Raw genomic sequence first — 72,089 nt, forward strand, 5'->3', positions numbered from 1 at the left:
CAGGCCCTATGGTGGCGGCCATTTTGTGTGTCCTTCCTTTGTGCTTTTGCCATAGGCATCCAAGGTTTTTGACTATTCTGGCAGTAGGGCAGAGGTACTACTACTCATAGCCATAGGTGCATTAAAGTTAATCAACTCTTTTTGTGGTGTATCTTTAATTACATCGTGTATGGCTTTGGATTGCTTCACATTTTTTTTATGTTGGTACTTTCAGCTTTTGGGTGTGTGTAACTAATATGGCACTCCCTGCCAGTAGGTAACCTTAGGAATACAGCTCGCGTACTTTTGGTAACGTCGCATAGTGTGGACACGCGACATTACATTTTTTGTCTTGTTCGCGCGCTCAATGTACTTGCTCGGGAACGCGATAACGACGTTTCATTCAATTCGCGCTGCCGAACACGCCGATTTTGCAATCTCGCGAACAATATGTCCCGAGTTGCATAAAAGTTTCTCGAAAATGTTGAATGTGTTTCTTGTGCACCCAAAAAAACTGGAGTTGTCATTTGGTTGTAGTTTTTGGAGCGTGGAACAATTCCTGTGTCTGTCTTCTTGTTTCTGGGTGGGCTGACCACGTGGGCAGTGGTGCAGCTACTTTGTGAAGCAAAGCAAAGCATTGTCCCTTTCCCATAGGCATTTATTGTCTATCTTCTCTTTTCTCTTTCTTTTCATGTTGCTGTGGGTGGCCAGGCCATGTGGTGGCGGCCATTTTGTAGGTACTTCCTTTGTGCATTTATCATTGGCCTCCCAGCTTTTGGTCTGATCTGACAGTAGGCCAGAGTCCCAGAGGTAGTAGTTAGCGGGGGTGCTTTATGTAGCTGTTTCTATTCGGTCTATTCAATTAACATCATTAGGGCATGTGTGTATGGCATTGCATTCCCAAATGTGTTGTCTGGGCAGGGGTGTAGGTAACTTTTTTGTGTGTGTAATAATTTTATGCCTTGTATGTGTTTTTGCGGTGTAAGTTTCCAACCTCTTAGCCATGGGGTAATTTATTCCTTGCATTAACCTGTCATGTGTAGCAGGCATCCTCCTTTTTCTGTCCATATTGGTATATATAGGCCTGCTTGACTTTATTGGTTCTTTCTGGACTTCATGTGGCTGGGAGCTGTGGTGCTGGTAGTATTAGTCTTCTGTTTTGTGTTTTATACATTGGCCTGTGTGTCTTTCAATTGTTCATGTTGGCTTACTGCTTGTTTGACTGATGTTGTTCTGCCTTCTTTGCTTGTAGGTGCACAAAAAAAGACTGAGGAGGTGCTGGTTGTTTTCATCCATCGCCCGTTCTACTGCCAGACGGACGTCCTTCAGTTGTACGCCATGTGTGGTGTGTGACTCATCTGACCAGACATCTCTGCAATTTGTGCTACTGAGTGCTGCTGTGTGCTGACATCAGAAGAAGATGGCCCCTAAGAAAGCAGGTACCAGGTCCTCCACCACCAAGAAAGTTGCTGAGAAGAAGGTACAGAAGAAGGAAGTGTCACTTAAGTCTGGTATGGACCCCAAAACCTTTTTTGGGCCCCCAAAAGGTACGCCTGCAGCAGCGGTGTCCGGGGTGCAAGCTGGGGCCAGCACATCCGCATTAGCGGGGGCAAGTAAGCATGGGCGGAAAATCCGTTACGCTCGCGGATTTTGCGGATTTTCGGGAAATCCGCAATCCGCGAGATTTGCGGATTTCCCGCAAAATCCGCAAATTCGCACGCAGCGGATTTTTTTGGCGGCGCGCGGCGTTGGTGATACAATTTTTGCGGCGCGCGGCGTTTATCATCGTTTGCCGAGTTGTTTTTTTCGATAGTTTGCGAGTGCTGCGCCATTTTGGATCTTGCTGTGTGATCCCGCGGGAATTGGCGAGCGCGATTACGTCATCGCGGCTTGCCAGCGATAGTTTGTCAACGCGAGTACGGCGAGATCACGTCTCGCGGTACTTCGCAATTGCGAGATTTGAGATGCGGCGAGCGAAAATATAAATTTGCAATTCTGCACAAGAAATCCACCAGCAAGCAGCATAAACCTTCTAGAAATGATGATTTTTATGTGAATAACTCCTTAGTTTGACATTTGCCTGCACTTTTTTAGCGAGGAGTCCATTTTGGGGAGGGGGGCAGGGGGGTGGGAGGAAGGAAGTGCCCCATAGTCTTCAACTTCCTGTTCCTGTTCAGCAGGCTCCTCCCAGTGCTTTGTCCATCTCCTGGTCACTTTTCATTTGGATGTGGACCTGGAAGGATTACTTTTTGTGGATGCTGCTGGATCTTTGGATTTGAGGCCTTTTTGACTTTCTTTGGATCACTGTTGGATTAGAAATTTTACAAGTAAGTTTGTTTGGGGCATTACAGTTGCTGCAACTAAAATTTTGGGATTTTCGATTTTTGGGCTGTTTTGGGGCCTTTTGCCCAGGGGTACTCAGTGGTGGGTGGACTGATTCTTTCTGTGGGTTGTCTTGAACTTAAACATCATGGAGGCCATAGATGAATTGGGATTGTGCTGATTTTTCTGTGTTTTTCGATTTATTTTTTTTGTAAAATGTTGTGTTTTTCGATTTTTGACCTGTTGTTGGGGCCTTGACCAGGGGTAGTGAGTGGTGCATGGGCCTAGTCTTTCTGTGGGCTGTCTTGAATTTAAACATCATGGAGGGCATGGATGGAATGGGATTGTGCAGATTTTTCAGTGATTTTCGTTTTTTGGGCCTGTACTTGTGGCCTTTTCACCAGGGGTATTTGAGTCTAGCATGGGCCTAGTCTTTCTGTGGGCTGTCTTGAATTTAAACATCATGGAGGGCATGGATGGAATGGGATTGTGCTGATTTTGCAGTGTTTTTCGATTTTTGGGGGTGTTCATGGGGAGGGACATGCCATGTGGCTGGTGGCCATTTTGAGTGCAGCTACAGGCACTGGCCATGTGCTGGCAGGCAAGTGGCCATTTTGAATGCAGGCTTTGTTGTTAGGCCTCCAACCATTTTGCCTACTTTTCAACCTTTATTTATGCCCAGGGGTAGTGAGTCTTGCATGGGCCTAGTCTTTCTGTGGGTTGTCTTGAATTTAAACATCATGGAGGCCATGGATGGAATGGGATTGTGCAGATTTTTCAGTGATTTTCGTTTTTTGGGCCTGTACTTGTGGCCTTTTCACCAGGGGTATTTGAGTCTAGCATGGGCCTAGTCGTTCTGTGGGCTGTCTTGAATTTAAACATCATGGAGGCCATGGATGGAATGGGATTGTGCTGATTTTGCAGTGTTTTTCGATTTTTGGGGGTGTTCATGGGGAGGGACATGCCATGTGGCTGGTGGCCATTTTGAGTGCAGCTACAGGCACTGGCCATGTGCTGGCAGGCAAGTGGCCATTTTGAATGCAGGCTTTGTTGTTAGGCCTCCAACCATTTTGCCTACTTTTCAACCTTTATTTATGCCCAGGGGTAGTGAGTCTTGCATGGGCCTAGTCTTTCTGTGGGTTGTCTTGAATTTAAACATCATGGAGGCCATGGATTGAATGGGATTGTGCTGATTTTGCAGTGTTTTTCGATTTTTGGGGGTGTTCATGGGGAGGGACATGCCATGTGGCTGGTGGCCATTTTGAGTGCAGCTACAGGCACTGGCCATGTGCTGGCAGGCAAGTGGCCATTTTGAATGCAGGCTTTGTTGTTAGGCCTCCAACCATTTTGCCTACTTTTCAACCTTTATTTATGCCCAGGGGTAGTGAGTCTTGCATGGGCCTAGTATTTCTGTGGGTTGTCTTGAATTTAAACATCATGGAGGCCATGGATTGAATGGGATTGTGCAGATTTTTCAGTGATTTTCGTTTTTTGGGCCTGTACTTGTGGCCTTTTCACCAGGGGTATTTGAGTCTAGCATGGGCCTAGTCTTTCTGTGGGCTGTCTTGAATTTAAACATCATGGAGGCCATGGATGGAATGGGATTGTGCTGATTTTGCAGTGTTTTTCGATTTTTGGGGGTGTTCATGGGGAGGGACATGCCATGTGGCTGGTGGCCATTTTGAGTGCAGCTACAGGCACTGGCCATGTGCTGGCAGGCAAGTGGCCATTTTGAATGCAGGCTTTGTTGTTAGGCCTCCAACCATTTTGCCTACTTTTCAACCTTTATTTATGCCCAGGGGTAGTGAGTCTTGCATGGGCCTAGTCTTTCTGTGGGTTGTCTTGAATTTAAACATCATGGAGGCCATGGATTGATTGGGATTGTGCTGATTTTGCAGTGTTTTTCGATTTTTGGGGGTGTTCATGGGGAGGGACATGCCATGTGGCTGGTGGCCATTTTGAGTGCAGCTACAGGCACTGGCCATGTGCTGGCAGGCAAGTGGCCATTTTGAATGCAGGCTTTGTTGTTAGGCCTCCAACCATTTTGCCTACTTTTCAACCTTTATTTATGCCCAGGGGTAGTGAGTCTTGCATGGGCCTAGTCTTTCTGTGGGTTGTCTTGAATTTAAACATCATGGAGGCCATGGATGGAATGGGATTGTGCTGATTTTGCAGTGTTTTTCGATTTTTGGGCCTGTACTTGTGGCCTTTTCACCAGGGGTATTTGAGTATAGCATGGGCCTAGTCTTTCTGTGGGCTGTCTTGAATTTAAACATCATGGAGGCCATGGATGGAATGGGATTGTGCTGATTTTGCAGTGTTTTTCGATTTTTGGGGGTGTTCATGGGGAGGGACATGCCATGTGGCTGGTGGCCATTTTGAGTGCAGCTACAGGCACTGGCCATGTGCTGGCAGGCAAGTGGCCATTTTGAATGCAGGCTTTGTTGTTAGGCCTCCAACCATTTTGCCTACTTTTCAACCTTTATTTATGCCCAGGGGTAGTGAGTCTTGCATGGGCCTAGTATTTCTGTGGGTTGTCTTGAATTTAAACATCATGGAGGCCATGGATTGAATGGGATTGTGCTGATTTTGCAGTGTTTTTCGATTTTTGGGGGTGTTCATGGGGAGGGACATGCCATGTGGCTGGTGGCCATTTTGAGTGCAGCTACAGGCACTGGCCATGTGCTGGCAGGCAAGTGGCCATTTTAAATGCAGGCTTTGTTGTTAGGCCTCCAACCATTTTGCCTACTTTTCAACCTTTATTTATGCCCAGGGGTAGTGAGTCTTGCATGGGCCTAGTCTTTCTGTGGGTTGTCTTGAATTTAAACATTATGGAGGGCATGGATGGATTGGGATTGTGCTGATTTTGCAGTGTTTTTCGATTTTTTGGTGCTCTATAACTGAACTGATGTTCCTCTGTCTTCCATTTTTTTTAGGTGCACAAGACTCAAGAGAACCACCAGTGCCTGGAAGAAGTCCTGCAGCGGTGTGTGTGTGCAGCATAACGTCACGCGACGTCACGTCTGGCCTCAGACAACTCTACAATTCGTGCAACTGCGGCCTGCTGTCTGACCTGCTCTGAAGAAGATGGCCCCGCCCCCAAAGAAAGTTCTCCGTAGCTCCTCTAGCAAGAAAGTTGCTAGTAAGGAGCAGAAGAAGCAAGTTACCAAGGAGGCTGGTGTGCCACCCGCCACTTTTTTTGGGAGCAAAAAAAAAAGTACGCCTGCAGCAGCAGGATCTGCTGGGGACCAAGCTGGGAGCAGCACCCCTGCTCCATTGGGTTCAGTGCCTCCACCACCACGCCAACTTAAGTCAAAGCCCTTGAGTGCTTCAGAGGCAGTCAGTGTACTTCTCCAATCACCATCGACCAGTGATGTTGGCTCATCGCAAGAAAGTAGCAGCAATGTCCCTGAATCAACACAGGTTGTTGTAACTCATCTGACAAGTGTTGAACAACCACAGCCGCAACAACAACACCATGTGCAAGTACACGCCCAAGTACATGTGGAAGGAGAGGCAGCAAAAGGAGATGCGCAAGCAAAGGTGCATGGAGGTTCACAAGTGCCCACAATAGTTGTTCCTCCCGAAGTAGGGGCACATTTGGAAATCGACAATGAAGCCGAGGTATCATTGGAAGCCACTCCTCCTGATGATCATTCATTGTCTTCCACATCCCTAGCAAGGAAAAGATCAAGGGGGGTGTCTACATCTTCTTCAAGCCCACCTCCTTCTGATGCAAGTGATCCGTCTTGGGAACCACAACTGCGGTCTGACAGTGAGGCACACCATGATCTGACACCGGTACCTAAGCGTAAAAGGAAGGTCGTCCAAAAACTCAAACCTATGGAGTGTGATGAGGCTCAACAAGAAGTGACAGATACTGCTGGTGATGAAGCCTCTCACGATGACGACGAGCCAGTCATCACAAAGGTCACTGCAGCCCCACCGGGCATGCAGCAAAGAGACATTTTGACCCTATCCCGAGAAGCTGCTGAGCGTGATGATGATGTCGGCGAGGAGGCAATGGAAATGGAATCATTAGATTTGGAGTTAAGTAGTACACCAAAACCTACCGCTTCCATATTTCTTCCTCGCAAGAAGGTACCCACCTCGTCCTCGACCTCAATTCGTGGTGGTGAAAGTGCAAAACGTACTGAAGTTCGGCAATCCACATCCTCCACTTCATCTGGCATTAGCAGCAGGACCACCACCACCAGTATCGCCGCCTCCTCCGGCCCCCGAAGACATTTCAAGTCTCCAGTTTGGGACTTCTTTAGTGTTTGCCCAAAAAATGAAAACGTAGCCATTTGTAGCATTTGTAAGCTTCGAGTTAGTCGTGGTAAGTTGGGTTCCAACTATGGTACCGGAGGCCAGAGAGGTCATCTTAGGAGAACGCACGATGTCCAATGGTTTGCGCACCTACACACGATCAAGGAAGCCGCAATTGCACGCAATGAAAACGTTGTTTTTTCATCTGGTGATGACGAGGAGGTAGAAGACGATTCAAACACTTCACTTGCACCCAGTTCCCCTGTCAGCAGCACACCCCATGGGAGCCACACTAAGAGTGTGGGAGAGAGTGAGACATCAATGCGGAAAAGTTCATCAGCGAGCGTAACTGGGTCGAAGAGATCATCATCATCCCGTAAATCCTTGGTCCAGGGCAACATTAAAAAGATGTTGTTTACAGAAGCGCAATATGAACGCAACCACCCAATGACCCGTCTGTATAACACTAAGCTGGCTAAAATGCTAGCTCTGGACCTTCTCCCTTTTTCTTTTGTAGAAGGGGTTGGTTTTCTAGAATTAGTGACAGCGCTCTGCCCTAAATGGAAGGTTCCTAGCCGGTTCTATTTTGCACGAGTTGCGGTTCCAGCACTACATGAAGATGTTCTGAAGGTGATTGGGGCAGCTTTGCAGAAGAGTGCTGTTCACACTATACATCTGACAACAGACATGTGGACCAGTGGCGCAGGCGCTGATTACATGTGCATCACTGCACACTGGGTCTCTTTTTCAGGGGCTAAAGCAAAGCTAAACTCAGGTGTTGACACTAACATTGTTTTTAAAGGTGCTCGGAAACATGCAACACTAGCCATGTTTGGTTTGGAGAAACGTCACACAGCAGAAAACATTTTGGATGTCTTTAACACAAAGGTCCTTAACTGTCTGTCCCCACTAAAACGCAAGGTTGGTTATGTTTCCACGGACAATGGCTCCAATATAGTTAAGGCCATGAGGGACGGTTACTATTTCAGAGTGCCGTGTTTGGCGCACTGTATAAACCTGGTTGTCCAAAAATTCTTGGGTAATAAAGGCAGTGCAGCGTACGGTGTATTGGACACCTGCCGAAAAATGTGCAAGCATTTCAGCCATTCTTTTAAGGCCCGGAAGCAGCTGAGGAGCCTGCTATATCAACATCAAATGCCAGTGAAAGCACTCATCCAGGAGGTGGTAACACGTTGGAACTCAACCTTCTACATGCTTGAGCGTCTGTATGAGCAGTATACGGAACTCGATCAATATTTCCTTAAAGAGGGTGCAGAGGAGCTGAGGATGGGTGGGCCGCAATGGAACATAGTTGAAAGCCTGACACGCATGCTTCGTCCTTTTGAGTTCTTCACGCGTGCAGTCAGCAAGGAGGACTCTAATTTGGGAAAAGCTATCCCATTGTTGTACATGCTGGAGGACCAACTGAAGGAGGTGTGTTCTGTGTTTAGAAAAGATAAAAACCAAGACTCTTTGCTTCTGGCCGAGCAATTATTAGAGCTCCTACAAGGTGATGAACGTCTTAAAAAGATCCACTCAGAACAGCATTACATTTGTGCTACTATTCTGGATCCACGCTACAAAAAGGCGCTGGCAGGCCAAGCATTCTTTCCTTTTGATGATGAACATGTTCTAAAGTACAAACGTTGGCTAGCCTTGTCAGCCAAGAAGTTTGAAACAGAACGGCTGGAAATTGAAGGAAATGGCAGTACATCAGCAGGCCATCCCCAGTCAAAACAATCCACTTCTGCACCTGTGGCTGTGGCACAAGTGACCTCTCAGCCGTTAAAGACACCGGCAACCGGATCATCTGCATGAAAGACAACAGAAACATTGGAGGCTGAAGAGGATTGGCTAGCTCTGCGTGGGTTTGGTTCTCAAAAGGTCAGAGGCACAGCAAGAGCTAAGCAAAGTGGAGGAACCTTGGATGAGGACCTTGAGTCGATGGTGAAGGACTATCTGAATGACTCAACAGAGGTCTATGTTAATTCTGACCCATTGGCGTATTGGCATGGGAAAAAAGAATTGTGGCCACAGCTCACCAACCTGGCTTTAAACTACTTGTCTTGCCCACTCGCAAGCGTGTCTTCTGAACGGGTTTTCAGTGCTGCTGGTGGCATTGTAACTCCCAAACTGAGCCGCCTCTCGCCCAAAAATGTGGAGAGGTTAACAATGATCAAGATGAATCAGCACCTCATACCACCAGATTTCAGAGTACGAGAAAGCGTGCCGGATGAAGAGGAGGTGGCCAGCAACATAGATGAGGGAATTTCTACTCTGTCAGGTGACACTGAGCTCACCCTGCCTGAATTCGCAGAGTATGATGACGAAGCCTTATTCTTATTCCTGGACCGTGATACCGAGCCCTGAAAATGAGACAACGAATCAATAACTTTCTTTTTCGTCCCTATTCACTTTTATTCCTGTCTGTCTGTCTTTCTTTGTTGTGCACAGTTAATATATTTCAAACTTTAATCAGATAATCACAAAATCAAGCCCATCAGCAGAACTGTCTTCACTGGTTTGCTAATTGATTTGAAGTTGCCGCAGTCTGCATTCCTCAGGTTCACAATTTCAGAAGAACATGCTCCTCTATCCTCCTCCTCCAGACTCCTATTTCCATCAAAGCAGAGGGCTGGTTTACGCCCAATGAAGAAAGACTCAGCACTTGTGGGGGTGTTGTTCTACCTCTTTGCAGGTGAGTTGACGGGTCTGGGGCCATTGCTGGGAAGCACTAAAAGTGGTTTGGACCAAATCCGAGGCGGAAAATTTTTTGTGTTTTTGATGACTTGCTTGCCTTTGAGGTGCTCTTAGGGGGGGTTCCGTCTGTTTGTGGGTGAGTTTCGTGGTCTGGGAGCATTGCTGGGACACTCTAATCTTGATTGCATTTGCTTTTCAGGAAATCCGTCGTGCCAACCCCGACTTATGGCCTAGCTACGCAGCGCGTTTGGACCGAAGGCCCAGAAATATTGCAAGTATGAGATTTTGCTTTTGGCCTGTTTGGGGGTGTTATGCTTCTTGGCGGGTGGGTTGACGGGTCTTGGGGCATTCCTGGGAAGGTCTAATACCGGGTAGAAGTGGTTGGGACAAAATCCAGGCCGATATTTTTTTTTGCTATTTCTGACATTTTGCTCTATGTAGCGTTTTCGGGGGTCCTGTTTGGGGGGCTTCCTGGTGTTTGTGGGTGAGTTTTGTGGTCTGGGAGCACTGCTGGGACACTCTAATCTTGATTGCATTTGCTTTTCAGGAAATCCGTCGTGGCAACCCCGACTTATGGCCTAGCTACGCAGTGCGTTTGGACCGAAGGCCCAGAAATATTGCAAGTATGAGATTTTGCTTTTGGCCTGTTTGGGGGTGTTATGCTTCTTGGCGGGTGGGTTGACGGGTCTTGGGGCATTCCTGGGAAGGTCTAATACCGGGTAGAAGTGGTTGGGACAAAATCCAGGCCGATTTTTTTTTGGCTATTTCTGCCATTTTGCTCTATGTAGCGTTTTCGGGGGCCTGTTTGGGGGTCTTCCTGGTGTTTGTGGGTGAGTTTCGTGGTCTGGGAGCACTGCTGGCTATATATACTTTACTTTGCAAGAGGTTTGAAGCAAATCCATGGTGGCAGAGGGGACTTAGGGCCTAGCTGCAGAGCGCGCGCGGAGTGATTTGGGAAATTTGTGAAAAATTGACTAAGTCCCCATTTTTGTACTTTTGCTCTTTGGCTGTTTGGGGGTCTTCTACTCGTTTTCTCCTGGGTTGACGGCTCTGGGGCCATTGCTGGGAAGCTCTAATACCGGATAAAAGTGTTTTGGACCAAATCCCAGGCGGAATTTTTTTTGTGTTTTTGATGACTTGCTTGCCTTTGAGGTGCTCTTAGGGGGGGTTCCGTCTGTTTGTGGGTGAGTTTCGTGGTCTGGGAGCATTGCTGGGACACTCTAATCTTGATTGCATTTGCTTTTCAGGAAATCCGTCGTGCCAACCCCGACTTATGGCCTAGCTACGCAGCGCGTTTGGACCGAAGGCCCAGAAATATTGCAAGTATGAGATTTTGCTTTTGGCCTGTTTGGGGGTGTTATGCTTCTTGGCGGGTGGGTTGACGGGTCTTGGGGCATTCCTGGGAAGGTCTAATACCGGGTAGAAGTGGTTGGGACAAAATCCAGGCCGATTCTTTTTTGGCTATTTCTGACATTTTGCTCTATGTAGCGTTTTCGGAGGCCTGTTTGGGGGGCTTCCTGGTGTTTGTGGGTGAGTTTCGTGGTCTGGGAGCACTGCTGGGACACTCTAATCTTGATTGCATTTGCTTTTCAGGAAATCCGTCGTGCCAACCCCGACTTATGGCCTAGCTACGCAGCGCGTTTGGACCGAAGGCCCAGAAATATTGCAAGTATGAGATTTTGCTTTTGGCCTGTTTGGGGGTGTTATGCTTCTTGGCGGGTGGGTTGACGGGTCTTGGGGCATTCCTGGGAAGGTCTAATACCGGGTAGAAGTGGTTGGGACAAAATCCAGGCCGATTTTTTTTTGGCTATTTCTGACATTTTGCTCTATGTAGCGTTTTCGGGGGCCTGTTTGGGGGGCTTCCTGGTGTTTGTGGGTGAGTTTCGTGGTCTGGGAGCACTGCTGGCTATATATACTTTACTTTGCAAGAGGTTTGAAGCAAATCCATGGTGGCAGAGGGGACTTAGGGCCTAGCTGCAGAGCGCGCGCGGAGTGATTTGGGAAATTTGTGAAAAATTGACTAAGTCCCCATTTTTGTACTTTTGCTCTTTGGCTGTTTGGGGGTCTTCTACTCGTTTTCTCCTGGGTTGACGGCTCTGGGGCCATTGCTGGGAAGCTCTAATACCGGATAAAAGTGTTTTGGACCAAATCCCAGGCGGAATTTTTTTTGTGTTTTTGATGACTTGCTTGCCTTTGAGGTGCTCTTAGGGGGGGTTCCGTCTGTTTGTGGGTGAGTTTCGTGGTCTGGGAGCATTGCTGGGACACTCTAATCTTGATTGCATTTGCTTTTCAGGAAATCCGTCGTGCCAACCCCGACTTATGGCCTAGCTACGCAGCGCGTTTGGACCGAAGGCCCAGAAATATTGCAAGTATGAGATTTTGCTTTTGGCCTGTTTGGGGGTGTTATGCTTCTTGGCGGGTGGGTTGACGGGTCTTGGGGCATTCCTGGGAAGGTCTAATACCGGGTAGAAGTGGTTGGGACAAAATCCAGGCCGATTTTTTTTTGGCTATTTCTGTCATTTTGCTCTATGTAGCGTTTTCGGGGGCCTGTTTGGGGGGCTTCCTGGTGTTTGTGGGTGAGTTTCGTGGTCTGGGAGCACTGCTGGGACACTCTAATCTTGATTGCATTTGCTTTTCAGGAAATCCGTCGTGCCAACCCCGACTTATGGCCTAGCTACGCAGCGCGTTTGGACCGAAGGCCCAGAAATATTGCAAGTATGAGATTTTGCTTTTGGCCTGTTTGGGGGTGTTATGCTTCTTGGCGGGTGGGTTGACGGGTCTTGGGGCATTCCTGGGAAGGTCTAATACCGGGTAGAAGTGGTTGGGACAAAATCCAGGCCGATTTTTTTTTGGCTATTTCTGACATTTTGCTCTATGTAGCGTTTTCGGGGGCCTGTTTGGGGGGCTTCCTGGTGTTTGTGGGTGAGTTTCGTGGTCTGGGAGCACTGCTGGCTATATATACTTTACTTTGCAAGAGGTTTGAAGCAAATCCATGGTGGCAGAGGGGACTTAGGGCCTAGCTGCAGAGCGCGCGCGGAGTGATTTGGGAAATTTGTGAAAAATTGACTAAGTCCCCATTTTTGTACTTTTGCTCTTTGGCTGTTTGGGGGTCTTCTACTCGTTTTCTCCTGGGTTGACGGCTCTGGGGCCATTGCTGGGAAGCTCTAATACCGGATAAAAGTGTTTTGGACCAAATCCCAGGCGGAATTTTTTTTGTGTTTTTGATGACTTGCTTGCCTTTGAGGTGCTCTTAGGGGGGGTTCCGTCTGTTTGCGGGTGAGTTTCGTGGTCTGGGAGCACTGCTGGGACACTCTAATCTTGATTGCATTTGCTTTTCAGGAAATCCGTCGTGCCAACCCCGACTTATGGCCTAGCTACGCAGCGCGTTTGGACCGAAGGCCCAGAAATATTGCAAGTATGAGATTTTGCTTTTGGCCTGTTTGGGGGTGTTACGCTTCTTGGCGGGTGGGTTGCCGGGTCTTGGGGCATTCCTGGGAAGGTCTAATACCGGGTAGAAGTGGTTGGGACAAAATCCGCGCGGAAAAGCCTTTAGTTTTGGCACTTTTTGTAACTTAGGGTTCGTTAGGGTTAGCCCTAGCAGCAGGATTGCATGTGTTTCGGGGTGTTCTAGATTTTTCCAACTGAGTTCTGGGGTCTTAGAGCACTCGTGAGAATGTGTAATTTTGGTTGCAAGTCATTTGAAGAAAATCCATGGTGGGAAAGGGGGGATTTGGCATAGTTAAAGAAAGCCTTTGCCACTATTCTTAACTTAGGGTTCGTTAGGGTTAGCAGTATTTCTATTGCATGTGTTTGAGTGGGGGGGATTTCGAGTCTTGGAGCGATGCTGGCTATGGCTACTTTTGCTTGGTTGCTTGCAAGTGGTTTGAATGCAATCCACGGTGGGTAATGGGTAATTAGGAAGGGGGTACTTCGGCCTACTTTTACTTTCAAAGTAAGTTTTGTCACCAGTTTTCTGCTAGGCCTCGTTTTTTGAGATTTGATTGGGGGTCTTCTACATTTTTGCGACTGGCTTTAGTAAGGGTCTGGGTGGGAGCACTGCTAGGAAGATCTAATTTTGTTCTAAAACACAGTTTACAGTACACCTAGCTTGAGGGGCAAGATCCGCTACATTAATTTGCCCATACTTATTTATCCTTCAAAAGGTGACTCAGAGTACGCACTTTCAAAAATATTGTACTGTCTACTAGGAAAAACAAATTGTGACTTTTTGCACTCCACAGCCTACATACCTTATATTTATTTATCAGTGGTGTTGTAATATTATATCACTTCCTGTTTTTCGTTGAATAATTACAGGCCGGGTTTCAGTCTCTGCAATGGGGAAAAAAGGATGGAGTCAGGCTTCACAGTAGCGAGCCACAAGTCAGCATCAGGCAGGCAGTGGACAGGGTGTCTTCTGGTGACCAACATCGATGGACGAAGCGTCGGCTGCAATGGAGGAGTGCCGCTAATAGGAGGATTTTTTTTCTGCAGGCAACTTACTTACCACTTCCAACAGGACCACTACAACCACATAGATACAGTATCCCTTGCCTTTTTCTCTGACTGTGACTGCATTTCTTGGCTCTCTCTCGGCTTCTACATTGATCCCTTAACACATCACTTAGTCCACTCCACTATCACATCTGCACCACCCATAGTCATTTGTAAGTGCTCCTACGTAATTCGCAAGTCGCAGCACGCCCCAGGCCGTAGAGGACTGGGATGGCCCCAATGATGAAGCATGTCACCAAGGGGCAACCCTGGTGAGTGAGGGGACACCTAGAAAAAAAGCAATTTCTCCTTTTCTATCTACTATACCTTCCAGACCAACCCCACTGAGTGTTGTTGTGAATGGATTTATAGTGACCAGCAAGGCTCTCGGGTATCTGGCTACAGAGACCTTATGTTGAATATCGTTATCAATAATTTACACATAGGCCCTTTACTGTTGCATTCTTTCTTCCACAGTTGTCGAATGTACTACTTACTTTTCACTGACATGCATGCAGTAGTGCATGCACTTTCAAAGATTGATGGATAGGTTTGTACCCAAAGAATTGTTTATGTTCAATTGTTTGTCTATGCTGTGCTTTTTTTTACAGGGTGTCTTCTGGTGACCAACATCGATGGACGAAGCGTCGGCTGCAATGGAGGAGTGCCGCTAATAGGAGGATTTTTTTTCTGCAGGCAACTTACTTACCACTTCCAACAGGACCACTACAACCACATAGATACAGTATCCCTTGCCTTTTTCTCTGACTGTGACTGCATTTCTTGGCTCTCTCTAGGCTTCTAAATTGATCCCTTAACACATCACTTAGTCCACTCCACTATCACATCTGCACCACACATAGTCATTTGTAAGTGCTCCTACGTAATTCGCAAGTCGCAGCACGCCCCAGGCCGTAGAGAACTGGGATGGCCCCAATGATGAAGCATGTCACCAAGGGGCAACCCTGGTGAGTGAGGGGACACCTAGAAAAAAAGCAATTTCTCCTTTTCTATCTACCATACCTTCTGTCAGGTTACGCAGCCCCTAAGCGCCTACCGTACTATGAAACTACATTTCCCATGAGTAGGCGGGAGACTTGCAGGAAGTTTATCTGGGGAACAGACGCGCTTCCTGTTGCGCGTTATTCTGGTTTCTGTTCTGCACCGGCATGAGAGCGGACGCTCTGCATGCTTTTCTATCGTGTCTCCTGTGGACTATCACCTTCCCCCCCCCCCCCCCCCCGAGGCTCAGTGGGGAGCGCTTCCGTGTTCTGTCCTTGGCGGTAGACGGACTTCACGCGTCTTCAGGTAAAGCCGCTCTAAACTCTTCGGCCGCCCGTGCGGTCAGCTGATTACTGCCTGAACGGATTGTTAAGGGAGGTTCTGTGACTGTTTTCTAACAGAATTCTACCTTTGATGAATTCCTGTTTGGTTGAATTGTGTGTGGCGGAGCACAGTGGCGGTCTATACCACGTGTTAGCGTTCACATCGGGGATCGTTTTTGCACTATTAAAACGGAGCGCGGTAGTAAGGACAACTACGCGTCTCTGTTGTATAACTGTGTATTTCAAAGGACCTCCATAACTGGGCATGTAGTGAGGTAACTACAGGCTACCCCAGTTCTCTTTGTGTAGTGCACCGTGGGGTGTGTTGTTGGCAGAATTCAGTGGTGGTCGCAACTACGTTTTTCTGTTTGACCTTCACCAAAGATTCTCTACTGGGTCATTACTTAGAGAGCGCAGTGTTGTAGTTCTTGCTTCCTACACACTACCGTTTCCCTCTTCCTTTTTGTTGGACCATACATCTTTGCTTTGACTATTTGGAACCCCCTTTGTACATTGAGTCCTCTACCAAGTTTGTGGTATGTTGTGAGTAGTGGGTTTGATGTCTTAGTATAACGCGAGTGTGTTTGGTGCGACAGGAGTGTGTTCGTTAACTATATGTTTATGTGTTTCTTAGGCCTTCCTCACAGATTGTGGCAGAAGGGCTATAGTATTTCCTATCCAAGGTCATGTTTTCTTGGTGCTCAGGTACTTGTCTACTTCCTTGGTTATTTAGTGAGACTATATGAGAGTACCCTTGTATGTTAGGACAGCACTTCACTGATGCCTGTCTTGTCTTCTGTTACAGGTATCCTTTCCCTGCTGACCCTACCTTTACCCATCCCACATTTTTTATTTTAGTTTGTTATTTTTCTCCCCCGCCTAATGGCTCGAACACCCTGTGTTTACACTTCTGAGTGTTGGTGACATTTGGAGGTGGAACCATATTTGCATCGACTGGATCACGGGGAGTAAACCTGACACCTTCCAGACCAACCCCATTGAGTGTTGTTGTGAATGGATTTATAGTGACCAGCAAGGCTCTCGGGTATCTGGCTACAGAGACCTTATGTTGAATATCGTTATCAATAATTCCACACAGGCCCTGTACTGTCGCATTCTTTCTTTCCACAGTTGTCGAATGTACTACTTACTTTTCACTGACATGCATGCAGTAGTGCATGCACTTTCAAAGATTGATGGATAGGTTTGTACCCAAAGATTTGTTTATGTTCACAATAGTTTGTCTATGCTGTGCTATTTTTTCTTGTCTCCCAAAACCTTTCCCAAAAACCCCCGTACCCATCCATTTTTCAAACCCTAACCCTCTTCCCCCGGGCTGTGTGGTTTTGATTGATGTGTGACTAAATTATTATTACAGCAATAAATCCACACACTTGCTGGGTGGGGAGGATAAGGTGATAGCAACAGGCTGGTGAAGAAATCCGAGGATATATTCTTACTCTGCTTGACAAAGAACCATTGCTAATGTGAAAGAACTTCAACCGAATTAGTAGTTATACTTTACCATTTGTTAGGCTACAATGTGGCACTGCTCTACTGTACTTCTGTCACCTGCTATATTCTCAGTTGTACCGTTGAATTGCTCAGGAGGACAAACCAGATTTCATTTTCTTTTTTTTCATAGGCATGCAACTGCCACTGTGTCACACCACTAGTACCACCGCTATGAGGAAATTTTATCCGACCAAGATTGCCAACGTTATTCGGTGTTTCCCGTGGAGCCAGCCCTGGGTCTAGCCCTACTTTCAAACACAAATTACAGGTAAGATAAGCGTTTGGTGGTTTGGGGGTATAATGGAGTATTAGTACGAGAGACGAGAGACTGAAGGTAGTACTACTAAAGTCCTAGGACTCTTGGATTCACTTCACTTAGTCTGTGAGAGGCACTTAGTGTTGAAAACATTTGGGCATTTACACTTAAAGGAAGAAAATGGAACTAAACTTTCAGGAAAACAGTCAACGTTAAACCCCCACCCACCAGGCAAGCAGTAAAAAACAGGTATGCTCAGATAAAGTTTGAAAAAGTATATTTATATCCCTAACAAAATAATCTCCCGCAAGACCCTCCCTAACCCCAACGATTGTCCTTCAAAAGTCCCCAAAAACCCAACTCCCAATTCCCACCCCCCAAAAGTCTCTAAAAAAGGGGCAAGGGACACTATGGGTGGATGCTGTTAACTTTTTGGGCCAGGGCATCATGCTCCTCGCGGAGCAAGGCGAGCTCCTGCTGAAGGCGGGACACCATCAGGGTAGTGCGGCGCAGGCGTGCCTTCACTGCCTTGCAGGTGCAATGCCTGTGAGAGGCAGCTGTTGGCCTTGCTGCTCGGCGGTGGCGTTTGCCTTTGGCAGCCCGGCTCAGTCTGGGTGGACCACTGTGCTGGGTGGCAGCCCGTGGGGCCACGGAGGCCGATGCAGACGACGTTGTTGTAGTTGTCGACTGCACACTTTCCACGTCCTCCAGGGCCACCAGCCGCCGATATTCCGCAACAGTGGCCTCGATCCTCCGTTGCCGGGCCGCTCTAGCCAGCTCCTTCCTCCTTGTTCGTTTGGAAGGAGAACCTATATGAAGAAAGAAAGACATAGTCTGTAACCAATGCTCTTTAAGATTAACTCAATCATTCAGCAGAAATTTGTGTTGCAGTACAACTAGCAACTTGCAAGCGCATTACATAACTATTGAGGCCAGTATCTATCTAACCTCACACTTCTTCATCCTTGCTCTAACATTAGTGGGAGTTTAAGGAACAAATTCTACGAGCACTGTGGACTTCCATTGGAGTCGACTATGAAAGTACACCAGTCTTATTCTTCTTCTTATCTCTTGTTTTGGAAAATTGGTACGTTATTTTCTGCAAGCCGGCATAATGCCAGCGCAGTAAACTTGCACCCGAGAAAAAGAGACGCACGCCATGAGGAGTGACCTAGACTTGCGTTGCCGTTGCGTTACTGTACCCGTCCAGTACATGCAGGTGGTGAAGCTCTTACTTTTCTATTACGGGTGGCACTGAGAATACTCTGTTACAACTCAAGGGCTACTGCTTAATTAATTTAACTTTCACCCTACAGTGGAAATGAGTACTAGAAATGGAAAATTGAAGAAGATAAATAATCTGATTATCTATCACTTCACATGGGATGTTTTTGCTTATATATGGGATGACTTTAGGTGCTTTGCTTTTTATTGAGTGACCAGTGATACATCCACACATGAATGACTGAGTACTACTAAACTTATTAAGAGAGGTAGGGAGTGGCCACCATAATAACCGGATCTATGCAGTGCTTGCAATACAAACTACTGCTACTATTTATGGTAGTATTTGGACAAAATTAAAAGTTCTTTTCCTTGCCTTTCCTACACTGGAACGGACGTGCGGGTGCAGTGTTACATGCTCTTCAAAGTTACACTTAGTTCATCCACTGACCGTCTACTCTCTCTAGATCATGGGTACTCACAAACTTTCTCTCAGGGGCTACATTTACAGTGTAGTTTGGGGCCGAGGGCCGCACTGGTGGGGGCGGAGTCAGAGGGGGCGGGGCTAAAGCAAAACGATAACTTGTGACCATGAGGTTGCACACAGGTCCCTGCAGCAGATGCCCTCATCCACTGAGCCACCAGACCCAGCATTTACATACATCTCTCTCCCTCCTGCTCTCCCTCCTGCCCTCCCTCCATCTCTCTCTCCCTCCTGCCCTCCCTCTCCCTCCCCCTCTGTCATCTCACTGTGTGTGTGTCTATCTGTGTCAGCCTTCAGCCCGGGTTGAGACCGCTTCCTCAACGCGCACACACAGACAACAACACCAAAGTACTTAACAGGTCTTTAAAAGACCATTAACATATTATTGAGGCTTTGTTTGTTTTAGCGCCCCTGCTTCTCCACCCTGACAATCACTGCTTGCCCGGCCCCACAGAGCAGAGGCTTTGTTCTATTTCACCTCTTTGTGGCCTTGCATCTCCACTCTGCTCTGTGGGGGCCGGAGGAGCAGTGATTGTCAGAGTGGAGATGGAGGGGCGCTAACAGGTGAAATACAAAAAAGCCTCTGCTCTGTGGGGGCCGGGGGAGCAGTGATTGTCTGCAAGGTCTGCGCACCGCCAAGGAAGTCTTGCCGGGCCACCACCGGCCCGCGGGCCGTACTAGGAGTACCCCTGCTCTAGATACACATATGCTATCTAAGAGTCAGATAGTAGCATGATCCAGGTATATGGACACATACAGTTTCTGTGTCACCCACCCAGGCTGTTGTCCTTCCACCCATCATTGCTTCATCATTCACCCAGCCATGCATCTCATATTCTTGCCTTCCCAGCTAGTCTTCAATCTCAATAAGTAAGGAATATATAAGAGCTTACCTCTGGCCGCCACCACCACCGTCTCAACTCTCACAGCCGCCGCCGCCGCCTCCTCCCCTGAAGAATCGGCCTCCGCCTCCGTGTCGAGCACCACCACCTCCACACTGGCCCCGCCACCAGATGTTCCACCTACAAAGTACATTTAACAATGTTAGAATAAAGCACTCACTAGTCACTAGTATTTGGTCTAGGAATGAAGACATGTGAAAACAATGTAATTTGTGACTGTCTACGTTAAAGTTAAAAAAAATGTCCCTTTTTCCAGGGAAGGTTGTCTTGCTGCACTTTTTGGCACAACTGATGAAGGCTGTTTTTTTAACACGCACCATTTTTCTCCACACAGACAGAAGATGGACTTCTAACAACAAGATCAAGTTGAAACCAGGTGAGAGCTCGGCTCGACCACAAGAAATGTCTTCAATTAATCGTCAGCACTAACCACTTTTCCATTATCAGTTAAACGTTTAGTTTTATTATGACTTCATTTTAATAAATGTGTTTACTTTTAATAAAGCTTTTAAACTTAAATACAATCTGTGTTTTTTGGTCCAGACTAGAGTGACTGAGCGAAAGGTTTTGCAATTTTTGCAAGCATGAGTCCAGATAGAACACTTCAAAAGACATTATGGACAATCCCAGAGGACTGCACTAAGTTGATAGAGCTATTGCTGACTAGAATCATGGGAGTTTCGCCAACCGTGCAATCTTAGTTAGCTACACAGACAGACTAATAAGAATAATCTAGTAATACCACAGGGAGTCATAGTAGAGGCAGGATAAGAATTTAGATACAGTCTACAAGAAGAGCAAAGACAATTTTGAAAAAAGTCAAATGAGGAACGCTAGGAAAAATAGGTACTAGTCTAAAATGAAAACTTACTGGGGCCAGCAGAGGAGCCCTCGCCTGCCCGATCCTGGCCCTGTTGAACAGCATCCGCCGCCTGCTGCTCCTGTGTCCTCCTCTCGCCCCTGGGGGGAGCTGACGTACAACATGAAAGAAAGAACAGAAAACATGGATGATTGTTGCTTGTCAATGTCAACCAAATCAAACATTTCAAAAGAACAATAACAAAATATTTCCGCGAAATTATATTGATTATGGTTACTTTTCATTTATTTGCGGGCCTGTGACTTCGAAAGTCACGTAACTCACTAAACAAAGTACTGAAACGTTCACCTAGGACTGGCAGTCCGCAGTCCGCAGGCAAGACGCAAAGTGACAGACAAACTCCATTGTGATTTCAGTCAGATCAGTGACAACACTAACAGTTGCCTGCTACATTACCAGTCATTTAAATAGTCAAACTATCAATCCACCGCCACTATTTTTCTTATTGTCAGGGTTACAAAGGAAGGGGCAGATTTAAGCCCTTGCGGCTCTTTTGCGCCGTTCTTGCGTGACTTTTGTGACGCAGCAGCTAAACAAAAAAGGGCGCCATGGTGCGGCGTATAATATTATAACAACGTGACGCATTTGGGAGATGCATCCCGTTATAAAGCCCTGCGCCATCAGGGGGCGTTCCGGCGCAAGGGAGGGCATTCCTGCGCTGGAACACATCCTAATAGTGGCTGAGGGAAATCTACAAAATATCAATCAGTCACCTTTAGGACAATGATGCGTCACACAAACCCTGCACCTGCTTGAAGCAGACGTACGGCTTGACCCAGCATTGGGGAGATAGGGTACCCCAGAGCATTGATGGAGCTGCGCCATCGTTGCGACGCAACTCCAGCAGTAAAGCTTCGGTGACGTTTTGGGCCCATGGTGCGCCGCATTGCAAATACGGCGCACCATGTTTGGTGGTGGTAGCGGGCCGCACAATTAATGGCGCATCCCTGCTACTTTGCAGGGATGCGACGGTAATTGCAATTCTGCCCCTTAGGGGCATACTTACTTACGCGTTCTGGCGCATCTCCAGAGATGCGCCAGATCAAATGCGTCACGCAAAACTACCCTTGCGACACGGCAGATGTGCCTCATTTACAATGCGGCGCGCCCTGGCGCAAGGGTAGGCACTTGCGTGACGCATCTCGTCACGTAAGAGCGGCGCATCGCTGGAGTCACGTCGCCAACGCAATGCAACTCCAGTAATGCTCAGGGCCACCCAATACTTAACATGCTGTGTCAGTCCTTTCGCCTGCTTCGAGCAGACATAAGGAATTGAATTGACGTAGCAGCGTCGCAGAAGTGCCTGCGTTAAATCTTGTACATTTCACGCAGGCAATTTTGCGAGGCGCACAGCCGCTGGACCGCCCACCCTGCGTACTAGGAACGCACCCATTGTGGTGCAGGCCCATGGCTTTATAACGTGACGCATCTCCCTAGATGCGTCATGCTGTAAATGACTCGCAGGGATGCGGCACGTTTACGCCGCTGTTGCGTCACGCAAGGCAACGTAAACGTGGCGCAAGGGGCTTGTAAATGTAATCTGCCCCCTAGTGTCTAGCATTACGCAGTTCTGTAAAGTACACTCATACATAATAGTTACTCAGGCCAATGAGACCACGAAATAGAAAACAAATAAGCATAGTAGCAACGCCACTGAGAAGGAGAGCAGTGCACCTGAAATGCACAGAAGATTTTGAAATATAATTTAACTACAATGTAATCGTCATCAGCGGCATTATTGGCTTGCTCCATGTAAAAAACAAATATTTGCAATACAACAACACAGAGCAGGAGAAAACATCATAGTAGTGAGTGATTAAATGGCTACTACTACTCACCAAGCCCGGGGATCTCCAAGCCGAGCTGGTCCAACAGGTCGCGCTCGCGGTCCAGGAGGTCCGTCCAGCGATGGGTGACCTGGCTGTAGGTGCGCTGGACCCCGTAGAGGTGGGATATGGCCCAGCACACCTTCTCCCACCGCTTCCGGCGCTCCCGCATGTTGTAGCCGCCGGCCGCGATCCTGCCGCCTCCCGCGATGGTCCTGGGCAGGCGGCGCTGGACGAAGTAGACCAGCGCGCCCACTTCCTCCGGGCTGAATATCTCCCGTCGCGTCACCTGCTCCCCCCTCAATCTCCCGCATGCTGTCCTGGCACTGGGTCCAGCACTACTCCCCGCCGCCGCTGCGGCCCTCAAGTGCCTGGGCAGCTTCACGGCGCCTGGCTTGACCATGGTCTGGGCAGGTAAGGTAGGAAGAAGTAGAAAATTAAGAAAGAATAGGATAGGGAAGAAGAAAAGAAAAGAGTTTAAAAAAGTAGTTTAAAAGTAAAGAAAAATAGCAGAAAAGACAAAAATATACAGCTAGGAAAAGAGAGGGATAGATAAGAAGCAAAATCGTAAAAAAAAAACTGAAAACAAGCAAAGGATGGCAAAGATACCAAGAGGATTAAACACCATGCCCAGACACAGGAAATGAATGAAAAACAAGATGGCCGGCGCCCGTTCACGAGCGCGAAAGTAAGTTCGCGCGAAATTTTCCTCGCGATCTCGTGCGAACCTCTAGATTTCCCGCGCGATCTCGTGCGAACCTCTACTCGCAATGCGCTTACTGCGCGAGATTATACATAGCGGGCGGAAACGGAAATACGTCACGCAAACAAAATGGCCGCGCCCGTACTTGACCTTGGGGTAAATTCGCGTGTTGCGCTGCAAGCGGCTCGCGAATACTGCAAAAAAACTCGCGAAACAACAAGCCGCAAAAAAATAAAATGATCATTCGCACGAATTGGCGGCTTCCGCGGTCGGTTTCGCACGACGCCGCGCCCCGCGAATAGCGCGAAAAAACCGAAAAACGATTTCAGCAAAAGCAAAAGCAATGAGCAGGTGCAAAAGGTCAACCTCATGATTTGTAACGATTCTTTGTAGTGCTTCCTGAGGGGGCCCTCCAGAATTCGGTTGCCTGCTTGCAACTATTTTGTGTGACCCTGCTCTGACCTTAACTGTATGCCACAAAGGTCCTGATTTACAGCTAAAGGAGCAGACAAGCAGGTGCCAGGCTGGAACTTTAAATTCTTTCAGTGACACATTAATTAGCCCCTAATTCATTATTGTCAGTTGGGGCAGGGCAGGTGTTGTTAATAAACTAACCCCAAATTAATTCATGTCAGTTCAAGCAGGGCAGGTGGGCTTGCTTTTCCCCCCCATCTTCTACAGTGATGATGAACCAGAGGGTGGCATTGATGTAACAGAGGGTGGCATGGGTCAAAGAGAGGGTGCCAGTGGTAAAACAGAGGGTGCTGGGAGGCTGTGATGATGAACCAGACGTAGAAACAACATAGTCGCGACCGTTGCGAGCCGACAAGTAAGTTCGCAATTGCGAACTAGTACCAAATCCTCGCGAACTGGCAGAAACAATTGCGAACACACAAAAAAAAAAATCCGCAAATTCGCGGGAATTCGCGGATTTTGCGGATTGCGGGTTCGCAAATCCGCAAAATTCGCGAACGCGAGATCCGCAAAATTCGCCCATGCTTAGGGGCAAGCCACCAACCCAGGGCCAAGCACATGAGGGTCGAAGAGGTAGCCAGCCTAGTGTTACAAAGCAGTGATACTGAGCCTGAACTAAACTTATCGCTGTCTCAAAGTAGTACACAATCCACGCAAGATGAAAGTGCTCAACAACCACCGCCAGCAGTAGATGTTCAACAACCAAAACCACTTCCCGCAATAGTTGTTGAACAACCACAACCACCGCCCGTAATTGTTGTTCAACAACAACAACAACAACCAAATCCCACAATAGTAGTTGTTGAAGAACCACAGCCCGCAATAGTACTTCCTCAAGAACAACAACCACCATCTCCGCACGCAATAGTAGTAGTTGTTCCTCCCGAAGTCGGGGCAGTTCAGGAAGTAGAGCCTCATTCCGAGCAAGAAGAAGAGGAAGCCACTTCTGGAGGTGATCTATTGTCTTTCAATTCACCAAGGGAAAGGAGGGTTAGTGGCAGTGCATCGAGTTCTTCGCCAAGCATCCCTTCAGATGACCTTGATAAGGATTGGCATCCACAACTATCTGAGCATTCAAAGGAGAGACATCCCAAGACCAGGCTAGGAAAAAGGAAGGATCCATCAAGGCTTGAACTTATGGAGGTCGATGTAGGTGAGCAGGATACTGCTGGTGATAAAGACGAGTCTGACACTGTCATCATCACGAGCGTTATTCCTGGTGCAGAGGATGTAGAGACCAACATTTTCACCCTATCCAGAAGGGCTGCGATTAGTGATGAGCAGGTAGCACGTATAACTCCTACACACTCAGCACCCAAAGTAACACCAGCTCCCATTTTTTCATCAGCGAAGGCCCGGCAGCGTCCGACATCCAGCACAAGCGCCACCTCAACAGAAGGAGGTAGTGGCAGTACTAGTACTGAGCTGTCACATAGGGAAATTCAACAAAAATCCTCCAGTTCATCCGGCATTGGAAGTGGGTCCTCTTCTTATGGCAGGAGACAAAAGTTTACCTCCCCAGTGTGGGACTTCTTTACGGTTCACCCACATCAGGAGAACATTGCTATATGCACCATTTGTCATGTCAATGTTAGTCGTGGTAAGATTGGTACAAACTATGGTACTGGAGGCCAAACGACCCATTTGAAAAAAACACACTTAATCACGTGGGAGAATCACCTTGCAAGCTTAAAAAATGTAAGCACTGGTGTTGGTGGGGATACAGTTCTACAAGGTCCACTCATGGTTGACCAGGAGGAAGAAGAGGGAGACGATGACCTTCTATCTGGGAGTGGTACACAAATGAGCCCTGTCGCCAGCACTGGAGTGGTACAGTCCACATCCTCCGCATCAGCCACTTCTCAGTGGCACCAGAGTCAGCCGGAGACACCAAGGAGTGCAAAGTCTGCGATGCAAGGTGGTCCGTCTAGCATAACTGAAAGAAATACCAAGCAGCGTACCATTACTAGCATGTTTAGGCAGGAGGGAAAGTACGAGCGGAACCACCCAATAGCACGTTTGTACAATGCGAAACTTGCAAAAATGTTGGCACTCGACCTTCTCCCATTTTCATTTGTTGAGGCAGAGGGATTTCGGGAATTAGTGGCAACACTCTGCCCAAAATGGTACGTTCCCAGTCGCTACTATTTTGCAAGAGTTGCTATTCCAGCACTACACCACGACGTGCTGGAATTGATTGGGAAAGCCTTACAACAGAGTGTTGTCCATTGTACGCATCTGACAACAGACATGTGGAGCAGTTGCGAAGCCACAGATTACATGTGCATCACCGCACACTGGATCTCTTTTGCAGGTGTTAAAGACAAGTTAACTTCAGGCCTTGACGTTGCTGGGATTTTTAATGATACTCGCAGACATGCAACTGTAGCCATGTTTGGTATGGAGAAAACTCATACTGCTGAAAACATTTTGTCTGAGTTTAACAGCAAGGTCTTTGAATGGCTGCAACCAAGAGGCCTTAAGATTGGTTTTGTTGCCACCGACAATGGCAGTAATGTAGTGAAGGCAATGAGAGAAGGACATTATTTCAGGGTACCCTGTTTGGCACACTGCATTAACTTAGTCGTGCAAGACTTTCTGAAAACTGAAGCCAAAGTCAGCAACATACTGACCATCTGCAGAAGAATATGCACGCATTTTAACCATTCTTTTAAAGCACGGAAGCTGCTACGGGTCATTCAGCGTGAGCATAAATTGCCAGTCAAAGCACTGATCCAGGAGGTCCCAACACGTTGGAACTCTACTTATTTCATGCTTGAGCGTCTCTTTGAGCAGTACATACCACTGAATGCTTATGTCATGTCAAGAAGATTAGGGGATCCTACTGTTAATCTTAAATCCCTGACCGTTGAGATGTGGCAGTGGGGCATCATTAAATGCTTGACAGAGATGCTACTACCTTTTGAGGTCTTCCCACGTGCAGTTAGCAGGGAGGACTGTACTATGGGCCAAGCCATCCCATTGTTGTACATGCTTGAGCAACAGCTGAAGGAGGTCTGTGAAACATACGAAGGTGACGAAGAAAAAGTTGATGCATATACCTTGGCCAAGGCCTTAGCCAACCGCTTATCTCTAAATGCAATTTTATGAATGACAGGGGGAACCCATTAACCCAAAAGGTACCTGGGTAAAGAAGACTCAATTTATAAGGTTCTATGGTTTATATTCTTAGTTGTAGCAATAGGAATTAAGGACAAAGTATCCCCTATTTAGTATTCATATTACTATGACCACAATTTATATATTTTTCATACAATCTCATGTCTCGTCATGAACCGCACCACGCCTTTAGAATTTCACTAAATGATTTTTTATTTTATCAAATGAAAAGATTTTTTACGTTATACATTTCATTTTCAATTTCAAACACATTTGTATATACATATATTCTTTATATATACACAAGAAAAGCCCTTCGTTTCAAAATTAGGATGTCTCACTAAAAAAATAAACAAGACATTCCTATAGAGATCTAACAGACTTATGTGAGGGAACAACAGGTATATATTATTCAAACCCAGTATCTTTTTAAATCCCCCAACAAATTATTTAAATTAATCAAGTTTTTTTCAATCTGGTGTCTCTTTAAATGCAAGGCTTCAAATGATTGTGTCAGATCAACATCACATAACTGCAACAATGTTGGATCCACGGTACAAATTATTTGTCAGCAGTAGCGCAGTAATTCCTTTTTCAGATGGGGATGTTGCCAATTACAAAACTTCCATAGCTGTGGAAGCTAATGATTTAGAAACTGAACGGCTGTTACTTAAAGGCCTGCCAGTGCCAGCCCAGGACAGTCAAAGTACTCCAGGCCATCCTCCTGAGGCAAGTTCTTCAGAGCATGAGAGCAGTGCGTCTGCTTCCCAGCAGGCACCAACAGTACCAAAAGCAGCACCTACACGATCTGATTCAGCAGACACAACCAAAAGCATAACTGCTTTTTTTCTACAGAAAGGGATGGGTAAGTCCGTTGCTGTTGCAAAGGGGAAAGAGGACCAGCAAAGCCGAGCACCAATGAACACTGAGCGGATGGTTCAGGCCTATCTGGATGACACAACAGAGGTGTTCATGGAGCAAAGCCCATTGGCCTATTGGTATGAAAGAAGGAGACAGTGGCCAGTGCTGAGCAGGCAGGCGATAAAGTATCTGGCTTGTCCTGTAGCCAGTGTCCCTTCTGAGCGGGTTTTCAGTGCTGCTGGTGCCATTGTGACATCGAAAAGGACCAGTATCTCCCCCAAAACCGTGGAGAGGCTGACAATGATAAAAATGAATCAACACTTCATACCACCAGACTATAAAGTACGTGAATCAGAGCAGGATGAAGAAAGCGAGTCCGAAGACATCATCACTACTGTGTTACATGACCTACTTCTGTCCGAACCCCCAGAGTTTGAAGACGAGCTCCTCTTCCCTGACAACTAGGCTTTTAAATTGTTACTTTCTCCCTTCCTTTATTTGTGTTATTTATTTTCTTATTAACAATGGCTTTCTGGTGCAAAACTGCTAATAAAAACCACAACCAAATCCATCCCCACCACTGATTCTTTTTATGTACCTACTGGAGTTGCACGCCTGTGCATTTATTTTCACTGTATCTTTTTATTTACCTCCTGGAGTTGCACGCCTGTGCATTTATGTTCCATGTTGACTGCACTCCTCAGAGTCTTGCTCCATCTTCTTGACTCCCACTCAAGTCAATACAATTCCATCTTGCCAGCCATACATTGGATGTTGTAGATGAGTATAGTACAATAATGTAGCCTCTAACAGTCCCTCCATAACAAGTGAACCGTACATGACTACAGAAATCCTCTATTTCATTTGAAATCTGCAACTCATCACTGTCTTACTCTTAAGGCTACCACCTCTGTCTGCAGGCATTCATAGACGACTCTTCAGTGTCAAAACTTGAGCTGGCATCCACAACTGAAGTCAACTTGTTGTGACTCGTCATTACTTTTAAAAGGCTCAGCAGCATCTGTGATCAATCATCTGACAGTGAAAGAGAAGAGCAAGAAAGGTATATTAAATGAATGATGCCATGCATTGCATTGGATGTTTTGCTGACTCTGAGCAAATGTGCATGGAGTTGAAGTATACTAGTAACTTCAGACTCACGTGATAGCCAATTTTTCCATGTTATTTAATAATATAAATTATTTACGCACTTGTGTTCCTACTACTACAGGTGCAGTCAGGACTTAATTTATCGTAGTCACTCACTACAGACTGAGTTGCTGTTGCTGTTGGACTAGACGTGCCACACCTGATAATGATGGTGACCACCATATCTTTGCACGCTGTCAGGCAGTTGGATCTGAGCTGATTGATGTACGATGTTTCTTGGAGTGGAATACAAGGTAATAAACACAAATTAGAGGCACAGCACAGTAGACCCAGGCTACTACATGTGTGTGCACTGTGCAGTGGTAGAGTACAATAGTGGTATGATTGATGACTGAGAATGACGCATTGATTTTGTTGATTAATTTTGTAAATGCTAGGTTGCTTTTTTATGCCCCTTTCTGTAGCTCAGTGAAATTTTTAGGGAAATGCAGTTTGTGTTACGGGCGACCCTGTGTCGTGGCGTGGGCCTGTTCTGTGCTGGCTCCTGTCTTTTCTTGTACTTCTAAATTAATAATGATGTGCAACTAGTAGACTTATACATATTGTATCGAAGCCGCCTCAGTCTGAAAGTCCTTACGACTACTCCTCTTGTATTATTTTTTTGATCTGCACTGTATTACAATTTGTTTAGGTCATTCACATTCTTTTGTATTTGCCTTTTCTTTTTCAGGCTGGACGTTTTTCACCCACTGCTATTATACTATGAGCATCAACTCACCCTTACCACTAATCCTCATCATCAAGCAATTGGATGGCGGGAAACCAAGAATGATATTCAGCATGTCCTTTTCCTACGTTTATTCCTTACATTCATTGGCTAGTGGATCAACATCATAAATCATCGTCTTCATTGTTTTGCTTTTGTTGTCTCCATGCGTACTGTTTTTCTTTCTCAAACCTTTCCCAAAACCCCCGTACCCATCCATTCAACAAACCCTAACCCTCTTCCCCCGGGCTGCGTGGTTTCATTGAGGTGTGATGTTTGTTACATTAAATATACACCAAGAATTTGATCACGCGCTTGCTGGGGCAGATGTGGTGAAAGCAACAATAGTGAAATTTCAACAAGGCATGGCCAGGATCTTCTTCGGCTTCCCAACTCAAGCTCTGTGTATAATGCCAAATAATTTACCATTACCATAAAACAACGAATACATCTAATGAATTGGCGTCATTGTTTGGGTTTAAGTTTACAGCATTATGATTTAGAAACGTTTGAGGTTGCCGTGAGTACTACAACTACAGTAGAACTTCTTATCTTCTCCTGCACTTAGTTTCCAGTCCCCAAAACCATTGTTTTGTTTCAGTTTAGCAGTTGCAATATTGTTTTTGGGTCAGTCGTGTAATGTACTGTACTTAATACTTATACTACCCCCACATTGTCTGTCACGCAAATGACTGCCTCTTTTTTTTGTCTCAAAATGCTACTGTCAGGGTCTGTCTACTACTAGTACTATCACAGAAGTTCAGAACCACAGATTCTTCTCCATTGTCTTGGGAAACAAATGCAGCCCTTGCAGTGCCACACTTCATCATCAATCATCATCAGCAATCACAGGTAAGATAAGTTTGCTGTGAGGTATAACGCAAGACAGACTGGTAGTTCTTCTAATACTACAAATATAACTCTGTGAGGCTTTACCGCATCTATCTGTCTGCATGTTAAAGATGTGGCCAATATATTTTTTTATTCGAAAGCACTGTCCGCTGACCTGCATGGCCAATTAAACCTTGCGATGTTGCACAACGTACATTATTTGGTGAAACAGTCCCAACAAACACAAATGAACTTCAAATGCTTTCTTTTGAACATAACTTTGTGTCTCATTTATTTTACCATAATATAAAGAAAGATGATACAAAAATAAAATATATATTAAATCTTACCCCACAGCTGTCCCTCCCCTCCCCTAACCCCAACCAAATTTCCACGTTCAATGTAATGTAAACCCCAACACCCAATTCCCACAAGAGTAGTAGTGGTATACTAACGTTTACAAAATACTAGACCAACATCTGGATGCATACTTGGTTGGTGTCAATTGGCAAAGAAGAGACATTACAGAGGAAAAAGCATAAGACAGGAGTGGATCCTGTGCCTACAGCTATTCTATCACAGATTTTTTGAAAAGATTAATACCTTAACTAAAGAGTGGGCAACAGGGCAAGCTTACCTACAGACAGTCTAGTAGTAGCACAGAGAGTCATAGCAGAGGTTCTTTGAAGGAACAGAAAGGCAGGGACAGATACCCAAAATTTTGAAAACATGATCAAAATCAAAAAAGCATTTGTGAAAATGTATTTAGGAATGAAATGTCATTAATCGGTTGGAAAAAAAAGCTCCGTTAGAAAGTTAGGGAAATATCATTGTTCCAAAAGAAAGCACTGTTGGACTTACTGGGGACAGCAGCAGGATCCTCAGTAGAGGAGCTCTGTGCCTGTGGTTCACCCGCCGACTCGGTCCCAGCCTTCTGCTTGCCCCTGGGTTCTGTGGTTCATGTAAGAAATAATAAAGAAAGAGAAAAACATTGAGTGCTGTGAAACATAGACATCATTTCAAAAACCACTGCTAGAACATTAAAAGAAACAAACATTGATCTACCAAATGACTACTGCCTTGCATGATTCACTGACTGTATATACTTGGAGAAAACAAATCAAATGTTCCATAAACATTCTGATTGCAGATTACTAAGTAACACAGAGGCAGTAACACCTGAACAACACCACCGATTCAAGAATGGGGTAATCAATTATCTGTAAGTAGGCATTTCTTTTTTATTTTTGCCAGCAAAATGCATAGATCACAAGGAGGAGACATGCTTAACTTTGTGCATACTAACACGAAATTGTACGTTCATTGCATCATATTTTGTTCTGCTACTGACTGAATGCTACTGCTGCTAAGCCTACCCACTCACTAAACAAACTACATCAGTTCTATGGAGGGCTGAGGCAGGGGCGGCTCTAGGCTCATGGTGGTCCTGGGCAGGGAGCGTAGGTAGGGGGGCCCGGAAGAGGAGGTTGGGGCAGAGCACGGAGGCCAGTGAAGAGGGGGGAGTCAGGGTGTTTTGAAGTGGAACAGAGCCGGAGGCGCCAAATCCCTGCCAGGGGCCGCCACGCAAATATGCTTCCATCCTCAGAGGATTATTGTATTAAGGATATATATTGGTGTGGTGGCCCCTGGCGTTTGGTGGCCCTGTGCAGTTGCACAGCTTGCACATGCCTAAAGCCGGCCCTGGCTGAGGTAAGAAGAACAAAGTAACTTTAGCATTCATTGCCAGAGGAGGATTCATGCAGAAGAGAAGGCCGTAAAAAAAAATGATACAATATGCAAACTACGTACAATTATCCATCAACCGCTATTTCACTGACGGACAAAGGAAGGACAAGACTCTATTAATAGCATTAACTAACTTCAGTTCTCTACAATAAAGAAAATCTCACATCAATAAACAGCAAAAGCTAGCGCCAAATTGAACACGCAAGAGTCAGTGAAGAAGCGCAGCACAGACCAGTGTCATACAATTACAGTAGATATAACGGAATACATCGGAAATGTAACTAGGAGCACCAGTCATCGCGTTACTTATTCAGCCAAGATTTAGAAAGATACAATAACAATACTTATACTACTATAGATATATATATATAAATATATATATATATATATGTATATATTCGAACACCGCTCCCGGCTATTCCTCGTCTCACGTTACGGCGAACCTGTGTGGGTGCCGGACACCCTATTCACGAAACCAAGGTTCCCCCTCTCAGAAGAACGACACAGGCTGCCTTTGGATGCTTCAAGTAGATTTATTTAGGGCACAGAATCGGCAGCTCCCTACCGACGCGTTTCGCCACTAAGGCTTGGTCACGGTTAGTGTGTACAATTTCAAAGTGCTATTTACATGGTGAAAACAAAGTGCATAGAGGTAGGACTACAGTTGATCTGCTCGGCCTCTTTGGCCGCCATACTTGAATGGTGTTTATCATTGAATCGTACATCGTCAAAATATGTTCTGATACACTTTTGCAAAACGGGGTACAATATATATATATACACACACTTTTTTTTTTGGGTAGCCACTCACCAAAGACCCACGACCTCGACACCAAGCAGGTCCAACAGGTCCTGCTCCCGGTCCAAAATGTCTGCCCAGCGGTGGGACAGCTGATGGTGGGTACGCCGGATACCGGAGCAGCGGAAGACTTCCCGGCGCACCTTCGCCCACCGCCGGAGACGCTCTTCAATCTGGTAGCCGGAGCTGGGCCTGCCGCCTGCTGCCAAGATCAAGGGGAGGTGGCGCTGGATAAAAAAGACCAGGGCAGCCACCTCCTCCTCCCCAAAAAGTTGCCGGGCCCTCACCCCTAGGGGGCGCATTCCGCCGCAAGGCAGCCGGGTTTTTTGGGGCACAGGCGCCTTGCCCTTTGAACCGCCGCTGCTGCTGGCGCCCTTAACCATGGTTCTGGGTGGAGGGGAGAAGAAAAGTTCAAGACAAAAAGGTAGGGGAAAGAAGAAGCAAGGTAAAAGAAGGAAGTAAAATAAAACAATAGAAAAGTTGTAAAAGTAGAAATAAAATGAAAAATATAAACCTAGGCACAGAGAGAGATAGGTAATAACTAAAGAAAGTTTGAAAAAGTGGGTAAAAAGACCAGGATTGAAGAGATATGAGCTAGATGCTAAAGTAGGCCCAAAACCATAGCCAGAGTGTGTGATCCAAGATGGCTGCGCCCATCGCGACCGCGTGGGTAGGTTCGCGCGATATTTAGCGCGATCACGCACTTTTGTAGTGCGAACGAGAAGATGAGTTCCCGAACATGTCTTGCACAACCCGAACACGTTACTTGTGACCCGGAACAGGAAATAAGGGAACGCAAGCGGGCGGGACAAACCTCTTGGGTAACTTAGCGCGCTAGCCATCCCGAGCATGCAGGCAACGCCCCGAACACGCGCACCGCGCTCCCGAAGACGAAAAACGGCGCGCGAACGGGTCTAGCAAGCAACTACGCATGGCTGCGGAGCTACGCGTAGGTCGCGGAGTGCAAGTGCGTCTTCGCGTAGCTCCGCGGAGTGCGACTCCGCGAACTACGCCCAGGGTTAATTACCACGACCAACATCATCCGTAACCTTCCTATGTGCACTGCATTTCACAATCGCAACTTGTGTCGGCAAAGTAAGTGACTCAAGAAGTTCATTCACTAATTTTCCTGCTGAATTTTCGTACCATGAGAAGTAAGAAATCCTCTCTCTCTCCACAAACATCCAAAACTATGGGCCACACCAAATGCATATTGGCTATCAGTATACACATTCGCTCTCTTTCCTTTCGACAACACACACGCTCTCGTCAGTGCAATCAACTCTGCTGCTTGAGCTGAATTCTGTGCAATACGTGCAGTTTCAACAATCGTGTGCAAAGTCGTAACCGCATACGCTGCAGTCGTATCGCCATTCGGAAGCTTAAAGCATGAACCATCTACCCATAAGGTACCATCTGAATTTGCAAGAGGAGTATCTTTCAGATCAACTCTACCCTTCGTTTCCTCTTCTGTCTGGAGAAAACAATCATGCTGCTCCTGGACTTTTAAGACTAGTGCTGGCACCTTATGCTTTGATTCCCATTTTCTTGTTTCTGCTCCTGAGCATCTGTCTCTACAGAAATCGGCAACAATGTAGCTGGATTCAACGTGTTGCACCGCTTAATGTGCACATGACTAGCCAAAAGCGTCAACTCATAACCTGACAAACACGCAATAGTAAGGTGCTGAGTCCTTGTTTTATTCAATAAAGTATCCACTGCATGTGGGACCATCACAATCAACGTATTATCCAATACCAAACCAGCAGACTGGCGGATAGAAACAGCCGCTGCCGCTGTAGCTCTCAAAATACTCAGCAACGCCCTAGCTACCGGATCTAAAGTAGCTGAAAAATACGCACATGGGCGCTGCTTGTCTCCAAATTGTTGCGTCAACACTGACAACGCACAACCTTCTCTCTCGTGTACGTAGAGCGTAAAAGGCTTACTGTAGTTGGGAGTACCCAACACCGGAGCAGAACACAATGCATCACGCATTTCAGAAAAACTCTTCTGACATTCGTCAGACCAAGGAATAGGATTTGGTGTATCCTTAAGGGTAAGTGCCAACAAAGGTTTCGCTAACAACGAAAAATTCGGAATCCACTGCCTACAATACGAGGTGATACCCAAAAACGCATGCACCTCTCTCTGTGTGGATGGCACAGTCATTTGAGCAATCGCTTGAATACGCTCTGGGGTCAATCGTCTTCCCTCCTTCGACAAGAGATGACCTAAGTAGGTCACTTCTTGGCGGCAATACTGCAACTTTGAAGGTGACACTTTATGGTGAAGGTCAGACAAATGTTGCAACAAAGAAAGCGTAACTGCTTTACAAATCTCTTCAGCATCAGCAGCGACCAACAGATCATCAACATACTGTATAAGAGTAGCACCAGGAGGCAAGACAAAAGCATCAAGCTGAGTTTTCAAAGCCTGACTATAGATGGAGGGACTCTCACAATAACCTTGAGGAGCGCGATTAAACCGAAAGCTTCGGCCTCCTAAAGAGAAGCCAAAAATATCCCTACTTTCTTCAGCAATGGGAATACTAAAGAAAGCATTCTTCAGATCAATAACAGAAAACCAAGCAGCTGAAGCAGGGATCATAGTCAATAAGGCAGCAATGTCCGGAACAACAGGAAACTGTGGCACGACAATTTTATTGTCCTCTCGAAGGTCGATCACAAACCGATACACAGGTGGCTGAGAAGAGTCAGTATGCTTAAGGACAGGCAGTACAGGACTATTACACACATTACCTCTCGTTTCTTCAATCACACCTTTCTCAACCAAATCATAGATAATCGCTAAAAGAGCTCTTTCACCATCACTAGAGATCCTGTATTGGGGAGTGCGAGGTAGCTTAGCATTCGACTTGAGGGTAACAACATAGGGTGGAATCTGCAAGAGGCCAACATCATTCGGACCTGTAGCCCAAAGAGTATCAGGGAGCGAACGCAATTCCAGTGGAAGCCGATCTTTAGACAAGTACATCGGAGAGATCACTCTCTTACCCAACGTAAGATTACTCCCGAAGGAGAACAATGTAATGTCGCATACAATCTTTTCAACAAATCTAAACCCAACAGATTCTCACCACAACCTGTCGTTAGAATAAGGGGTGCTTCCAATTCACAAGGACCAATAGAAAGAGGCAAAGGACTAGAAACCGGATTATGAACTGGGGCGCCAGAAAATCCTACCGAGACATTCATCAAGCCAGACAAAGGTGCGCCAGGGAGTTTAGAGTGCATGATAGAACTCTTAGCTGCACCAGTATCCAAAAGAAAAGGTTCTGACACACCTGATGTAATTACTTCAAAAGAAGTTCCACTCTGGTCTACTGGAACTGACACTACTCCCTCCCTTTGTCCATGGCTGTCCTAGCTATCAGTACAACCAGCACTCTCGCTTTCAACATAATAGTCATCCGTGTAGTACTGAGCAGACTGAACAATCGAAACATTCTGTTGATCAAAATAATTCATAGAATTCTGAGGGGGAAAGGATTCTGAGGAAACGCACCACGTCCTCTACCCCTAGGCGCTTGTTGAAAACCACCACGGCCTCTCTGACCAGACACACCATTCGTACGTTGTAGCAGAATCGGGCAACTATTCTTGAAATTACCTTCTTCCCTACAGTAAGCACACTGATTGGGGTCTAGCAAAAGTCGCAGAGGAAAAGACTCAGGGTTCTGCAACAATCTCTGAAACTGTGGAGGCTGTTGAAACTAGGAAGGTTGCTGACGCTGATTAGGGCGAGGCGGATACGCCTGCTGTAAAAGAACCTTTGTTTTCAATTCTTTAGTCTTCTTCTCTGCTTTATCCTTCTCATCTTTATCTCTATTCTCATAATATTGTGCAGTAGCCAATATCTGGGCCGAGGAAGAAACAGCCCATGAACTCTCAGAGTCCTTTAACTTATTACAAAGTTCAGGAAGCAAATTAAAAACAAACTTGTCTACAAACAACCTTTGACCACCTTCTGTACTCATGTCCTGACCACTGTGATCAATGAATGTTTCCTCAAACCTAGTGAAGAAATCAGACACACTCTCATCTTTCTTTTGTTTGCATGCTGCTAACTTGTCCAAATTCACTCGCGTAGGAGGCATCAAGGTTTTCATTAAATTAATAATCCTACCAAGTAATTCTGCAACTAAAAGTTCAGGTTTAGCACCTCCTACCTGTCGACCATCTGCAGCAACAATATTAACCCACGTATCTCCTAACTCTGCCGCATGATCCTCATGACGGATCTTCGCCCACAAAGGTTGAGGAACTACATTACCCAACAACATATCCACGTCAGCTAAATTCATAACGCACGCATCAACTGTCTGGGACAACTCCTTGTACTAACCAGCAGGATTTTTACGGGGGTCCGGCAAAGTCTGTTTAAGAGCCAGGACCTCAGCTCTTTTCCAAGGAACATGTACCCACACTCGCTGAAAATGAGCCGGTACAGCTGCAATACCATTATTAGGATCAGCAACAACTGCCTCTCTCCATATAGGGGGAACCTCTCTCATAGGATACTGCTTCACTTTCCTCCTAACAGAAGGATCAGGTTCAAACAACGACTGAGAAGGAAGTCTACACCTAAACGCAAAAAGCGTCTCTACCGCTTCCTCAACATCGGGACCCACTATCGTCCCTTTAGCAAATTCAGACTGAACATCAAGCACTTCCTGCGGAATCAGACCCAACTCATTATTTACCCATTCTTCACGAAGGAAAGTACACATTACATCAAAAACATATCTTTGCTTAGGCGGATCCCACTTTAAGAAAACATCCATAACCGCTTCCAAATTATACCTAGAAACATTTAAAACCCATCTATGGGCCAAAACATCCAACACTGCCCGCTCTTCGGGACCAGGAAGCTGACTACGACTCTGCTTACGTTCCGAAACCGGGGTCATACTCAGTGACCCAAAGAGTGGAGACAAAAGACTAGCAACAATCTCAGTCATTCGTTTTCGAGTAGAAGGAGAAGAAGTTGACATAAGAACAGGAGACAACGTGTTTTGAGGTGACAAAGACGTAGGGTCAGTAGAAAAGGAAGTCAAAGGCAAAGGAGAGGAAGGCAAAGGAGTTTGAGGCAGAACTGGTAGCAAAGCTGGCGGCCCTAGAGAAGGCTGCGCCAATGGAGGAAGAACCACCTGTGGAAGAGCTGGTGGCTGAACAACACCAGGGGGTTGAACAACTGGGGGTCGCGGAGGTGCCGTAGCACTCTGCACATAAGGGGGTGGTAATCTCAACAAATGCGACATCAAAGGATCCTTTTCAGGGTCATTTGTCGCATTCGGAAGAAGAGATGGCAAAGCCGGATAACATTTGTCAATGGCCATGCAATGTTGTCTATCTGACACCTCAATCGCACGATCTTCTTCATCTTCTTTAAACTGCCTAGCAGCTTGTAGTATCGATATATTCTTTTCTTTCCTATCTCTCTTAGCTTGCTTAATTTCTCGCTGTTTGGCTTCCTTACGCCAGAGGCGGAAAGAGTCAAACATTGCCGGACGGGCTTTCTTCCTAAATAGCGCAACTTCTAGGTTATCTAAAACCTCTGATTCTAAACTACCATTTTGGGGCCATCGTAAGACACCATCTTTCTTCGTATAGCGGATCCATACTTCATTAAACGTAATTGGACCCATGCCATGCTTTGAATAGAGCTCATAAGTTGGAGTTCTAACCGGAGGTTTTGGACACGAGTCCTTCAAACGGGAATCCCTGTTACAACTACAACAAAACAATTTCCTAAATTTGCTAAGATCAGGCATCTTATAGCTCACTAATCTAGCTTCAAACTTCAAGGGGTTATCAAAAAACGATATACTCGCAAATATACGAGCCCCTCGGCTTTGGTAATTGCAATAACCAAATCAAAGAAACCAAACAAAGTCGTGGGAGCGACCCACGTGTACTTAACCAGAATGTCTGTCACGCCACCAGAAGACCGTCTATCGTCTCGCCTTACAAATCATCACACGGAGGGTCCAAGACAGGGCGACAGTCAGGGCAGCAGTCCTTCGTAGCTGACGGAAAGGGGGAAGCCTCGCAGTAAAGACCTTCGGTCCACAGTCGACATAAGGGGTCGATGAAGTGGGGGCCCTCCTGCAGAATTTCCTCTCGAAGCTCCTCACAATCTTTGGGCTTGGACCGGTACCGCTGAAGTCACCCCACGTTGGGTGCCAGTTAAAGAACCGGGTTTTAAACCCAGCGGCGCCAGGGGCACGCCCAAAGTCTTCGGATTCACCTGTCTTGGTATACAGAGACACGGAATACTTCTGGGTGGCGTCAAAGACCAAATTTATTAGCTGCAGCTAGTAACAGAAGTCCTAGAAATACAACACGGTGTACAACTCAGGAAACTGTTCAATTTTGTAAGGCGAAACATCCCTTTTTATACCCAATATTCACTTTACAAATGGACACCCACTGCGCAAAATTCAGGCCAATAAGATACATTTTCAAACAAAGTATCACATAGCAAAAACCTCAATTTACATTGCCCCAACCCACAAGTTAATTCATAGGAATGTCCCAAATCCAATCTCCACAAGCCGGACAAACCCATAATTGAAAGTACAATGCATGTAATGAAAAAGCATAGAAAAGAAACAATGACAGATAACGAGCAAGATAAAGCATGTGTAAAGAACCTAAAAGTTAACGATGTCCTGAACATTGATTGGCAATCTCAGACAACGATCAACCAAGGAAATTGGCTTAGCAAGGTCGGTTTCAAGTGAAGGGGTCAGTTTCTTAAGTCAAGAAGAGGCCTAGTTAATAAGTGCATGAACAACGAAGCCCATGCAACTTTGTTCGTTTGGTTACTTCCACGGGCCCACGGGCCTACGTGATGGCAACACAAAATGGAGGCACGGACAAAATGGAACTCATATTCGAGACAAAGTCTCTAAATACGTAATGAACTCGCTAGTTAACGTGACGAATTCACTCCATATTAGCGGCACTTACTGAATACGGTACAACATCACCAAAATCGTGACGGAACTATAACCTCACGAGACAAGACAGAATTTTACAGAACCTCAGGGGGGTGGTACACTGACCCGAAAAACAGTATAACTAGCATAGGTTTAGCTAGAGAAATTGTCCGATTTGTCCGAATAGCTGAACTGTCACTGACCCAACGCACTCAATATGTGACTGAAAGCAGAGAGCTGCAAAGCACTTTGCTGGGAGGTTCGAGAAAACCCAATCGGGGTTTTTGGGAAGTGAAAGTGCTGGAGAAGCACTTTGCTGGGAGGTACGAGAACCCAATCGGGGTTTTGGCAGATTCCTTGCAGAGAGGGAGTAGCGCAGGTGTTGCAACCGAAGCTGCGGGTGTTGGTCGTGACCTTTGGTGAACCCGGTCCTTATCCAAATTTGGGGTTATCCTGTCCTGACTGTCCATGAGCTTCACCTGCTCGCCTACTGGCATCCTAAGTCCTTGAGGGTTCTTCCCGTCTTTTCCCACTGACCCGTGGCCAGGGTTGGTCTTCACTCTATCCTAGGTAAATATAAAGTCTGTGTGGGTGTTGATTTATTATCTTACATTTCTATCTCATACCCTACCCGAATTCGCAAAGTTTGCTTTGATTGCATATGTTCCATTTTCTTCCCCGTCCATTGGTAAATGAGATATTCATTTATTTGCTGACTATTAGTATGTCCCACTTTTCGACCCACCTTTAATCAATGCTAAATCGTTCCTATATAGTATATGTTCCCTTTCCTTACCCTCCCTTTTAGGAGATAAGCTGACTTTAAAAGTATGTTCCTAATCTTACCTTCTCTATAGTAATGAGCTAAATTTAAATCTTGAATGGCAAATAAGTTTTCTTTAAACTGCCCTCTGTTTTGCGAAAGCCTTTTTTGGTTTAGTATGTTCCCTTTCTTTACCCTCCTTTAATCAAAGTTGTGAAAGATTGTTATCTAATTATAGCATGTTCCTTGTTCTTACTTTCCCTTCTAGTTTACAGTTCTTAAATGCTTAGCATACTCTATCTCTTGCATAGTTATACTTTGTTTATGATCTTGATTATAGATAGCCCTATCTGCTTAATCTTATGCTCATAACATATGATGATGATGATGATGATTAGATAAACTTTTGAACCTACCCAGAGTCTGTGGTTATTTCATTATTAAATTTTATAAGTGTTCTTGAGTACCTAGCTTAATACTCAACTCCCTGATCCTATGGTGGTTAATTTTCCAGTATCTATATTGCTAGGGTATAGATATAGGAATTAGTAGTATAGAAATCTCAAGTTATACTAATAGTAGAGCGTGAGTATGTTAAGGTGTGTGACCATATGAAATTATTGGGCCCAGGTAAGTATTAATAAAAATTCCTAGCTGGGTGACCTGCGCTCTCTATCAGTAGCATTAAAACACACAAGTTTCTATTCTCCACTGCGCCAACCAAAAATGTATTCTGTGGCTCTCTGGTTTCACACAGACCTCTGCATTTCCATGACTAATAGATGTTTCATTATGTCCTTTAGTGCATGTTTTCACTAATGAACTTTTTTTTAAATGTATTTCTCACTTAAGCTGCACGTTATTTTAAATATAGATACCTGAAGGCAAAAGACCAAAAAACCCTATGGAATATTTTTTTCTTAGGCACACCTGTGACCTGACCCACGTGCACTGACCCCGCCCCATTGCATGCAGCATCACAGTTCCCATACTTGTTTTAATGCACTTTCACCGCTGGTGTTACCCGTGCCATGCTTTCACCAAGGGAGTACGAGGATCCTTCCATCAACGAGTTACAATGCACGTGGCAGCAAAAATGGCAAGCCAAGAAAACGTGTCCTTGTTATGTCCATGGTCATGCATGCGTAGAACTCCAGTGAGCAAGCCTACCCGCAGTGCAAGGCGGCCAAACTGATGGTTCAGGCCAGTTGTGTAGTGGTAGCTAATTAATACTGTGACAGCGATGTGCAGGCCCACAGCATGTGTGAAAAATCGGCAACAAGCACCAGGCAGCAGGGACACCAAACTCCTGCACCTGGGGAAAAATGGTAATCTTGGCTGGGGAAAGGTATGCCCGGTGGAGAGCGAAAAACGGGATTAACTTGAATTATGGATTCCTGGACACCCTAGCTAGTGAGAGAGCGCAATTTGAATGAAATGTATGAATACGCCATATTTACAAATCAGTTGCGTAAAGATAGCTAAGGTAACTAGAGATATGAGAATATGCATCCGCATTTACTCACGATTGCTTTGTTAGAGATAAAGAGCACATATAGAGTGTGGGCTAATATAGAAATGTGTGGAAATGCTTAGAAATGTTAGATGTGTTAATCAGGTTCCATGTTATGTAGCTGCTAAATGAAGAAGGATGTAAAATACAAACTGAAGAAACGTGCAGACCACATGGCACTGTATAAAAACGGAATGTACCATTGCATCGTTCACGTAACATGGAATTTAATATTATTCAATGATTTTGCTTATATGTTAAAGGCTATGTTTTATAGATGTGTTTGTATAATTAGAGAGTGGTGTGTTAGCATATTATTTTAAGTTAAGAAATAAGGGTTCACAGGGCGCAGGCTACTGCACGTAATTTAGTAGGCCTGGAGAGATAAAGTGTCTTCTTTGATCCGCACGTGTTAGTTAAAAGTCAAGCCTCGTTAAAAATAAATTGCCAATGCTGGTCGAAGTTTTATGGCCTAGCCTGATAAGGGGAGTCTGGAATTTGGGGCCCCGCTTCGAAGTGTCTGTTTGCAGGTGCGAGGGGGGTACCAATCAAAGATCTTGATGAATAGAGCTCTGTTCGAGGAGATAGGCTCGGGTCCGGAGGAGTCTACTGGAATGTCATGGGGGTACCAGCACGCTGGAGACGGAGCCTGGGAAGCAAGGTCAACTTTAACAGACGGCCCAAAGAAGTGAAACTATGGAAAAAACCAGAATCGAGACCACGTGAATTGTGTACATGGCGGGCGTCTCAGAGGGGCGTTCCACCTACACTGTGATTTTGTATTAGGGACAGCACCCTGGGGAGGAGGTAGAGCAGAAGACCTGAGGACCCTTAGAGAGCGGATGGGTAGGCAGAAAGGGTACTGCTACAATGCATAGGTTTTCCATCTAAGACTAAGAGAGAGAGATTGAACTTCTTTGGAAGTCAACACGGCTGACACCTTTTTAGGGAAAGAACTTGTTAAGTAGGGATGTCATCTAGTCTAGTGTAGGGTCAGTCTAACCTGATTTGTTTCCTTTCTGTAAATGACGCTTAAGATTCATCTTGTGTCGATGATATTTAACTTACTGATTTTTGAATTGGTTTTGGTAGTTTTCTTCTGCCGATTAAGATCTCTCAGAGAGTTCATGTTCATCCTACTGCCTGTGTATCTGTTGAATCTTATATTGAGACTAGCGGCCCGTCCCGACGTTGTCCGGGTAAAAAAAGGCTAGGCAGCAATGGTTTTAGTATCATTGTACATTCGTCCCACATGATAAGAGACACATTTTGAAGCAGTGTCCCCAAAGGTCAGTTTTTCCCGAATAGTGCATATTGAATCCCTTTCAAGGGAAACTGTTAGAGGCGGTTCAAAGGTAGAATGTGCTGTTTTCCCACTTCCCAAAGTGGCAGCTATTCCAGATGAAGCAACAGCTAGAGCCAGAATATCGAACTTTGGCAAGAATGAGGTTGATTAGGTAAGTCTTTCCTGTGCCACCGGGGCGTCTATGAACAATAGTTTGCCTTGCTTCTTTTCAACACTATCAACTATGGTGTTGTAGGCGAGTTGTTGATCGGGAACTAAGTTAGGCAAGTGTTGAGCAAGGTAGTTATTTAGCTCTGGAATATTGTGTGGGGTAGCGATATTGTGGTATCCAGTTAGGTTAGTTCGGTTAGTTCGGACTGCGGCAGGCTGAAATCTTGTAAGGCCTTCTCGCTTAATAGATACAGTGAGTCTTCAATTTCTATAAGTCCTTGGTTTATGATTTCATTGTTGATAGCAGCCCGTGCCGACGTTGTCCCGGTATGAAATGCTGCTGGCCAGTAGTATATTGTTTTGTAGGATTTCGTTTTGATAGCATTTCTTATCTGTGACAGGCCTGTGAAACGCTCGGATTCACAGTGCACTGCTGATGCACTTAAGAGTGCGCGTTCAGTAGTGTGTGAACTCGAGTTTCCCTACTTCATATTTCTTTGCAATATTATATAGTGCAAACTCGACAACATGGCATGAGCACAATTTACATTACAGAAGAACACATTCATTTGTGGTAGGCACGGGGAGACAAAGCGATTTGCCTGGAATCACAGGATGTTGAGCTGATGCTGAGATTCGAACGTAGCTCCCCAGCTCTAAAGTTCGCAATTCTAGAACTTGTGGTAGGAGGTGTGTCTAAAAGTGTATGTTGGTGCTGGCCATCAATGAGAGAGACCTGTGCACTTTTTAAATGGGTGGTGAAAAAATATGAGTATGTTGCTGGAGATGTGGGCCGCCGTGCCACCAATGTACTTACTGGGGGAGGGTAAAAACCGATTATTCCGCAACTTTCTTTCTGCATACCATCACTCCGCATACTTTCATTACGAAAGTACCATGACTCCGCAATGCCATTATAACGCACGGCATTACAATTTATATGCTTTTACTACGCATACATTTACAACGAAATTCGTTGTAAATGCATGAATGGTAAAAGCATGTTTTTTTTAAATGTTTGGATAAGGTAAGTATGGGTATAGGGTATATGTTTTGGTGTACTGAGGTATATGTTTCGGGGTGTATGGGTATTTTAAGGGTTCATATATAGTTTTGGGTTATGGGGTACAGGTGTAGTTTTAGGGTTTAGGGATAGGTATGGGTTTTGGGGTACAGGAGTATTTTTAGGGTTCAGGGCCTTGACCTTTCTATGTTCAATCCCTATCCTCCTTTAGCTCAACAAACGTAAAAAGAATCCTCATTCTGGTCTAGCATCAGTTTAATATGGTGTAGCACGAGTCCAATATGGTTTAGCCATATACTTGCTCCAATCATATATAAAAACGCCGGTTTCACCACTTGTGACATTCATGTCTAGATTCAAAACATGCATGCCTGGACAAAGAATATATGTTGGAACTCTTGTCTTGAACTTTTGTCTTGTACTATGGTTTCTCCCAATGAAATGCTCATAGGACAACATATTCAGACCCTGTCTCTGCACCGTGGTAAATAAGTCATGTTGTGCTTCTCTTCTTTTTCAATGAAATGTAAATTAATTGTTGTCAGTAAGCCACCCCTTTGTATGTAAATATATTTTAGACTTGCATTTTGTGTTAGGTTGCACTAATAAAACAGGTTTTAATTGTATATAGCACTTTCTAAATATATATATTTTTTGTATATTTGTTGTTTGTAGCCCTGAAGAAGTCCTTCGGACGAAACGCGTTGGCTACTTTGTGAAGATTGAAAATAAAGAAAGAAAAGAATATATAATGGCTTACTGATATATTTTTTGACCTCTCTGATATTACTCACTGTACATTATATGGTGTGCCGAACTATTTCTTTGAAGGGTTCAGGGCTAGGTTTTGAGGTACAGGGGTATTTTTAGGGTTCAGGGCTAGGTTTGGGTTTTGGGGTATAGGGGTATTTTTAGGGTTCAGGGGTAGGTTTGGGTTTTGGGGTACATGGGTATTTTAAGGGTTCAGGGCTAGGTTTGGGGTACTGGGGTATTTGTAGGGTTCAGGGCTAGGTTTAGGTTTTGGGGTACAGGGGTATTTTAAGGGTTCAGATATAGTTTGGGGTTTTGGGGTGTAGGTGTATTTTTAGGGTTCAGGGGTAGGTTTGGGTTTTGGGGTACAGGGGTATTTTAAGGGTTCGGGGCTAGGTTTGGGTTTTGGGGTACAGGGGTTTTTTAGGGTTCAGGGTTAGGTTTGGGTTTTGGGGTACAGAGGTATTTTATGGTTCAGGGGTATGTTGGGTTTTGAGGTACATGGGTATTTTTAGGGTTCAGGGCTAGGTTTGTGTTTTGGGGTACAGGGGTATTTTTAGGGTTCAGGGGTAGGTTTGGGTTTTGAGGTACAGGGGTATTTTAAGGGTTCAGGGCTAGGTTTGTGTTTTGGGGTACAGGGGTATTTTAGGGTTCAGGGGTGGGTTTGGGTTTTGGGGTACAGTGGTATTTTTAGGGTTCATCTCTAGGTTTGGGTTTTGGGGTACAGGGGTATTTTTAGGGTTCAGGGGTAGGTTTGGGTTTTGGGGTACAGGGGTATTTTAAGGGTTGAGATATAGTTTTGGGTTTTGGGGTATAGGGGCATTTTTAGGGTTCAGGGGTAGGTTTGGGTTTTGGGGTACGGGAGTATTTTAAGGGTTCAGGGCTAGGTTTGGGTTTTGGGGTACAGGGTTTTTTTAGGGTTCAGGGCTAGGTTTGGGTTTTGGGGTACAGAGGTATTTTAGGGTTCAGGGGTAGGTTTGGGTTTTGGGGTACAGGGGTATTTTTAGGGTTCAGGGCTAGGTTTGGGTTTTGGGGTACAGGGGTATTTTTAGGGTTCAGGGGTAGGTTTGGGTTTTGAGGTACAGGGGTATTTATAGGGTTTAGGGCTACGTTTGGGTTTTGGGGTATAGGGGTATTTTTAGGGTTTAGGGATAGGTTTGGGTTTTGGGGTACAGAGTATATTTATAGGGTTAAGATGGGTTAGTGTTTAAGGGTGTTGGGGTATTTTAAGGAGCAAGGGTGGGTTATGATCATGGGGTGCAGGGGTATTTAAAGGGAGCAGAGTGGGATTAGCACACAATATGAGACATGACATGAAGGGTGGAACGTACCACACGCCCCCAGTGTTTGTCACGCCCCCCAGCACACGCCCATAGCACAGCTCAGACACGCCCACAAGGGACTACTTTGCTGGCACGGTTCTTTTACCTTTTAAATGTATATGGTAGGCGTCTCTACAGCCTATGTCCTTCTGCTGCAACTGCCCTTTCCAACGCTGTATTGGGTGTTGTGATTGGTGCTGTGGTTCCTGAGATTACCCGCCTCAAACTTTTGGGCTCTCTCTTTATATTATTAGTATGGATGTTTGTACCTGCAACTAATTTTGGCTTTATAATAAATCTTTAAACTTATCCGTAGTAAGTGGTTCTTTAGAGTTGTGTCAGTTTTGGGCTGGTTTGACTTATGTAGGGTTTGCCTTTTACTCAATGACAGTCAACAATCGATCCAAAAGACTTAAGTGAGATAGGAGTCAGGGTGATCTGATAATCGATCAAAATCTCACCTTCCCAGTTGGTAGCAGAGTAAAGATGGTTGGCTTCTTGAGGAAGGCGACCTAGATTAGGTCAAGATTACCCCAAGGCCCCTAGTGATCGACGACCAGAAGAAGAGCCACCTGCCGAAGAAGGTGCTGACGGTGCGGGAGAGAAAAGCAGCAGAGTCGGTCGAGAGTGAGTATAAGGGTCATGCGTTGTCAGATTGCGGTGTTTTGTGTTGTACCTGTGTTGTAATGTCAAGCGGAGTTGAATGCCTGTAGTGTGATTGTGAGACGGTTGTGAGCGCGCGCAACCTGGTGAAAATCTTAGGTTCAGAAGAGGAACTTAAGTGGTTCGGGTGTATCGGACATCCAGAGTAATTGTCTACCATTGTGAAGGGGGTCATGAGGTACCATTGATCGCCCGTAGGACCGTGATAGGGGGAACGTAAGAGTGAGTGTATGAGTAACGGACGCTGGTCGGACGTTTACTGTGTGAAAGTAACCTATCAGTTAAGGCGATCGTCTGTCTGAACGTTTACGGAAGACGTTTTGTCAGTTGAGGTGACAATTACAGTTAGACTGTGGACGTACAGTCAAGAAAAGTGATTGCTTGGTCGGAAGTAGTCATTTTTCGGTGTATGAATGGGACGCATGCATGACCGGGAGACGAGCTGAGAAAGGAGGGGAACTGCTGCAAAGGGGACGAGTGACGTCAGAGAGAGCCGTGCTGTGATAGGCCGGTTGGCGTGAAGCCGCGCTGGGATAGGCCGGTTGACGCAAACCGCGCTGTGATAGGCTGGTTGGTGTAGAGCCGCGCTGGGATAGGTTGGTTAGCGAGAGCCGCGCAGGGATTGGTGGTTCACCATCGGGAAGTAAACAAGGAAGTGAAAATCGTAGATTCTTGAAAATGAAGTGTTTTAAATGTTTGAGAGCGATCTTTAAAAGAGAAGGGAGGGATTCTTATGAGGGGGAAGAGGCCCCGCCGGAGGGCACACCCGCTCACTACATGGCTACGAACGTAGGGTTACATACTATACTGTGGATCTCTGAGTGGAGCAAGATAACGGAGGGAAATGAGGAACTGACGTTCCCGAAATACGGAACGTTTAGGCTGGAAGCATTGAACCAGCTGAAAGCAGTAATGCTTGCGACGAGACCTCTACCCAGACCAACACAGTTTGAAGCCCTCAATGCATGGTTTAGGGCGGCATACGACCGGAGTTTGAACAGGCGTCAAGAAAGAGTAAGACGATCGGTAAGAGCAGTACAGGATGCCAAATGGGATGAAGAAGCTAAAAAGTGGAGAGTTGAGAGAATTGAAGTAGATAAACTGTATCCAGTGATAGAAGTCACAGGAGATAAGAAGCCTCCAGTGGAGGATGATGAGAGCGAGACAGATGACAGCCTGATAAATAGGTTATTGTTGGACAGACCACCTCCGTACAATAGAGAGGCTGAACGTCCCGAACTCCAAAAGGGGGACGGGGCCGGAAAAGGGGAATATAGACCGCTCCCCATAACAGATTGGGAACCCAACAAAGGCGAGGAAATACCTCAACCTAGTCCAGTACAGACAGTGGTTGGAAGGTTTGTGGTACAAAAGGTGCCGGAAACAGAGTGTGCAAGGTCGTACCAACTGCCGGACGCTCTTCAAGTACCCGTTACCATAGGTCCTGTAGTATCGATTTACGACCCAGAAAGAACGCAAAAGGGGGAACAGGTACGATTGGACAGGGAAAGAGCAGAGATGGAAAGCAGGAACAATACGATTAATTCACAAAGGCAGTTGCTAGGACCAAGAGGTCGGAGCACACCATTAGATTCGGTAGTGGATCCCATAATAGATCAAAGGGGTCAGAGAAGGCAGATGGATCTGAGAGGACCACGGCCGAAATCCTTTAAGGAGTTAAGGGAGTACTTGAAAGAATGGGATGCGGCCGTAGAAACTCAAAACAACAGATTAGAAGCGGAAGCAGAATGGGGAAACCGAGAGAACGGTACCCTGTCTCACTGCGGAGCTGGCGAAAGCGGTCCTGAGTGGGACGGGAAGAGTCAGGACAGTAAGGGAGATACTCGCCATATCAGGAGTGGAAGTAGACAGGAACATGAGGATAGGAACGCAGGATGCGGAGGGGTGCCTCGCCCCATTCTCAGTGAGGGAGATCGAAGAACGCAGGAGTACAGGGACAGTTACCGGTGCACTCACCACACACCGGGCGAAGATGTACAACATTGGAGTCGCGGGAGTATGGAGAGTCGCGAGGGGTTTCACCATGCATCCAGTGATCATGGACGGGATCGCGGGAACACGGAGAGCTGTGAGGGACCTTATCGAGTATTGAGTGACACTAGACAGCAAAGGGATGGCGAAGGCTTAGAGAGTAGTGGGGGATCTTATCGTGTGTCTAGAGAGGCTGAACCGAAGAGACAGAATGGGATGGTGGGAAATAGAGCGTTGTTTCACCACACACCGAGGGAAGATGGAAGAGCATGGGATTTAGAAAGGTGGGAACAAGGAAGGACTCCTCATAACTCACCTGAACCTAGGCGTAGGACTCGGAGTTGGGACGGGAGGAATGTAAATGGACCATCTAAGAATGAGGTACTAAGAGCTGAAGTAAAGGCAAAGAGACTCGATGTAACCAGTCTAAAATCGGACTTAGATGAAATAATAGACGGCACATTGCCAATGGAGAGGATCGACCTGTACGAACAAGACGAGGTACTGTTTATAGCAAAGGATGTTACTCGGAAAGCGAGGGCAGTACATGAAAGACTATCTGAATTGGCAGACAGGTACACGGTAGACCTATCAAGGACTAAAGCATTACAGGGTAATCATAGGCTGCATTGCACGGATCAGGATTTAGACGAAAGGAGGACGATCGGGTTGAAAACTCACATAAAAGAACTGATCATGGGCATAAGAACGTGGAGAGATTAGGATAAATGGGAGGAAAGATGGTCCAAGAGAGGGACTGTCAGAAGGAGCGCAATTGGGATGTCCCCAGAGGGAGGACCACAGAGAATGGAAGCTTACCCTTTGCGAGAAATTGCGAATGGAAGCTATGTGCATGTGCCCTGGAGTAGAGGGGACTTAGCGGCATTTACCAATTCTTTTCCTAAGCTGAGGGAGAACCCCGTGGAGTGGTATAAGCAGGTAGAGAGGTTTGTAAAGATATCCAAAGTACTGTGGGTTGACCTGAACACCCTGTTTGACATCGTAGTGCCAGGGGACTTGTGGACAGCATGTAAGGTTAGCATCGAATGGCCAACATCTGAACCGGATAGGGATGCCCAGACAAACGGACCATCAGAGAAAGTCATGGAAAAGTACGAAAGGGTAATGGCATGGCTGAAGGATAAGGTGCCGTTGCAAGACATAGATTGGGTTAAGATAGATCGGACCACCCAAGAACCTAAAGAGACTGTCCATGAGTATTATGAGAGATTGCTGAAAGCATTCAAACAGTACAGTGGGTTGGATGTGATGGATCCCAGAGACATAGGACAGTTTGTATCAAAGTTCGTTCTGGGTTTGAGACCTGACATTAGTTTGATGATCCAGCAACACTTAATTTGTTGGCAAAACAAACCATTGGATGAAATTTTGAGATATGCAAGGTACTGCAGTGATGAGATAGACTCCAAAGCAAAGAAACTTAAGGAGAAACTGATGATGGTGCAGATGCAGTCAGCTGGAAAGGGTGGACAGCGGCAACAGGGAACAGGGACATTAGGAAGGAAGCAAAATAATCAGAATAAAGACGATGAGGAAAAACAGAGACCTAGGGTAGATATTGCGACATTGAAAAAGACAACCAGATGTCACCAGTGTAACGAGGTGGGGCATTGGAAACGCGAGTGCCCCTATAATATTGAGACTGGAGAATTAGAACCAGAGGAGGAAGAGGTCCAGAGCAGTTTGGCGAAGGGGACAGCGATACACAAGGGAAAGATTATCAAAGGGGGGACCCCGACTCCTCGAGCCCAGTTCCCTCAACCACCCAGAATTGCGACAGGGGGAAAGACCTATAGACAAATGCCACTTTTCGTAGGAGGAGAGGAATGCTATTACGTTGATCCCCTTACGGGACAGCGAGTGGATAGAGAGGAAGATTGTACCCTCGGGGCAGTTTTAGAGGTGGACCAGAGGGGACCATACGTGGAGGCCGAAGTAGCAGGGTGTCCTACAACCTTTTTGGTAGACACGGGGGCCACTCGATCCACTCTGAGATCAGCAGTAGTCCCAGGTCTGCCAATGTCAGGAGAAACAATTCAAGTGGTAGGAGTCGCAAATAGGAGAATGACTAATCCTTTGACAGAACCAGTATCAGTGAAAATAGGGAAATACAGTGATGAACATCAGTTTGTGGTCTGTGACTCCAGTCCTGTGTGTTTGTTGGGAAGGGATTTATTGTGCAAACTGAATTGTACAATATACTGCACCCCCCAGGGAGTGGAGGTACTAACTAACGATGATGACGCTGATTTCAAAGTTGCAAATTCAAGGGTGTGCGTGGAGCTGTATCCCACCTTGACGGTGGAAGAGCTTCCATGGGACTTAAGAGGTGCAGTGTCATCTGAAGTGTGGGACTTCACTGGGGAAGAAATAGGGCTGATCAAAGGAGTAGAGCCAGTGAAGATCATGGTAAAACCAAATGCTGAGTATCCCAGAATACCCCAATACAAGTTGACCCCGGAGACGATTGCAGGAATAAAGCCTGTGAGCGAATCCATGATTAAGCAGGGAATACTGAAGGAAATCGTGGGAAGCCCATGTAACTCCCCGATTATGGGTTTGCAGAAGCCTAGTGGGAAATACAGAATAGTGCAGGACCTTCGAAAGATTAATAACATAGTTGTTTCGTGTTGTCCAGTGGTACCGAATCCATCAGTGATATTGTTTCAGATACCATTCCAAGCTGAGTGGTTCACAGTGATAGACCTTTGCCAGGCCTTCTTTTCAATCCCCTTAGATGAGGAGAGCCAATATCTTTTCGCTTTTAAGCTGGAAAATCGCGTTTTAACATGGTGTCGTATCCCACAGGGGTATACAGAGAGCCCATCGATTTTTAACCAGCTGTTGAAGAAAAATCTTGAAAGTCTAGTACTGCCACAGAACTCGGTTCTGGTCCAGTACATAGACGACCTACTTGTGGCGTCAGAAACTGAGGAAGCTTGCAAAATAGACACCATCACCTTACTGAATCACTTGGCTGAGAACGGACACAAGGTGTCTCCGAGCAAATTACAGTACTGTTTGACAGAAGTGCAGTACTTGGGTCACAGAATTGAAAAAGGGAAACGAAAGGTGTCACCAGACAGAATAGAGGCGATCATGAAAATGAATTCGCCCACTACACAGAGAGAAGTCAGGATGTTTCTAGGAATGGTCGGTTATTGCCGGCAGTGGATAGCTAACTTTTCACTGAAGGCGAAACATTTACAAAAACTGACGCACAAGGGGGTGAGTGATCCGGTACCATGGGACAAGGATTGTTTGATGGCGTTCTTGCAATTGAGGGAGGACTTGTGTCGGGCCCCTGCTCTAGGAATGCCGGATTACGAGAAACCATTCTTACTTTACTGCTGTGAGAGGGAAGGCTGTGCTTTGTCAGTTTTGGCCCAGATACACGGAAATGCCCGTAGACCAGTTGCATACTTCTCGGCTACCTTAGATCCAGTAGCCGCAGCGTTGCCCGGATGTCTCAAATCCGTTGCTGCAACGGGTGTCAGCATTGAGCGTTGCAAGAACATTGTAATGGGACACCAGCTAGTGGTGTATGTGCCTCATTCTGTAGAACTGTTAATGACCAGGACCAAGACACAGCATCTGACAAATAGCAGGCTCACGCGCTATGAGCAAGTCATTCTGGCTGCCGAGAACGTGACCCTCAAGAGATGCTCTGTTTTGAATCCTGCCACTTTGATGCCACTTCCAAATGACATTGATGATGATGTATGTACGGATCATGACTGCCTTGATGTGACTGAACTATGTACCAAACCAAGACCAGATATCGTAGATGAGCCCTTGACTGACCCTGATGAAATATTCTTTGTTGATGGCTCATGCGTAAAAGACGATATTGGTCAGCTGAGAGCAGCTTATGCTGTTTGTACCATTACTGGAGTTGTGGAAGCCGCTTTCCTGGAAGGAGTACACTCCGCACAGGTAGCTGAAATCATCGCATTGACACGCGCCTGTTTAGCAGGTAACAAGATTCGAGTCACCATTTACACAGATAGCCAGTATGGTTTCAGGGTAGTTCATGACTACGGGCAGTTATGGTCTCAAAGAGGTTACATGACCTCTTCAGGGTCACCTATTCGAAATGGGGAATTTGTTTGACTATTGTTGGAAGCATTACAAGGTCCGACAGCTATTGCTGTTGTAAAATGCACAGCTCACACTAGAAACACCGATTTTGTGTCACAAGGCAATAGGTATGCCGATGAGGTCGCACGCTATTGTGCAGAACAAGGATATTCCTTTACAGAGGTGGAAGTGAGTGGGTTTCAGGAAAGGACCGAGTTAACTATGTTGTTGGAAACTGTAGACACTTGGGATGAGTTGAAATGTATACAATAGAATGCACCTGACTTCGAGAAAAAGACATGGGAAACTGCAGGTTGCACAAAGAGTGAAATGGACTTTTGGGTCTCCGCAGATGGGAGAGCAGTATTACCTAACGAACTAGTTAGTCCAATGGCAAGGAGAATACATGGGCCAGCACACATAGGTAGAGATGCTATGGTGAGGGTATTCAGGCAAACCTGGTACAACCCCAAGTTTAGAGTAGCGGCAGAAGCAGTATGTCAACGCTGCATGATCTGCCAACAATTGAATGTAGGAAAAAGAACACCAGTCACATTGAGTCACATAGGGAGGTCCGGGGGGCCATTCAATAGGATGCAATTAGACTTTATTGAAATGCCAAGGTGTAACCGCCTCAGATACGTTCTGGTGGTTGTCTGCATTTTTTCCAGATGGGTTGAGGCTTACCCCACACGCAGGTGTGACACACTCACAGTAGCAAAATTGTTGCTTAGAGAACTGATACCGCGCTTCGGGGTGCCGGCCTCTTTGGAATCAGATAGGGGAACACATTTCAACAGCGAAATTGTGAAGATGCTTTGCTCAGCCTTAAATATAGACCAGAAGCTGCACTGTAGTTATCGACCAGAAGCTTCAGGAATTGTGGAACAGATCAACAGCACGATTAAGTCCCGAATTGCCAAAGTTTGTTCATCGACATCCTTGAGCTGGCCTGATGCACTGCCACTGGTCCTTATGAGCATACGTAGCACACCAGACAGAAGGACAGGTCTCTCTCCACATGAGGTGTTAATGGGGAGGGCTATGAGACTGCCATCAGTTCCAACTACAGCACTGTTGAACATCACAGATGATTTGATCCTGGACTATTGTAAGGGACTCTCTGACGCTATTCATTCTGTGTCTCTTCAGGTGCAGGCCGCTGAAGTTCCATCGTCTCAAGACTTGTGCCACGACCTGTGCCCTGGGGACTGGGTCGTGGTGAAGAAGCACGTAAGGAAGAATTTCTTAGACGTGCGGTGGCGAGGGCCCTACCAGATCATACTGGTAACGAACACTGCAGTGAAGTGTGGAGGCGTGCCCAACTGGATCCACGCCTCACACACCCGAAGAGTTCCAGCACCTCCGGAAGAAACAGCTCCTCCCTCGGATGAAAATCCAGCTGAAAATGGAGAATCCACAGAGAGGACCAGTCAAGCTGTAGAGGTGCCAAAGTGCCGAATTGCCAAAGTTTGTTCATCGACATCCTTGAGCTGGCCTGATGCACTGCCAATGGTCCTTATGAGCATACGTAGCACACCAGACAGAAGGACAGGTCTCTCTCCACATGAGGTGTTAATGGGGAGGGCTATGAGACTGCCATCAGTTCCAACTACAGCACTGTTGAACATCACAGATGATTTGATCCTGGACTATTGTAAGGGACTCTCTGACGCCATTCATTCTGTGTCTCTTCAGGTGCAGGCCGCTGAAGTTCCATCGTCTCAAGACTTGTGCCACGACCTGTGCCCTGGGGACTGGGTCGTGGTGAAGAAGCACGTAAGGAAGAATTGCTTAGACGTGCGGTGGCGAGGGCCCTACCAGATCATACTGGTAACGAACACTGCAGTGAAGTGTGGAGGCTTGCCCAACTGGATCCACGCCTCACACACCCGAAGAGTTCCAGCACCTCCGGAAGAAACAGCTCCTCCCTCGGATGAAAATCCAGCTGAAAATGGAGAATCCACAGAGAGGACCAGTCAAGCTGTAGAGGTGCCAGAAGAGACTGAGAGCGTGTCTGACCAGGCCGATGACGGTCAATACACCAGCAAAACTGAAGTGGCCACAGAAGGAGAAAGTAGTTGGGAGTACGAATCAGACACTGATCAAGCTGCAAGTGGTCAAGAGTCAAGTGCAAGAACGAGGAGCAGGAGGACAAGGAGTGGAGAGGCTAGCTGGCCGGAAAGAAGGAGAAGGCCAAGCCGGAGAGCAAATCCGGAGAGAACTCTTGTTCCAATTTCTGAAGACTCAGACCTAGACGAAGGTGCAGTGGACTCAGACTCTGAGGGTCCAAGGAGATCAAGGAGAGTACGTGTGCCCTGCAGGAGATACGCCACTCCTGAGTGGACCTACTTGGCGGCAGATGTCTTGGGGACAGAGATCCGGGAGGGTGAGGGAAGTGCAGGTGACCAACCTTGATCCAATCGTAACGGTGGAAGTAAGACTGTTGACACCTGGAATTGAGACCGAAGGGTTGTTAACGTTCACTCTCCCCGTCCCTCTGTATTTAAGCAGGATCAAAGACCTGGTGCTGAACAGATTAGAATTTCCAACTTTGGGTCACCCAGTACCAGAGCACGAGGAAACCATCCTTCGTTTGGAATTGTTGGAATATGCTATTAGAGCCGCTGGAACAAGAATTATTGTAGATACCTAAAGACTTTGTAAATAAGCCAGAGAGAGAGGATAACCGAGCGCCTAGTGGAAGAAGAAAAAATTTAGGGACATTTCATTTAGTGGATGGAGAAGGGCTAGGGTTGTCTGTTGTTGAAATTAAAGAGACTGAATTGCAAAAGGACTTTATCAGCTTCCAAGTGTGGTTAACAGCCTGAGAAAGCGAAATGAAAGCAGAGTGAAGAAATCAAAAGAGACTTTTCAGAAAGAAACTACACTGTTTGATAACATGGAGGCCGGTGGTCCGAACCGCAAGGCAAAATGCATAGTAGGCACACTTATAGCAGTAGTGATTTTCCTTATAGCCATATTAGTTACTGTATCATACATAGTGGGACATGCAAGTGTAACAAAGGCAACAGATGCAGAGGCGGGAGTGACATCGAAACCTGCTACTGCTGGCAAGGCGAGGGACAAATCAGAGAAGGACAGTGCTTTGCTAGCAGCCGAAGCCCGTAGGTTACATGTAGATGAGTCGCAGGGTAATTTTAAGTCCAATGCATATGCCAAACTGTTATATGAATACACTAGCGGCCCGTCCCGACGTTGTCCGGGTAAAAAAAGGCTAGGCAGCAATGGTTTTAGTATCATTGTACATTCGTCCCACATGATAAGAGACACATTTTGAAGCAGTGTCCCCAAAGGTCCGTTTTTCCGAATAGAGCATATTGAATCCCTTTCAAGGGAAACTGTTAGAGGCAGTTCAAAGGTAGAATGTGCTGTTTTCCCAGCTGTTAGCAAAGTGGCAGCTATTCCAGATGAAGCAACAGCTAGAGCCAAATTCCCAGAAGATCGAACTTTGGCAAGTATGAGGTTGATTAGGTAAGTCTTTCCTGTGCCACCGGGGGCGTCTATGAACAATAGTTTGCCTTGCTTCTTTTCAACACTATCAACTATGGTGTTGTAGGCGAGTTGTTGATCGGGAACTAAGTTAGGCAAGTGTTGAGCAAGGTAGTTATTTAGCTCTGGAATATTGTGTGCGGTAGCGATATTGTGGTATCCAGTTAGGTTAGTTCGGACGCTGGCGGCAGGCTGAAATCTTGTAAGGACTTCTTGCTTAATAGATACAGTGAGTCTTCAATTTCTATAAGTCCTTGGTTTATGATTTTATTGTTGATAGCAGCCCTTGCCGACGTTGTCCGGGTATGAATTGCTGCCGGCCAGTAGTATATTGTTTTGTAGGATTTCGTTTTGATAGCATTTCTTATCTGTGACAGGCCTGTGAAACGCTCCGATTCACAGTGCACTGCTGATGCACTTAAGAGTGCGCGTTCAGTAGTGTGTGAACTCGAGTTTCCCTACTTTATATTTCTTTGCAATATTATATAGCGCAAACTCGACAACATGGCATGAGCACAATTTACATTACAGAAGAACACATTCATTTGTGGTAGGCATGGGGAGACAAAGCGATTTGCCTGGAATCACAGGATGTTGAGCTGATACCGAGATTCGAACGTAGCTCCCCAGCTCTAAAGTTCGCAATTCTAGAACTTGTGGCGGGAGGTGTGTCTAAAAGTGTATGTTGGTGCTGGCCATCAATGAGAGAGACCTGCGCATTTTTCAAATGGGTGGTGAAAAAATATGAGTATGTTGCTGGAGATGTGGGCCGCCCTGCCACCAATGTACTTACCGGGGGAGGGTAAACACCGATTATTCCGCAACTTTCTTTCCGCATACCATCACTCCGCATACTTTTATTACGAAAGTACCATGACTCCGCAATGCCATTATAACGCATGGCATTACATTTTATATGCTTTTACTACGCATACATTTACAACGAAATTCGTTGTAAATGCATGAATGGTAAAAGCATGTATTTTTTTAATGTTTGGATAAGGTAAGTATGGGTATAGGGATATATGTTTTGGGGTACTGAGGTATATGTTTTGGGTTGTTTGGGTATTTTAAGGGTTCAGATATAGTTTTGGATTATGGGGTAGAGGGGTAGTTTTAGGGTTTAGGCATAAGTATGGGTTTTGGGGTACAGGGGTATTTTTAGGGTTCAGGGCTAGGTTTGGGTTTTGGGGTATAGGGGTATTTTTAGGGTTCAGGGGTAGGTTTGGGTTTTGGGGTACAGTGGTATTTTAAGGGTTCAGGGCTAGGTTTGGGTTTTGGGGTACAGGGGTATTTTTAGGGTTCAGGGCTAGATTTGGGTTTTGGGGTACAGGGGTATTTTAAGGGTTCAGATATAGTTTTGGGTTTTGGGGTATAGGGGTATTTTTAGGGTTCAGGGGTAGGTTTGGGTTTTGGGGTACAGGGGTATTTTAAGGGTTCAGATATAGTTTTGGGTTATGGGGTACAGGGGTAGTTTTAGGGTTTAGGGATAGGTATGGGTTTTGGGGTACAGGGGTATTTTTAGGGTTCAGGGCTAGGTTTGGGTTTTGGGGTATAGGGGTATTTTTAGGGTTCAGGGGTAAGTTTGAGTTTTGGGTTACAGGGGTATTTTAAGGATTCAGGGCTAGGTTTGGGTTTTGGGGTACAGGGGTATTTTTAGGGTTCAGGGCTAGGTTTGGGTTTTGGGGTACAGGGGTATTTTAAGGGTTCAGATATAGTTTTGGGTTTTGGGGTATAGGGGTATTTTTAGGGTTCAGGGGTAGGTTTGGGTTTTGGGGTACAGGGGTATTTTAAGGGTTCAGGGCTAGGTTTGGGGTACGGGGTATTTTAGGGTTCAGGGCTAGGTTTGGGTTTTGGGGTACAGAGGTATTTTAGGGTTCAGGGGTAGGTTTGGGTTTTGGGGTACAGGGGTATTTTTAGGGTTCAGGGCTAGGTTTGGGTTTTGGGGTACAGGGGTATTTTTAGGGTTCAGGGCTAGGTTTGGGTTTTGGGGTACAGGGGTATTTTTAGGGTTCAGGAGTAGGTTTGGGTTTTGGGGTACAGCTGTATTTTAGGGTTCAGGGCTAGGTTTGTGTTTTGGGGTACAGTGGTATTTTAGGGTTCAGGGCTAGGTTTGTGTTTTGGGGTACAGTGGTATTTTTAGGGTTCAGGGGTAGGTTTGGGTTTTGAGGTACAGGGGTATTTATAGGGTTCAGGGCTAGGTATGGGTTTTGGGGTATAGGGGTATTTTTAGGGTTTAGGGATAGGTTTCGGTTTTGGGGTACAGGGTATATTTATAGGGTTAAGATGGGTTAGTGTTTAAGGGTGTTGGAGTATTTTAAGGAGTAAGGGTGGGTTATGATCATGGGGTGCAGGGGTATTTAAAGGGAGCAGGGTGGGATTAGCACACAATATGAGACATGGCATGAAGGGTGGAACGTACCACACGCCCCCAGTGTTTGTCACGCCCCCAGCACAATGCAGACACGCCCACAAGGGACTACTTTGCTGGCACGGTTCTTTTACCTTTTAAATGTATATGGTGGGCGTCTGTATAGCCTATGTCCTTCTGCTGCAACTGCCCTTTCCAACGCTGTATTGGGTGTTGTGATTGGTGCTGTGGTTCCTGAGATTACCCGCCTCAAAGGTTTGGGCTCTCTCTTTATATTATTAGTATGGATTGACGTCATGGAGGCAAAGGATTGCTATGTCTGCATGCAATTGCCGGCTTCTGTAGATGAAGGCATTCGGTATCATCATCTTCCATTGACCTATGGTATTACATGTAGTTTATTGCTTAGTGTATTTTATGGACGAGATGGTTTCGAGTATTATTTCTCGAATTATGATTCAGTGTTACCAGAAGTCCCGAACTATAAAAAGATGAACAAGTGGGACTATTACAAGAAGGAAGATAGATTGGCAAAATTCTTCCTTCCTTGGGATACACTGGATACTTCATATGCACGCAGAAACAATCTAACTTGCAAAGTGTCAGAGATTGAGAAATTGAGGACCTAACAAGGGTAAATGTCTGGGAAAAAGTAGGTCATGGGATGGGTAAAGTTGGGGGTTGGTTCGCCAATCTCGGGAAGAGTTTTGTCTGGTATATTCTGAAGCCTATCATCATAATTGTGATTTGCGTAATCATATTGTGGGGTTTAGTGAGACTGTACAAATGGTATAGGTCAAACAGATTGCAAAGGTCTATGAGACAACAGGAGCAGAGGTTAGCTGCTATGCAAGACCATCAGTATAGGAGTCTGAGGGCTCTAGAAACGATAAAAAGGGGGAGCCTTGCAACAAGTTCTGTTTGACCCATTCAAATTGGTGTACTGGTGATGACCCCTAGAGGTCATCAAAGGGGGGAACTGAGAGAGCGCAATTTGAATGAAATGTATGAATACGCCATATTTACAAATCAGTTGCGTAAAGATAGCTAAGGTAACTAGAGATATGAGAGTATGTATCCGCATTTACTCACGATTGCTTTGTTAGAGATAAAGAGCACATATAGAGTGTGGGCTAATATAGAAATGTGTGGAAATGCTTAGAAATGTTAGATGTGTTAATCAGGTTCCATGTTATGTAGCTGCTAAATGAAGAAGGATGTAAAATACAAACTGAAGAAACGTGCAGACCACATGGCACTGTATAAAAACGGAATGTACCATTGCATCGTTCACGTAACATGGATTCAATATTATTCAATGATTTTGCTTATATGTTAAAGGCTATGTTTTATAGATGTGTTTGTATAATTAGAGAGTGGTGTGTTAGCATATTATTTTAAGTTAAGAAATAAGGGTTCACAGGGCGCAGGCTACTGCACGTAATTTAGTAGGCCTGGAGAGATAAAGTGTCTTCTTTGATCCGCACGTGTTAGTTAAAAGTCAAGCCTCGTTAAAAATAAATTGCCAATGCTGGTCGAAGTTTTATGGCCTAGCCTGATAAGGGGAGTCTGGAATTTGGGGCCCCGCTTCGAAGTGTCTGTTTGCAGGTGCGAGGGGGGTACCAATCAAAGAGCTTGATGAATAGAGCTCTGTTCGAGGAGATAGGCTCGGGTCCGGAGGAGTCTACTGGAATGTTATGGGGGTACCAGCACGCTGGAGACGGAGCCTGGGAAGCAAGGTCAACTTTAACAGACGGCCCAAAGAAGTGAAACTATGGAAAAAAACAGAATCGAGACCACGTGAATTGTGTACATGGTGGGCGTCTCAGAGGGGCGTTCCACCTACACTGTGATTTTGTATTAGGGACAGCACCCTGGGGAGGAGGTAGAGCAGAAGACCTGAGGACCCTTAGAGAGCGGATGGGTAGGCAGAAAGGGTACTGCTACAATGCATAGGTTTTCCATCTAAGACTAAGAGAGAGAGATTGAACTTCTTTGGAAGTCAACACGGCTGACACCTTTTTAGGGAAAGAACTTGTTAAGTAGGGATGCCATCTAGTCTAGTGTAGGGTCAGTCTAACCTGATTTGTTTCCTTTCTGTAAATGACGCTTAAGATTCATCTTGTGTCGATGATATTTAACTTACTGATTTTTGAATTGGTTTTGGTAGTTTTCTTCTGCCGATTAAGATCTCTCAGAGAGTTCATGTTCATCCTACTGCCTGTGTATCTGTTGAATCTTATATTGAGATGTTTGTACCTGCAACTAATTTTGGCTTTATAATAAATCTTTAAACTTATCCGTAGTAAGTGGTTCTTTAGAGTTGTGTCAGTTTGGGGCTGGTTTGACTTATGTAGGGTTTGCCTTTTACTCAATGACAGTCAACAATCGATCCAAAAGACTTAAGTGAGATAGGAGTCAGGGTGATCTGATAATCGATCAAAATCTCACCTTCCCACTAGCTAGGTAAGCCACTACTCGCTCCCAGTCTTTGTCTACCATGGGAATGGCAAGTTCTCCCTCCCACCTGGCTCACAATGCAGTAAGGGGCTCCTGGGTATGTTCACCTATAGCCTTGGTGAGCCAGTTGATAGGTTTACTGGCAGTTCCCATTATGTGGAGGTATTGCAGCACTACGTGTATGGCAGGTCGTGCTGTAGTGATGTTCCAGCCTTTGCGCAGTGTGTGTGTCAAAGCTTAATATATTAAGAACTGCCCAGTGGCGGCTCCTCTGCTAAGTTGGAGGGCGTCACCCCACTGCTCAAAAGGAAAAATCAAATGATAATAACGTATTTTTATTATCATTTTATTTTTCCTATTGGAGTCAGTGTACTTGTTCGGTGTGGGGGGGGACAGGGCTGGCTAGAGCAGGGAAGGAGTGGTTTACCATCTCTAAGTGCAAGTACATTTTTGGCTAGCCCTCTTGGGCCAGATAAACAGTTCATGCGCACTTTGAATGTTCCTCACCAGGCTGTAATGCACAGCCTGGTGGGGTACATGCACAGGCTCCCTGTCCCTGTCTGAGCGCCGTACTACAGTGCTCAGACCAATCACAATGCTGCATTACAGTGTTGTGATTGGCTTGGGGGATCCTGGGAGCCCCGGTGCTTCCTGATGCCGGAACTGGAGACAGGAAGAAGGAAGATGAAGAGGACGGGGATAGGGGGCGTCCGGCTGTTCCCAGGTAAGTGTTTTATTGCTATTTTTCTTAATTCCCACTGCCTCACCACCCCCGTTAGGTAGCAGCCGCTACTAGAACTGCCCTCTTTTGATGGCACTCTGCTCCACCAGGTCATTAATTGATCCAGTATAGTGTCACAGAAGAGCCTACCTACTGTAGTTATGCCTGCCTAGTGCCACTGGCACAGGACAATGGGCCAGATGTAGGTGGCCATTTACCGGCCGGTAACGGCCGATTTCGGCCGTTACCGACCGGTAAATGGGTTTTTGGGATGTAGGGGGCCAATTTTACCGATTCGGTAAATTTACCGATTCAGTAAATTTACTGAATCGGTAAAATACCGAATTGGTATTTTTACCGATTCGGTAACTTCTAGATGTAAGTGGGACTCTTCTGAGTCCCAAAGGCCTTTCAGATTCGGTATTTTACCACCCAATCCAATTGGGTGGTAAAATACCGAATCCAGGTGTGCATGCACATGTGTGCATGCACACCTATGCCATGTGACAGACAGACATGCCCTTAGGGCATGTCTGTGTGCCACATGGCACAGATGCCTGTATTTAGGGTGCTAGAGGGTGTCATGTAACATCCCCTGCACCCTTGCTGGAATCGGTATTTACCGAATTGGTAAATACCGATTCGCTAATGCCCATTGATTCCTATGGGCTTCAATGCCGATTCGGTATTTACCGATTCTGTTATACCTACACCCCCCCCCCCTCTATTTTACCACTTCTTAAATACCGAATCGGTAAAATTCAGTATTTAAGAAGTGGTAAAATAAAATTACCTACATCTAGGCCTTAGTGCGTAAAGCAGCCTCTGGCATGCAAGAGGCCAAGCAAACAGCACCGCAGGCACATAGGGAGAGATGGATGCTGTGATGTGCAGTCTCTTGTGAACGCAGTAGGGTGCCACCCATATCAGGCTGGGAGAAGAAGAAAGGGCTTTGGATTGCGAGGGGTAGAATAACTGCGGGAACTAGCTCCAGCTGCTAGGAGAGTCACTCAGAATGAGTTTCCTCTGGTAAACAACCTTAACAATGAAACTTTTGCAACGCACTACCATTACGATGCAACTTTTACCTCGCAAACCATTACAACGCATTGCGCTGGTGGGCGCTCTAGGATAGGGAATAGGTTTCATTTATTATCCAACACCTTCCTTACTATCCACGGGGACTGGAGTTGGAATAGTAAATTAAACTATTCACTATCCAGCGCCCCAAAGCACTATGCGTTGTAAAAGCATGCGTTGTAAAAACCGCGTTGTAATGGCATGCATGGTAAAAGCATGCGTTGTAACGTCATACACCCGTTTCCTCTAGTATGCTCAGCTTTCCAGCGTCTCACCTACTGCAGCTTCAGAATCATGAATTGAAACTTTGAGATATATCCATAGGTCTCCAGCGTAAAGTGATATGGAATGAGCCCAGTCACCAAATGGGATTCCCCACCTAGCTCCCTCCTTGCGTAGACTAAGAGGGAAGTGGATCTAAGGCCAGGGCATAAAAGAGGTTTTTGTTTATCTTTTTAGTACCTCTGTAGATAGCTATGTAGATAGCTATGGTGTTCAAGACAAGGTGTCAAGTTCGGACTCTCACTGCTGGGGCAGTTTAAAGGTGTTTGATCATATTGGGCCTGATTTGCAACTCGCAAATTGCGTCGCATTTGCGACTTTCAAATCAGGATACATAACAGTGTTTCAGACACAGTTAGTGAGTCTTAATGGGGTCGCAAATTGCATGCCTCATTGAGGCGGTGTCAATTTGCAACCCCATTAGGAATGTCTAGCACTCCCAGGGATGGTGGCCTGCTGGGGTCAGCAGCCCACCATGTCTGGGACAGCTTTTAAATAAACAGTCTTCTTTTTTTTTTTTTAAATGCAGCCTGTTTTCTTTAAAGGAAAACGGGATGCATTTAAAAAAACATGAAACTTTTAAGTTTCTTTTTTTTAAGGGCAGGCAGTGGTCCTGGCGACGATTAAGAAAAGGAGCCATCTGTGAGAAATTAAGCAACTACAGAAGAAATTAAGAAGATTACCAAGCAAAACAAAATTAAGTTTTATGGAAACAGAAATGCCCCACTTAAGAGCCCCACCAGTGTCTACTACATGAGACAGCCCACAGAGTTGGGCGTTTCACCTGATCTGACAGTGTTTATTTCAATGAACAGCAGTAGTCATCTTTAAGCGTTCAAATGTTTGAACAGGCAGCACTTTTGTAAAGGAACCAGCAGCATCAATGGTAAAGTTATTGCCATCATTTAAAGGAACTGGCTCCACCGTGGACTGACTGTGCGCTTTTCAAATGAATGGCAGCGTTTTTCATTGGAGGAATTTACAGCATTGGTAATCAATGCATTTATGTTTAAAGGACTGGCTGTGTTGCCAACGGTGATGGTGGTGTTTACCGCTTAGCTTCAAGTCAGTAACAAGATGGGTGAGCTGTGTGAAGTTTGGGCCTGCGCGAAGTGCTCGTTAGGTCAAGTGTTCAAAACCTCTTGTATATACTTTAGTATATACTTATATACTTTACTATATACGTATATGCGTTTGCACTTTGTGGGCTCTGGAGATCAGCCCTAGGACTTGTCTGCTTCCGCTTAGGGACTTTTTTTTCTGTTCAGCTGCCTCTATTTAACTGTCTTGATAGAAAACGACCAGCAGAGGTCAGTAAATACCAGAATCACATTAGCATTCTCTAGATTCCAGTCCATAGAAATTGTCTTCCATGAGCACCCTTAGACAATAATATTCTTCTCAAATCTTGTATTTTCAGTGATATGACCACTGAAGGTCCTGATTTTATATTAAGAACAGAGCTTTGGACTATACCATTTCCCGCTGAAAGGCAATATTTCTCTCCATGTGTTCCCATACGTGACGAGTCATGCAGTTTACTGCTTACTTTCCCTCCATTTTAAAGAACAGTAGATGTTTCAGCACCCATGCTAATGTGCTGCATAGCTAAATACATTTAAGGTCCCAAAGGCGAGACCGATTGCATTGCAAATGCTTGGTTTTAATGTGCCTCTCCATATTGGGGCAAGTGTCCATACCGGTAATGTTTTGAGGCTGTGCTTACCGGTAAAGATCTGATGCAGCAAGTGAAAGGCCAGCGTGGGTTTCAGCTGTGAGCAGCCACGAGCAGAGGAGCAGCTGCAGGCAGAGATGCAGCCGCGAGCAGAGGTGGCCAAAGGGCAGTGAGTGTCGGCAATTCTTTCCGTCGTCATGGCCATGGAGCTCATGGTTAATTCAGTGGAATCCATAGTTACAAGAACGACCTATCTGAAGTAACACCAAATATGCATCAATAGGTAGGTCAGATGTAGTTTAATGACCATTAGTCCCAACAGCTCCCAGGAAACTGCCAAACCAGAATACACAAGGAATGTTCCAACATAAACATTCTGTAACCATAGGAGAGGAATGACAATATGGGAGCATGCACAGTAATAGACATAAAAGATAGATTACTACAATATCTCCCTTCTTTACTAAACTAAATAAAAACAGATATGCAATGTAAACTTAATAACTGTAACCTAAAACGTAATAAACAGGAAAATGATGAGTTAGAAAGAGAAGAAAAGAGAGAAAAATGAGAATAAAATAAAAAAAGAAAATCACAAGAAATTCACACAGATCCTACCATTCCTTCCATAAGTATAAATAAAGGAAAACATCATAAATCCATCCGTCTAGGTTGAATCCGAATCCTATTGCTCCTCCTCGGTGGAATATACTCTGCAATTGCTGTTAGGATTTTCTTTCTCATCACTTCTATCAATACCCATTTGTGAAATAGCCTTCTCAGGCAATTTATAAATGCGTGAAAGATTCCACCAATTTTTCCCATTGACTCTAACAGCACACTTGGCAACAGCATCAACTTCACAGGAGAGCTGAATTTAGATAGACCCTTTGGCACATTGTGAGGTGATTTAATTTTGACCCAATCACCCACTTTTATTTTAGAAACAAAAATCTTATCCTTTTTAGGCTGACTATTGCTCACTGCCTCTCCACTTGTTACCTCTCTCACACAATCCAATTCAGACTTAGCCATAGATCCCCATTTTTTCATCCAAGCTGGACATAAATGGAAAGACGCTTCCCTCCCTCTCAATAATTTGAAAGGAGTTGAACCAGTGATATTGCTTGGTGTAGTACGATGAGCCCATCACATGCTTTGAACCGCTTCTTTGATGTCAATCTTCGATGAAACTGCCCACTGAATACACTCTACCAAAATTTGGTTCGTCCTCTCAATAAAACCATTTGCCTGTGGGTGATATAGCTCCACCCTTCTATGATTAATACCCGATTGTGTTAAAAAATTCACCATTTCTTTTGAAGTAAATTGAACTCCATTATCCGATACAATCTCCTTTGGAAAACCTTCCCTTGCAAACAAGTTTTGAAAAAAATTGATAACTTCCATTGAATTGGGGTCAGGCATGAAATGCACCTCCCACGATTTACTGAAGTAATCCGCCACCACCAAAGCAATTTTAAATTTATTAGGTAGAATATTGAATGGTCCCACAAAGTCCACTGCCAATTTTAACCAAGGACCATCTGGTCTAGGCACCTCTTGTGTAAGAGGAGACACAATTTTCACAACTTTATCACTGGCATTACAGGTTAAACAATCTTCAACAACAGAGCTTATTTCCCGATCCATGGAAGGCCACCAATAAAAATTCCTAACCCTCTTCTTAGTGTTAGTTTGGCCCAGATGCCCCTCATGTCCAAATTTGATTAAGCGATTTCTCAAACTGTCTGGTGGAATAAACTTATCACCTCGCATAATCATACCACCTTCCTCCACAGTGAGTTCATCAGCAATCTTTGAAAAAGGCTGCAAATCTTTTCCTAAATGTTTCTCTTTTGGCCAACCCTCTACTATAAGGGTTTTAACTTGTTTAAGAGTAACATCTATATCCATAGCAGAGAACTATTCATGTTCCGTAAAACATCCCACTGAACAAACATCAATTGCTGCAATGAGACAGTCCTCATCATGATCTTTATTTAACTCATGATTAGAAATGGGAATGGGAAATCTAGACAAAAAATCCGCCCGTGTATTCTTTCCACCTGAAATATGTGCCACCTTAAAACTATATTACAGTAATTTAGCACTAAGCCTCGCAATGCGTGGAGTGTGTTCTTTTATCACTTTCCCTTGAAGAATGGAGATCAGAGGCTTATGATCAGTCAATAGGTCAAAACTTCTCCCCCACAAGAAACACTTAAATCGTTCAATTGCCCAACAACATGCAAGCAATTCACGCTCTATAACAGAGTAGTTTTTTTCACTTGGCCGTAAGGCCCTTGACGCAAAACCCACTGTTTGTTCCTTCCCCATTTTAAGCTGAGTAATCATTCCTCCCAATCCATACATACTCGCATCGACTCAAACTGTACATTTTAAATCAGGATCAAAAGGTGTGAGCATCTTACAAGAACCCAAATCTTTCTTTAGATTAATAAACTCTTTTTCACAAATGTCATCCCATCTGAAAATTGCTCTTTTCTTGAGTAATTGTTGCATATTTACAGTTTTCATTGAAAAAGTCTGAATTAATTTTGAGTAAAATTCACACACTCCTAAAAATGATGAAACCATATCTTTAGAAGTAGGACTAGGAGCATCAACAATCGTTTGGATCAACCCTTCTCTAGGTATGATACCTTCACCTGAAATCTGATGCCCCAAATATTCAATAGACTGTACCCCAAAAGTACATTTTTGTTTATTTGCCACAATACCATTCTGCTCTAATCTCGTCAATACAGCAGACAAATTACAATTATGTGTTTCTTCATTGACACCTGCTACTAAGATGTCATCTTGGTAAACCACTGTATTCTCAACACCCACCAACACCTTTTCCATTACCCATTGAAAAACAGATGCCGCCGAAGCTAAACCAAACGGCATCCTTCTGAATTGAAAAGTGCCAATCGGTGAAACAAAAGCGGTAACATGCTTGCACGACGAATCTAATTGAATTTAGTGGTATGCTGAGGCTAAGTCGATTTTAGAGAAAACCTTTGCCCAAGCAAACTTCGATAATATGTCATCGATCCTTGGAAGAGGATGTGAATCCACCCAAATTTCCTCATTAACACTGCAAAGGTCAATGCAGACCGTAAGACTGCCATTTTGTTTGCGTCTTACCACTAAGGGAGACAACCAAAGAGACGATTCAATCAATAACTCCTGATACACACATTTTCTTTAGTTCCAATGCTAAATCTTCCCTCACACTAAATGGAACATTCCGTAATTTATGCTTCACAGGGACAGCATTTTCCTTTACTTTAATCAGATGTTTAAAACCTGAAACACGGGGGGGGGCGTGGCTAGCAGCCGATGATGGCGGCAGCCTAGAAGGAGAGCTCCGTGTTTAAGGCGGCTCCCAGTATAATCCGAACATTTATCCGGCATTATAATTACCCAGGCGGGTAGGCAGCGAAGCCCAGGACCAGGCGGCGGCGATTCGGATTCGCCGGACCTCAATCCGAGGTCAGGAACACCAGTTACGGTCAGAGCCCCGAGCGGGCCTGTGGGCGACATCCGGACCGGGAGGCACAGTAAGCAGCACGCCGGCAGGAAGTGGCTTGAGTCAGGCAATCGGCCGCCGGAAGCAACCGATCGCGGAAAACGCCGGGACACTCAGAAGCCGAGCCCTCCAGCATCCGTCACCGGACCGAGGGGAGCCGATCGGCCTGTCAAGAGGCTCAGCGGAGGTGTGGGGAACGCTCGGTGAAGGCGAGCTCCAGCGCCCGGAGCGGAGACGGAGGTAGCTGAAGCCGCCATTTTCGGCAGCAGCGGTCAGAGCAACAGAACCGCGCTGCCACTGTGTAAGTGCGGCGACCCCCCCCCCTGGCCGATCAGAAAGCCTGGCACAGCGCACCATACCCGAGGGAGTCCCCGCCCATGAGCCGACAGGGAACGGCGCGGGGCACCCGTCCTCGCAGCGTAAGGGCCCATCTGGGAGCAACCCGGACCCCCCCCCCATCGCCATTAGGGGACCGAGCACGGAAAACTCCGGTGAGCCAGGGTCGCTGTAAGCAGTAGCGGAAAGGGGCAGAGGGAGTCCTGCAGAGCGGCGCCATTCGGCTGCGTGCCCCATTAAGGAGTCAGTGACCCGGCCGGCCACCACACACCAGATCTTTGGCCCGTGCAGATACGTAAACTCATTGGGACACCTCAAGGGGGCCACGATCCCCCCCCATAACCACAGCCGGGGCCCAGGGTGGATCCCCAATCGCTGGCAAAGGACGATAGCTTGGCCCAGGCGGATCCAGGATGGCTGGCAAGGGGCATAAAGGCGGAACAACACAAACACGCCTAGACCGCTTTGCCTATGAAAAACCCGGCTCCCCCTCCCCCTCGCAGGACGCCAAAACACAGGCGAGCAAGACGACCGAAGTGACCGGGGGCAAGAAAGCGACCATTGACGACGTCATGCGGGCCCTTACGCAGGTACAGGCCACGGTGGGGTCGATCTCGGCCGAGATCACACTTATAAGGGCAGACTTCCATAAAATGACAGAGAAAGTGAACAATATGGAAGTTGTGACCAAGTCCCTGGTCGAGGACGTCTCGGAACTCCAGATTAGTATGGAACGCATCTCGAAGGAGAACAGAGAACTGCGCGACAAGCTCGATGACCAAGAGGGGCGCTCGAGACGGAACAACATCCGTATTATTGGTGTGCCGGAATCGGAAGACACGAGGGCTATGGACCTATATGTCGAGAACTTGATCAAGGACACCCTGAAGCCCAAAGGACTCTCCGCCTTCTTCACGGTAGAAAGGGCGCACCGGGTACCGGGGGGACGCCACAAGACAGGAGCTAACCCCAGACCGATCATAGCGAGGCTCTTCAACTTCAGGGATCGAGATGCCATACTACAGGCGGCGAGGAACTCACCCCCTATCAAGGTCCAGAACGCGACGCTGGCATTCTTTCCTGACTACACGGCCGAGGTAGCGCGGAGAAGGCGAACCTTCTTTGAGGTTAAAAAAGAACTCAGAGCCAGGGAAATCCCGTACTCGATGCTCTTCCCGGCCAAGCTTCGGGTCGTAGCGGACAACAAGACTTGGTTTTTCGAATCACCGGAGGTGGCGCAAGATTGGCTGGAGGGTTGGAGGGCGGCGGGCCCTCGTCGCTCAAATAGACAGAACAAACACCGACCAGCAGGCCCCCGACAGGGCTCACAAGCCAATGAAGAAGATCTAGAGGTGCATTCCCCTTTATCCGACCGTCAGGAGGACGAGGCAAACGGGGATCTGTAAGGCACAGCCATGGTCCGACTGACCGGAACATGTTATGAACAGGAAACGCCGCCTTGGACACTGGGCGGAAAGGCCTCCGCAGCTGAAGAGGGGAGCCGCTGACCACGGAGAAACCTTCACCCCAGCGAGCAAGTACTATGTTAAGGGGTGGGATCAGGCACTCTGCTGAGTTGGGGGGGCGGGCAGTTCTGAGTCCGTTGAGCAGGGGGGCAGGGAGGGGGGGAGTTGGGGGTAGAAGGGGGTTTTGGTTGTTAGTTTCTATACAGGGACAGGTTAGCTACGATGGGGCACACGAGTGTATGATGGTATGGTCACAATGCAACACACAGGGGCACTGCACAGACCTCCTGGCCATCCCAGAGCGTAAATTCACAAGCCATGACCCAACACAGGATGGGGGAGGACTCTAATGTAGGGCAGACGTCCCCGCTACTCCTCATGTCATGGAACGTAAGGGGCCTGGGCGACAAGATTAAACGTGGGCTGGTACTGCAGAGTATAAAGAGGCTGCACCCCGCCCTGGTCCTCCTACAAGAAACACATCTCACCGGCACAGCTACGAAGGCCCTAGACAGAAAAGGCTACAGCATGATAGTACACTCTGGGTTCACAAGGGGATCCCGGGGCTCCGGGATACTGATTCATCGCTCATCCAGGTTCATAGCCCAATCAACGGCGACAGACACACAGGGGCGCTTTGCAGCGGTACACGGCCAGTGGGAGGGGAAGCCACTGAACGTGGTCTCGGTCTACATCCCACCAGCACTACACAACATAGCCTTCCCGGAACTGGGGAAATTCTTGTTAGATCTTCCTGAAGGGGAGCTTGTTGTGGGGGGAGATTTCAATGCAGTGGCACAAGACTCCCTAGACCGCCACCCAACGCGCATGCGTACACCAGGGCCCTCCAAACTGCATGACTTCATGGAAGCACAAGGTCTAGTGGATGTGTGGAGGCGACTACACCCAGATGATAGGCAATACACATACCATTCAACAGTCCATGATAGCCTGTCGCGGATAGATTATTTCCTGACGTTGGGGGGGAGTCTCCTCACTTTCACTGACGCCCAAATTAGGCCGAGAGGGATTTCTGACCACTCCCCGCTTACACTGACTCTGTTCAGTCAGAGACAATCCCACAGACGACTTTACCCTATTTACCCGGGTTACCTTAAAGAACCGGGCGTCACTAAGACCTTGAGGAAAGGCACACGGTCCTACCTTGCAGAAAACGTGGGGACCGTGGAGTCGCCCACTGTTCTGTGGGAGGCGTACAAGACAGTCCTCCGAGGACAGGCGATCTCGGTAATCGCACAGCACAGACGCACACAACGTCAGGAGCTAACTGACCTAGAGGAGCAACTAGATAAGGCCACACGAGACCACGAGGGGAACCCGACTGGAGACACCCAGCACGCACTCCGACTGGCCCAGCAGAGTCACACCGACTTTCTGCGCCGCCGAGTGCGAGACAATATGTCCGCAACTGCGAGCAGGATATACGACATAGGCGACAAGGCGGGGAAGCTTCTGGCATGGTTGGAAAGGGCGCGGGGTGGCCAGC

The sequence above is a fragment of the Lissotriton vulgaris genome, chromosome 11 (assembly GCF_964263255.1).
Source record: "Lissotriton vulgaris chromosome 11, aLisVul1.2, whole genome shotgun sequence".
NCBI classification, from domain to species: domain Eukaryota; kingdom Metazoa; phylum Chordata; class Amphibia; order Caudata; family Salamandridae; genus Lissotriton; species Lissotriton vulgaris.